Source organism: Pezoporus flaviventris, unplaced genomic scaffold (assembly GCF_033815535.1).
Source record: "Pezoporus flaviventris isolate CSIRO_AGI_PZ_B2104156 unplaced genomic scaffold, CSIRO_AGI_Pfla_v1 ptg000015l, whole genome shotgun sequence".
In the NCBI taxonomy this organism is placed as follows: domain Eukaryota; kingdom Metazoa; phylum Chordata; class Aves; order Psittaciformes; family Psittacidae; genus Pezoporus; species Pezoporus flaviventris.
This window is the reverse complement of record NW_026892563.1, coordinates 12115137-12187225: the sequence shown is the minus strand read 5'-3', so window position 1 is coordinate 12187225 and position 72089 is coordinate 12115137. Positions and strand designations below refer to the sequence as shown.

General features: G+C 41.9%; 2 long non-coding RNA genes across 3 annotated transcripts; one reads left to right on the top strand and one right to left on the bottom strand.

Moving 5' to 3' along the window:
* Window positions 1-45482: 45482 nt before the first annotated feature.
* Window positions 45483-62413, top strand: LOC133269318 (uncharacterized). Its single transcript, XR_009743412.1, has 3 exons — window positions 45483-45652; window positions 57852-58016; window positions 61711-62413. It is a non-coding gene; the product is annotated as an uncharacterized LOC133269318 (long non-coding RNA).
* LOC133269317 (uncharacterized) lies at window positions 47069-52864 on the bottom strand. Of its 2 annotated transcripts, XR_009743410.1 has the most exons (4): window positions 52437-52864; window positions 52001-52060; window positions 50262-50312; window positions 47069-47614 (listed from the first exon to the last, which is right to left on the bottom strand). It is a non-coding gene; the product is annotated as an uncharacterized LOC133269317 (long non-coding RNA). The 2 variants fall into 2 exon arrangements; XR_009743411.1 differs by lacking the exon at window positions 50262-50312.
* Window positions 62414-72089: the final 9676 nt, after the last annotated feature.

The window sequence follows — 72089 nt, the reverse complement described above, 5'->3', positions numbered from 1 at the left end:
CGGCCACCGCGCCACGGTGCAGCCCGGCCTCCGCCGGCTCCCGGCTGCCTCTCGCTCCCGCCGCCAGCGTCCGGACAGACACCAAAGGAGCATCCAGACCCCACCAACAGCCAACCCCAAGGGAGCACCCAGTCCCTGCCGAGAACGCACCCCAAGAGAACATTCAGACCCCACCGAGAGCGCACCCCAAGGCTGGCAGCCCCCAGCCCCATACACCTGTTCTAGAAATAAGAAACCTCTGATCTGCTTTCCCCGCACCCTGTGCCCCTGGCTGAGACCCAGGGTTTGCTTGGGGGCAGTAGCCCAGCCATCCAAGTAGTGCTGGTCTTTCACAGCCAAGTCCATTTGTCAGCAGATCCTAAAGCAATGTAGGGTATGAGTTATGGCCTCATACAGTGTCATGGGTGAAGAAGTCAGACAGCACAAACGCAAGGGTTTTGGCACCAGCACCTGCATCAACAACCTCTGCAGCTCAAACAGGTCAGGCTGAAACTCGAGTTGGTACATGTGCATTGAATTTAAGCTTGCATACTCAAAGGAGTGAAAGGACTCTGAGCATCTATATCTTGTTATCTCTCAGCCTAAAGACTGAGAGAAGTAATACAAAGAGTGGCCAGGAAACACTTCTTTGGCTTAGCAAGGGCATTGTCCAGGCAAGATATCCCCATGTTTTTTGAACGACAAGAGCCTATGATAAAAAAAAAGAAAAAAAAAAGGCAAAAAAAAAAAAGGCATTAATTACAGCTGTGGAAACTGCACACTAAATGCAGACATAAAAAGGCCCAAAATGTCTGATCTTACATGAGTCCAGCCCTTACTGCTCTTAGCCATGATACAGTCTTTATTGAATGAAACTTTCTTGGTTTTATAGAGGGACTCTCCTTTTCTAGTCAATCTCATGGTGAATAAGCGCTTTGCTCTGAGTCTCTGCCATCTGGACCAGACCAACAGGATGATGGACTAACCATGCTGTCTCTGAAAATTGAAATGTGGGGAGTGGTGTGACGATGAACCCTGTGGCTTTGCAATTCACGTGTTAGCCAGCCCAAAGGGACCCTCTGTTGCTATTCTGCCTCTTCTGCGTGAGCTCTTTGTACTCCCCAGTGCCTCTGACTGACTTCCAGATTTTGGCAGTTTTCAGCAACTCTGCTTCTTCTGGGTTTCAGAAATGCTGATCTTCCAAATTTCTGGAAGATGATGCAAGACATCCCAGCCCATCCTCAGCCTCGTTGGTGTTTCGGTCACACCTGGGCGAGGAGAGCAGAGCAGCTAAAGGCAGAGAACAGAAAGAAAGTCACAGACCGGCAAGAGACCTCTGCAGACCACCTTAGGAAATTGCAAGAAGTGGTGCACAGCCCATAGGAAAAGCACCTGATTCTTTCACTGGCCAGGCATCCATGAAGCCACCACCCTCACCTGGTGGCCTTCTCCTCCTTGCTCAAGGGCTGCTGGCTAAATCATGCCTTCTGCAGGTGCTCCTCGTCATCCACTCGACTTTCCAGGGACTTCCGTATCTGCTTCTCTCTCCCTTGCTCCTCTCTATGTCTTTACATTATCCCTGTGCAATCTCACCTACAAGAACAAACTCAAATTCCCTGTCCCTGGTGATTTACAGATCTGCTTCATGCTTGATCAATCCCCGTGGAGCCCAGCGTAGTGGAAACAGAGCTGCTCAGCTGACAGCCTGGGATGTACCGCATGGCCTCGGGACGTGCTGCCTGTCCCACAGGAGACATCCTTGGCTCAGACTTTTTCTCACATCCTCAGTGATTTTATTCTTTTTCTGGATACCATCTTTAAGCTGTGGTCTTTCATCTCCTTTCAGCTAAAATTCCTGTGCAGGCTTCTGGCATTTTGGATTTCAGCTACTCCCGCCTCTTTTTCTTTCTGGCCTTGAAAAACACAGTCTCATCCAACTTGTGCCCAGCTAGAACACCGCACCAAGCATCCTTTCCTGATGGGTGGCTTTTGCTCTGCTGCTTCCACCTCTGGCCCCCTTCCCCTGCCATGCTATGTGCAGGAGAATTCTCTTCCCCTTGCTTTCAAGTGCCCCCAATACCTCACTCACTTAACCAGATGTAATTTCTGCCCTCAGCTAGCCCTTAATAGAAGCCTCACTTGCCTACTTAATAGATTTTTTGACCAGCACTTTTGCTCATTCACACCCACCACTCCTCAAGCATGAGATGGGCACACCACAAATACCTGAGCAGCTGCTCCTTTGTCTTCGGTCAAAATCATCATTAAAAGCCCCCACGATGCTCTCAGAAAATCTTTACTGTGGACTACCCCTGTGCTGAGCTCATTTCTGATCTGCCAGATGCTGCTCTTCCATCATTTCCTTTTCTGCTCTCCCTTTTCTTGCCTACTTTGTCATTTCCCATTGCCTCTGCTTCAGTGCTAAGCTTTCTATTGCAGGACCCATCTTTTTTCCTTAACTATTCAATACTCATTCTGGTAATGTCCTGGTCCTTGATTAAGATTCTTACGAACTATGGTGATATGAATAGTAAATCATTAGGATAGATTCCCTGGTGCTACACTGTCACCCTAGGCATTCGCTACAGCTCCTGGTAGTAATTTGTATTTAACTTTGCTTCAGCTCTTCAGTTCTGAAGGTGGGAAATGTGTAATGTTAGTTACTTCTAATCATTGCTGGCATTAAAAGTACTGGTAGATAACCCATAGAAATAAGTTCCATAATTCCTTGTCTCAGAATGAAGATATCGGTTTCTCTAGTATTACATTTTTTAACCCATTTTGCTGAAATTTAATGTAGTTATTTAACTTTCATTTTCTTTCAGCTGCTAACCCCTCACCTAGTTCAAATGATTCATCCCCACTGCATTCACTGCCCAGGAATGTTGGCTTTCAACAAACTACAGCAAATAATGTAAAATAAACACGAGTGTGCTTTCATCTCACAACAATCTGGGTTAAGTACATATTTCACACACTGCACCACAGGATATGTTAAATTAAAATCAGAACCACCAGATTTAAAAATTCTATGCCAATTTAAACCATTGCTAAGTTATTTCTGTATTCAGTTATATGCAATAGTGGGCATGAGTAACAGCCATTGATTTGTTAAACCTAAAATATGCCATTTGAATACTTTTTTTTTTTGCCATTAATTGAGGAAAACCAAGAAATTTTATTTGAAACTATTCCTAATAGAAATTACTCTTATGTACAGTCAAGTATCCTGATCTTGAACAAATCTGAGAGCCTACAGATAGTCATGCCTCCATCTTCCTCTTATTTTAGTGTTCTGCACTTTCAAAATTACTTCCAATCACACTCTGAAAAAGCAACCTGGAATAGCTTCCTTGAAATGATAAATGCATTTTTAAATGTCTGCTGCTTCATGCTGCCAGAAGCCAGCAGTCTGGATCATGCGTGTATTCATTTTCTAGTCAAAAGATGTAAGGGAGCTACATTTGAACAAAATACTGTAAAAATGAGATGGTGGAGACTGGGATCTGACTGGAAAATATCCATGTACTGGGCAAGACTCAGATTTAATGCACTCTTACTCTAGATTTCCATAGTGTAACATGTTATGAATCTAGCTTCCCATTCCAACAACAGTAGGATAGGAATCGTGCTTGGTTGTTGATTTATTTTGAAGATATGCAGAACAGGCATTATATTTCCTTTAGACTTTAAATGTAAGTCTAGAGATTCCCTGAAATTTAGACAGGCTCTCTTTCAATGCCGTGTTGCTACATTTAGACTTCAGTGGAGTCTAAAAGCCAGAAATTAAATTCTGGGGCTAGAAGATGAAGAAAGAGTTTTTGTAGTTCATTTCTTTTTCTATAGTATGGCTTGATTAAGCTATTGCTTTCCTCTGCAGTGCCTGCTTGAAGACATGAACAGGGATATTTTAGGGAGCTTTGCTAATGCTCTCAGCTTTCTCTGAGTTGCTTGGAAGGATCTGCGCTTATAGGAATGACTGAAGTGTCCTGGGGACAGAAAAAGAAACAGTTTCATTTTAGCAGGTTAATGGTTCCTGGATCCTGAAGGTTCTACCACTTGCCAAAACTTCTGCTTGCTTTTCTTCTTTCAGCTTTCACGCTCCTGTAAAGCTGGACAACATCTTTCCCTGAATGAGGAAAAACATTGACCTTTACTGGTGTTGACAAACAGAACAGAAGACAAATCCAGATACAAATATTTTCATCCATTGCCACAGAAACTCATTGAGAGCTGTGTAGTCCTGTCTGGTCAGCTGAAATGTGAACACAGTCCCTTGGCTGAGAACAAATGGAAAACCTTTCTCTCCCTAACAAAAGTAGCACTATGTACTCTTCTACCCACCACAGAAGGAGAAACATCTCTATTCCCACAACCCTGCTTTGTTTCTCCTTTAAGTGAGGTCTTGTGTAAGGGGGAAAGCAATGAAGATTACTCTTAGGACTAGAGGCTGGAGGAAGTGGTGATAAGAAGAGCAGAGGAGTTGGTTTTAAAAGATGCGTGAGTTAAGCATTTTGTTCTAGCTGAGACTTTGAGAGACAACTGAATGTTTGTATTCCCAGAATTAGAACAGGTTTTTTACAGCTCTACTGCTGTAATTTAGGTTTAGAGCTCAGTTCAAACCTCAGTTCTACCACAACTGGCATTGGTAAAGAAAAGAGAATAAATAAGCTAATAGGTTTTCCCCCTTTGAAATTAAAAAAATTATAACTGTTGGGATTATCTAAATTAAAGGAAAATCAGACTTGTCTGGGGTTCAGCAGGATGTTCTCAGTTGGATTCAAGGATCTTTGGATCCAGTCCTTGGAAACAATACTACTTCTAAAGCAAGACACCAGGGAGAAGAACACTGAATCTCATAGCCATGTAGAGCAGAATTAGATCTTACTAGATTCCTGTGAAGGTCTATATGCTCAGTTAGAATAGCATTTTCACTTCTTTTAATGGTTGAAGCCCTTCTCTAATCTCCACCTGCACCTATATTAAAGGTTAGGGGAGTAGTAAGGCAGGCTTGTGCTGGGAGAGGGGGAGTAGAAGCAGGTACACCACTGGGACAGAAGAAGGCTGAGGGAGACGCTAGTTCAAGTTTGGGTTCAAACACTTCCCTCTTCTATCAGCAATTGGTAAATCACCCATAATATATCCATGGGCCAGCCCACTACTGAGCTGCATGGAAATCTTCCATGGTAGCTGTTTTCTCACCAGAGAAAAAAAATGATAATTTGTTAAAAACAAAGGGTTTTACTGAAATGAAAACTTCACAGAGAATTCATTTTGAAAAACACATCGCTAGAGAAAGTCTTTCAATCAGGTCTCACCTGAACTTTCTGAAAGCAAATGTTTCAGTTTTCCAGCTTGAAAAGACAGTTTAGCAGGGTTCGACTTTTTATAGTACATGGAAAGAAAATGTTTTTCAAGGTGGAGTAAGAATGAGACATTGCACTTTTAGCAAAACGAAACATTGACAGCAGTTCAAAAAGGTTATTTTTATGGGTGGTTTTGGGGGGTTCATTTTGATCTCGTAGAAAATTTGGGAGAAGAGTTCCTTTGTTCCACCCTGAGAAAGAATAATTTTTCAAACCCATTGCTTTCTCTGTAGGCCAAGAAAATCCAGTTCTCACCCATCCCTAATACTCAGGAGCCTGTATCGAGCCTGTATCTTTTGCAATGGCAGGGCTGAAATTGTGCTGTGGGTGATTGGTGGGAGCATAGCCAAAGAAAAGCGCTGTGCTGTCAGGGGAATAGAAACTTCAGCTTGTAGGTAGGAGTGGGTGAGCCTGAGAATTACCCATGTTCATCTGAAAATTGACAGCCTGGCTGGAAAGCATCCAGGATCTCCAAGTGCCCAGAGCTTGCAGGCCAGCTCAGGAAACAGCCTGCTTTAACAGCTCTGTGACACCCGGGAGGCTTTTTTTGGTTAAGTGAAAACCTTTACTCACACACACATGCCCCACCTTTAGCAGCAATCCAGTCATTCTCAAAGAATGCCTTAAAAATAATTAAATGACTTTACATCATGTTCAAGGAGATTAAATTTTTCTGCCTTGCATTTCTTAAAGCTACCAGCTTATAAGGTAACATGTCAAAGCAACTAAAGGTCATGCATGGCACTACTTGCTGCCTCCAAAAAGGAGGAGTAGCCTGGTACTTTGTTACCCCTTTTCTTTGCAGAGGAAAGAACGAGAGTAGAGAACAAGAGGAAAGAACGAGAGTAGAGAACAAAAGGAAAGAACTGCAATAGTCTTGGTTTAGGCTATGTAGCCTCCCCTGGTCTCTTTAATACAAGTGCAGGATAGTGCCTTTGGGATCACTTTACCTCTTGTTAAATCATGGACGTCTTTCAAACATGTGTTGAACACCAAAAGTATGTCCTCTTCAGGTGGAATTTGGAGATTCGCTTAATTTCCCCAGTATTTGTGAAAACAAACGAAAAGTGAGGAAAGGCTCTAAATGATGCCAGTGTGGTATCACCTGTTGGGACTAGGGGCTTTTTGGGTTGGTTTTTTTTTTCCGTTTTTTCACTTTCATGAGACTTAAATATCCATATTTTAAGGCTATGTGTGCTGGAAAGAAAAAACACATCATCAGCAATAGGCAGAAACAACTGCTAGAAACAGTTCTTGGAATGATGCAATTGTTCCTGCCAATAAATGCCTCAACCTCACAACAAGACAGAAAGGAGAGTAAGTGATGGGACAGGTCAGTTGGTGCCTATAGTGAGGCCTTCAGTGCAAGCTTGGCTTGTGCATGGGTAGTGTGGCCACCCTAGCCCAGCTCGCTTGGCCCTTGGTTTCACCAGCAGCTCAGACACCTCTGCAAAAGTGATGGTTGGGGCATCAAGCCCTGCGTCACAGCCTGGCTCTACCGATGGGAGCACAGGAGTCTGATGCAGCACTTCTCCACACTTCCCTTTCCTTCTCCATTATGTCACTGTTGCAGGCTTCTTTTTTTTTTTTTTTGTAATGTTTTTCAGTTCAGCTTAACTATGATTCTTACAGGAATCTCAAGTTTCTTTTCATATTAGGATAATGAAAAATGTAGGTGTCATTTTTGACCACTACTCTACATTGCAACTCTGGCATCCCAAACCACAGTACAGATGCAGCTTTAATAATCTCTCCTGGGCAAGTTGCTAGTCTTCTCAGGTGGAGGAAGGAGATGAAGAATAAATATCTCAGGATAAATGAAAAAGCTTTTCTAAATTTTTCTCTCTCTTCTCAAGTGTTTGATGAAAACGTCACCGAAGAGGAAATAGGGACTAAAAGAGAAAATGACAGTCTATGGGCTTTGTGTCAGACTTGGGACATGAAAGATGAGAAAGGAAAGAAAGAGACAAAAGAAAAGTAAGAAATGCTACGAAAGTGAATGAAAGAGAGGAAATGGCAGAGATATGAAAAGAAAATGAGAGACAAAGTGGCTGAGAAAAGAGGGAGAAGAAATTTTGAAGGAAACATGTGAGGCTGCAAAATAGCTGTACATGTCTCTAGTGGAAAACAGTCATTATGGGGCACATACAAGCAAATATGGCATTAAATATTACACAATAGCAGATAAGTAAAGGCTGTGGGTAAGTCTGAATAGTTCTTCTCCAAATAAGGCAGCTGAAAGTCAGCATTCCCTTATTGCAGCTATTGTGAAGTTAAAGTTCACTTGTACTGAAATGTTTCCTTACTTTGTATCATAGCCTGATAAGTGATTTGTTCCACTAGGAGAAAACCTTTTATCACCACAGCCCATGTGTGTTTTGTTGGCACAGTATCTGAAGTCCAGTTATTCAATATACTTTTTCAGCTGGTGGGTATTTGTTTGAATTTTTAACAAAGGCAGGGTAAAATAGTGTTTTTGAAGAATTCTGGTTTGCACATTCTCAGCTCTTCTTTTGCTACTTTTTCTCTCTGTCTACAGACAAATCCAGTCCCTAAAACACTGGATTTGGCTGCAGCACTTAAATCAAAAATCCTTTGAGTGTCTGTAATACCCTATTCACTCACAGACATACCACTTCTTACAGTGGCTGTTCCCACTGCCACTGTACTTACTGGCTCTGGAAAGGCCAAGCACAGTCACTTCTGCTTTCATCAAGGGACACTGCAGGGACTACACACATAGCAAAACTAAGTGCCGTAGCTGCACCAGTGTGACTGGTTCTTCCAACGCTAGAGCAACCTCTGCTTGGTGATAGCTTTGACAACACTTTCAGACTTGTTAAATTCCTCCTCTTCTTGATTTCGTTTGTTGAATGGTAGCCAGAGCCATAATCTGTCATCTTTTTACCTTGCAAGCATCTTCCAGACATTCGGTTTAACAACCAGGTGTCCTATTACAACTAGAACTACCTGGAAATGTCATAGAACTTTTCAAAAGTGCGCCATGTAAACATAATGCTTTTTTCAAGATGGTTAATTTTTCCTCCCTCCCAACCCTATTTACAGTAACTTTTATTTTGCTAGACATTTTTCTCTTTGGTTCTTGAATAATACAGGCTCTACATTAAAAAAAAAGTTAACCCTTTCCTTTGCCTCCACAGACATGTGTGCCTCTATCTAAACTGAAGAGCACCCCAGCAGTCAATCCAAACTGAAGAGCATCACAACTTTCAAGTGTAAAGCATCTGATGTTTTACTGTAACAGTACATTTGACCATTTTGACCAATAATCTTTGTAACTGAAGAGTACACAGAAGTTAGGTAAGGTCAGGCAATATGTGAATATTATGCACCAAGAGAGGCTGATAATAACTGCTATAAATCACAGACCTGGTAAAAGCTGATGGTGGACTAAACACCCTACATTCAATAAAGAAACAATTGTATTGAAAACAGCATCCCTCCCATTTAATGATGGCTTACACAATCAAAACCATCCCCAAGCCACTGACCACATGTCTTGAGATGTGCCCCTAAGGATTTCCTTGGAAATAAGTTGCAGATCAAGACCTCAGAGTGCTGCTTGGCCGCAGCTATATTAAAAATCAATCAGAGAGTGAAAGTAAGGAGAAAGCAATCATACAGCAAAAAAGATCATGGCCCTGATCTTTTCTACCTGATGGGTAGAAACCAGGATCCAAAACTTCTGGATAGAGAACTTACTGAAAAGTCAAACCATCATTTCCCAACAAGGAAATGAACTTCTTGTTTGTTTCCACTGGTCCAGGAAGAAAAACACATAGGATAAATAAACAGGATTGCCCCAAATAAATATTTGTTTCTGAGTATCAGTGGCAAACCAGGATCCTCCTGGAAACTGGCAAGATTTTTAATGTTGTCTCGTCTGCTGGGATGAGGGAAATACTGCATGCAGTCACTGGACAGCACATGGACTTATGGAACTGGGGAACTGGGACATTGTGGTGAAGACCTGTTTCTCCTTGATTTGCAAAAATCCTCAGGTCTAGGTAACAAAATGCCAGTGAGAGAGAGAGAGAGGAGCATAAGTCAGTCAGTCTCACTTCTCAAGGTGATATGCCTTCCCTTTCCTCTGAGCCAGTGCTGTTGAGCTGGCTGAAAACTGAAGGGAATTTTGCCATTTGAAACTGCTTACATTTCAAACAAAAAGACTTTCAGATTTCCTATAAAGCAAAAATTTCATAACTTTGGCTGTCGTGGAAAATACTTAGTGAAGTATTCTGAGACTTCATTTAAACACTTATACCTTCATGTGTGGGGTTTCATTTCCTGATTGATTAGAGGCCTGGCACCAGTAATACTAGTCGGTGGCATGATCATGGACCACTAACAATCCTTCTGAAACAGAGTGCCTTCCAACCCAAACTACTCCATGATTCTATGATATTTCAGTGCCAGCATGTTACAGTGCTCTTGGAGTAGTGAGAAGGATAGATACAATGTTCAGTGGGAAGCCAGCAGGCACAATAGGGTGACAGCTTTGCACTGCTGATAGACCTGTCCTTTCGAGCTTCTTTCTACTAGGGGGCTCTGAAATCACAGTGCTGTTCAGTGTACCAGCTGTAACTCAAATTTTCACTGGCACAGAGACAACATAGGGACAGAAATTAGCCACAATGCCTGTAAAGCTTGCATTTTGGCACATACTTGTACCTGCTTGCTGCCCCCTTGTATAACAATCCTTCCAATTATTACGTTTTAGGGATACACAATGGGAAAAGATCTCTTGACTCACTATTCCTATCCCTCTCCTACCATAGGTAACTACATCCTATGAGGATCTTCAAAAACTTGCTCAGACTCCATCTAAAACTGTTTTATGAACAACATGGCTTAACACAAATGTTGAAACCTGAGGTCCTGATAACATTCTGACCACAAGCTTTGAAGTAATCTTTGAAAGCAGTACAAGAGGGTTATTTTCTGCCATCAGATGACATGTTCTTCTGCGATGACATTTGCCTTCTCTCTGAGAGTGGCCCACTGTGATTAAAAATTGTGTTGCTTATCTTCTGTTCACAATCACTTGTAGAGATCTTAAATACCCATGCCACATTGCCAGCCACCCCTCCTATTCTCCACTATGTTGTCATTTAGCTTTATGTTCAGTTTAGCATTCTTGAGCCAAATCGGAATGTGGTGGACAGCACAGTACTTGTTCCAGACACGTTCAGTGAGTGCTGAGGTAGGATTTTATAAGCATCTCTGAAATCCCATGGTACATTCTGTTATGATCTCTCTGCCCAGAAGTTTTATGAAACAGTCAAGTTTCAGGAGCTACTGTCATGATCACCTACCCTAACCTCCTACATAACATCTGAAGTATTTCATCCACTCAATCCCTTAATACCGCTATGGGAATTACTGATCCCTCTTATGTGAATGAAGTCTCTTGAGCCGAGTAACTTCTATTTAAAGTAAAAATATTCCTGAAGATGAAAACACAGTCCGGCCTTGCTTACATCACCTTTCAGTATCAAATACCTTCTCTTTACATAATAGCTAATAAACCATGAGCAAGTCATCTGCTGACTTCATCAGTAAGCTAAACAAATGGAGTCCAACTCTGTCTTTGTGAAGCATATTTTTCCACATATCTAAGGCTTTTTGCACACACTCCCTGAACTCTCTCTGGTTGATCACATTCATTTTGAAGAGGATATCAGAGCAGACACAGCACTCTTGAATAGGTCTTGGATTCTGGTTCAGTTCATCCAAAATATGGGTGTCTATTGCCAAAGCTATCTCAAGGGCTAGACCTTTTCTCTGGAATCTGTAGCACAACTTCCCTCTGCTGCCCACGAGGAGCTGCTTTAAGGCCTGGGAAATACAAACCATTTCTTTGAACCTCCATAGTGAATCCAGGTAAAAGTTGAAGGTTACAGACTAAAGCTCTGGAAATGGGAATAAGGGAGAGAACCTGCTTTTGAGGACATTTCTTACTTGTCAGTCCTGACACAGTTGCCTGTTCAGGAGACAGATAGTTTCTCGTATGTATGTTGTCACAGCATTAAGAAGCTGCAGATTGGCGTCAGAGTCCCATCGTGCTGGACGCTACAGATGCAAAACCTAAAGCTGCTCCCTGCCCTGTGAACAGCATTTTCTATCAGTTGTCTTGCTACAGACTCAGAGTGCTTACTGTTTGTGTCACTGTGGTTCAAAGTAAAAATTATAGTAATGATCAACCTGGTTCTTCTGTATTTTTTAATCAGTGCCTTATTTGTTTTCTTCCAGCTTTCCAGGAGTGTTACCAGTGGTTCACAGGGTTTGCAAGCTAGGACATCAGAAAGTCGGCTGTCAAGTGTAGCAGATTTGCATGTAGTAAAAAAATAATACTAAAGATTTCTTGTTTTCTGAATTTATTCATTTCTGATCTATATTAAAAAGATGTATACAACTACTGATACTATAAGCAAATCAGGAAGGACCAGGGGGTTTCTACAGGTATTAAAAATAATCATTTAGACCTTAATTAGAGTTTACATTCCAGTCTAATTCTCAGGTATAGCTCTGCTTTCCATGCCTCACTGATAAAGGTGTTCAGTAAAGAAACTGGGGCTAAAGTCAATAGGAAGCAGCTGTGAAATACATTCACCATAGAGCAGCTTTGTTTAGAGATCATATTCATTGGATTCACTGTGGAAAAACAGTGCTGGGATGTGGATAAGGAAAATTAATTGATACATGTTGTTACTCTTCACTTTATTCTCTGAATAAGAACTGAGATGAATTCAAGCCATGCCATTCAACTCTGAATTTGTTTAGAAAGACATCAAGGAGCAAAGGACATGTCATCCTCTCTAAGGTTTTACTTGCATCTCATAAAGAGACAAGGAAGCTGTACCTTAATTCCTCTTTAATATGGTAAATTTTGTTTTAGCTCCTCTCTAGAAATAAAAATGCGGTCTATCCGTATTTAAGAAAGAAAAGCTGTGATAAAAATGATGAAGAAAGAGGTAGAGGCCATAGTGGGAAGATTCTGGATCCTGATGGCCTCTCTTCTCTAGCTGCTGTCGTAACTCTCATTTTTATCCTGTGGGGACTAAGCTGGCCTTGGATGTGGCTGCTGTTTGTGATCTAGCAGATGGATGGTGCTGTGGCCAAAGCACCGGCCCAGGATTCAGGAGGAATAGGTTCCATTTCAGTCTTTGACACAGACTTTCTCTGTAATGTTGAGCAGATCACCTATACAAAGAGAAACCATAAAGGTAGTGAGGCAAATTCATTCAGGTCAGTGCTCAAACAGTGGAGATTATATAATCTCAACTTTAGAAACTCTATGTTGTTTTAAAACTACATAATTTTTAAAAGAAACATAACATCAGGATTTCACTCTTGATGAGTTTTCTCAAAAAAAAAAATTTGTTCTTAGTAAAAATAAAATCAAATCCTTAAATTGCAAAACCAGCTATTTAGAAAACAAAAACAAAAGGAAAAAAAACCCAACACCACAATAGGTGTATGTCATTACTGTATTTCAGAAATTAAGCCGATCCGCAGCATGCTTTCTGAGTCTTACTACACTAAGCTAGTGTGGGCACACACAGTGAAGGGAGAAGAAGAGATAGCAGGGTAGAAATGGATGAAAAGCTCAGCCAATAAAACCCAAGACTAATGCTCAATAAAATGGATGGAAAACAGTAAGCGCAAATGACAAGCACTGACAAATGCATTAAGGAAAGCCACCCAGTTCATTTTGCTCAGCCTGCAGGGAATGGATGTTTACCCTTTTAGACTTGAGTGTAAGTCCCCAGAAAGTGTCGTCTTCCCAGAAATTAGTCCCTGCACTAGAAAGTGGAAGGCCACCTCTGCCAACCCAAATCTCAGTAAGTAGTTACCATCCTCCCAGGCACCATATGGACCTGAGCTTGTGGTTCTTCTCACAGGATTCAGAAATTATATTGTCATTTTTCCTCTTGTTTACTGGAGGGAAAGACGCTATGAAATTTTAAAGGACCAAATGGAAAAGTAATGGAATAAAAGGAAAAGAACGAGGCTCTGAGTGATTAATTGCTAAAATATGGAAGGAAAAGTAACCCATATTCCAAACCCACAATGCTTTCAGCTAGAGGAAAACGCCATCCAAATGCAAAAACTATAGAGAAAACAGCAGTAGGTTCTAAGGTTTAAACCTCTCCCTCTGTGCTGTACAATGTATGCATTTTTGACCTGTACACATATACAGAGAGAAAGCAACAAATCATCTCTGCTCTGAAAAGGTAAATTACTAGAGAACTTTGGAACGGCAGAAGATGAATAATATGGTGCTTTGTAATCATGTAATCAGTAATGGATATTACAGGACATGTTCTCTAATATTTACTCCTATTTTTGCAATGAATTAAGTAACTCAGAGGAGATACAGTAGCTCCACCTTTCTTCTGTAAAACAACACTAGCACCTTCAAAGGACATGATGGCCATGGAGAACTAGCATTTCATGGTCATTAAGTACACCTGATGAGTGACAGTGCCATTCCTAGTGTGCTGCAGAATACAAAAATACTTTTGCTAAAAAGAATTTCACTTAAAGGTCCAGTGCTGAGACCACAGAAACCAGTGAGAGGACTGTGAAGTCAGTTACAAGAATACAGGACTTCTGCTTCCCAAAAATGCCTTCCTAATGTGGAAATACCAGTCCATGATCAAAAATTACCCAACTCTCAGGACTGCAAATCCCACTGAAAGTCACCTTAAAAATGCCTCTCTAGATTTTGCTTTTGAAAATGCTGTGCCCAAGAACAACTGAAGGCAAATCACCCAGAGGGAACAGCAGACTCCTTGAATGTCACTGGATTTAGAAAGCAGATCTAGCCACACAGTGTCCCCAACTTCCTGCTTACAAACTACTTCAGCATTGACTCAGTAGTAATAACACCATCCACTGAATCACCCACCCATCTGCAACACCTGCTTTTTCCTTAGCTGTTACACATTCCCTGGGATGATTCAGTTCAGCTGCTCTGATCTTGTGAGGTGGGAGAAGACCATACTACAAGACACATGGGCTGAGGGGTATGCAAGGCCCCCTACTAAATTACCAGCTTTCCACAATCTGGGATGCAATAATCCCTTGTCCACTCCCTGTGACTCCACGCATTTGGGGGGTGTTTTGTAACTTTTCCAGCCCTGCCTATCTGGAACACTTTCCTGCCGAGACACTGACTCACTTCCTCTTTAGGAAGCTCACCCAAAATCCTTTTCACTTTAGCTTATAAACTATTATTAACTCCATCTGTAAAGCAAAATTTTAGTCATCAGTGGAGCTAGCTGGGAATTTTCCAGTGATACGCACTTTTTTTATTGGAAGATGTTGATTTGTTAAAACATAAATCTTTTTTAGAAGCACACCAGTTTTGCTTAGGCTATCATCAGAAAAACTGCTTGCATCCAAAGAAAGAGAACAGCTCAGCTTACCCAAGACACTAGTGGTTAAGTCACTGACATAGCAAAACTGGGTTTTTTGGCAAAACAGGGACTTGATCCTGGTTCCCCTGTCCTACACAGTAACATAACAACCTTCATCTCTTAGGACAGAGCAAGTTCATGGCCTCTCATTGATGGAGTTTTATTAAGCGACCAGTACATGGCACAAGGACTTGGTTCTGGTAATTTGTCCGTTTCACATCAGTCCTTGATCCCTAGGTGACTGGCACTTCAGGAAACCCAGTTTTGTTTGGGTTAGTTTTGGGTTTGTTTTTTTCTTTCTCATGTTTCTGAAAAACTTCAAAAGCCTCAGGTTGTTCCCACTGAGGAGCAGAACGTTTTAAAAATCTCTAAAGTTTTCACAGAGCAGGAGAATTTAAAAAGATTCCAGATCAGTACAAATACACAGGCTGTAGCCAAGATGCAGTGGTTTTATTAGGACTAGTGGAAAATTTCTTTGTGATGTACCTCCATCAAAAAAGAGACCACATCAGTCCAAGTGTTTCCTCTGAAGTTCCTCATACTTACTAGATTTCTGATGAACCAGTTGATGGATGTCTGGGACTGATGGACACTCCAAACTTGTTAGAACATAGGGACAGTTGCACATTTGGATTTTGCTACAGATAAAACCTGGTTCATTACTCACATGCCTATGTTTTTTTCATGGGCTAAAGAAGCAAGACTCAATTGGCAAGTGTGGCATTTTTTTCTTTATTCTCCACCCATAGCTCAGGATTAATGTCTTTCATAAGTGACTTGAGATATTTACTTAGAATCAAATTCTGATATTTAGATATATATATGTTTATTAGTTTATTTTGCATCTATAGTTCTGTCTTTTTGAAAATGTGCCTTTGTGCAGTGAGTGTTGTGGTTTAAGCCCAGCTGGTAACTCAGAACCACGCAGCCAGTTGCTCACTTCCTCCTTCACCCCCTGCTCCTGGTGGGGTGGGGAGGAGAATTCAAAGAGTGTAAACCCCACAGGCTGAGATAAGAACAGCCCAATAACAGTATAATATAAAACTACAACTACTACTACTGTTAATAATAATGATAAAGGAAATAACAAGGGGAGAGAATATAGAACTAAAAGGAAAAAGGAAAAAAAAGCAATAAACACAAGTGCTGCATAATATGATTGCTCACCCAGCCTGACCCAAGCAGCAGTATGGGCCTTTCCGGTAACTCCCCCGTGTTTATATAATGGGCATGATGTGCTATGGTATGGAATACCCCTTTGGCTAGTTTGGGTCATGTGTCCTGTCTCTGCTCTTTCCCAGCTCACTGGCAGAGCATGTGACACTGAGAAGTCCTTGACTGGAGTAAGCGCTACTTAGCAACAACTAAAACATCAGTGTGTTATCATCAGCACTGTTCTCAGACTAACGCCAAAACTTAGCACTGCACCAGCTACTAGAAAGGAGAAAAAGGTAACTCTTACAGATGAAAGCAGGATAAAGAGGAATGCCATTATCATCAGACCTATATCCCTATTTTGTATTCCTATAAAAATTGCACAGTAGGGATCATAGAGGGCTAATGGAACAATTCCCATTCCCAGTAAGTTTCTTACTTATTCATCAAGTGTTGAGCTTCTGGGCATATTATAAACTATAGGTTGCTTCCCATCTAACAGCCAAGAAGTCCTGGACCACTAACCACCATGGTCCTACAAAAGCAATCACGTGCTGACCAGTACCCATTTAATCAAAATAACCATCGGGATGGTATACATCTTTCTGGAAAGCAAAGGCTTTGGTCGTATTCAGGCTGGAACACCTTACTGTATGAGGACACATTTTCTTCTAGTGCTGTTTACTTAGCTGTGAGACTCAATAGTGAGAAAGGGCTTCTTTCTTCTAAAAGAATTTCATAATTGAAGACATCTCATTTCTAAGGAAAATGCTTGACATTTATTTCCAGAAGAGACTCTCTCTCAAGGAGGTTTAGCCTTGGCCATGTCTGCTTTCCACACACATGCTGTGGACCAGTGTTTACGGCTAGAACAAAAGGACAGGGAGGGGAAATGTCTGTAAAATGAAATTTTCAACCCAAGAGTGAAGAGTCTCAAAGGGTTTTGACTGCAAAGGAACAGGAAAGAAAAAATCCAAGCCAATCTGCCTTTTCCACCCCTTCTATTTGTCAGTTGCTCCCCCTCCTTTAGACTGTCAGATTTCACTCCCATTTTACTGTATGGGCACATAAATCTTGCCAGAAATGCTTCACTCACTTAACACCTACCTGCTGGAGCTTAGATTCAGAGAGAGGGGGGAAAAAACAACCTCAAACCCTGGCAATTCTTATAAATCACAGTGTTGCTAATCTCTTTTCAAGAGAGTCAAATGTAAAGTCATGTTCCTTCTTGTGAAAACATTACTAGCCTGTGGGTGTCAACACAGCTTTCTTTTCCAAGAAATCTGTTGCATCCCACAGCGACTCTAGAGAAATTGCACTCTGATGACAGTGAAGAGAGGCTGCTAGAAAAACATCACACGCCAATTCCATACAACAGCAACCTCAACAAGCACTTGTTTTTGTAAGAGCAGCTCTCTCTACTTTCACAAAAAGCAGAACTGAACTTCACCAGGACACATTTTAGGGGAGTTGTTTTTACAACATCATTGTTGTGAGCTCTTTCCCCACTCCAAAATCACATTTTCAGCTTCCTTATTCATTCCAGGCCAAGAGACACTGTCCTATTTCTTTACAGTTCTCATGAAGACAAAACAATAGCTCTAGCCACCTGGTTGCAACCTTCATATGTTCTTCTACACCCTGTCTTCTCACAGTGGAACTGTCTCCTCCTCGGGGAGGAAACTTCAGCATCAAGTAGGTCAGCTCATAGCAGCCACTCTGTTTTGATAAAGGTCTTGTTCCCTCCTGATGTAAAGATTATTCACAGTCCCTCATACCCTTGAAGAAACCCATATAAGATTTCAGGAAGATCCCATGCTACTTCCCAGATTAGTATCTGGAAGGTTTCCATAGACCATTCACAGGGAAAGAGCCTTTTCCATGAAGCATTTTTATAACTGAGTAAAGGAAATGAGAGATGCTTTATGAAGAGAAGGCAGAGCATCCAACAGTCAGCATCCAATATGGACAGCACCCATTAAGTACTGTAGTTGCACTTGAAGTCACACTGAATATAGGACTCTTCTGTGTTAGAAGTTCCTCGTTATTAAAACAGAAAGATCTTTTGCATCCATGTACATGATGAGGATCACCATAAACTGACCTGAGATCTTTCTAGTTCCTGCTTTATCCAGTCTGAATCATTGAGGTTTACATTTTTGTGTGTGTGTGTGTTTTGGTTTTATGTATTCATTTATTTGGGTAGAGAGAAAAGTTCATGTATCTAGTTGCATGTGTTGGAGTAGTGTCTGGAGTTTAGACCACAACTTTGCCTTGGCTGTGTCTCTGTCCAAAATAATGACTCTGTCTGTTGCAAGTTCATATGAAGTCATGGGGCTGTCTGAGATTCCAGATGACACTTTTCACTCCAGATGACATTTTTCCTTTCCGATCCTCCTGCTTCCCTCTCAGCAGCTACCCCACTGCCGGGGTGAAGTCAAGACACCACCTTTTCAGACTGCCCTGAGTAAGCAATAGCACATACCACAGTCTGTGCCTGTCAGCCTATGCATGTACACCTTGGGCATGAACAGGCAAAGCTTCATGCCTCGCAGCCCTTAATAGGTGAGTTCACTGGTTGACAGATATACGTGTCACCATGTGATACTTCATTACAGGAGGCTTTGTCAAAAAATAAACAAACTTTGAGCCACCAAAAAAGAAGATTTGCTCAAATGCAGCTATTCACATGGAAATAAGCGCCTGTTCAGGAAGATGAGGGATCAATGAGCTGGTTCCACTTGACACATTGTTCTTCACTTTCACCTCCCAAACAACAGGAGGAAGAGGCCACCTCCTCCTGAATTTCACCCTCTCACTTCATTATGCAGTGAGGAGGTCTGGGAACTGCTGCTTCAGTAATAGCTTTGGTAAAATCTCTACATTTTCTCTCCTTGTTTCTGATTCCTCCCCTCCCTCCCAGGTTGCAGCCTGCAGTCCCAAGACTTGTGAGAAATCAGCACAAGAGTTGACTGTGCAAAGTGACTTGGGGCAGCAACCATATCAAGGACCCTACCAGGGACCCCATCAGAGTCTCCACCTCGCAGCACCAGCCAGTCCCCCTCTGTGGTCTCATCTCAACATTCCTCCCTCTATGGTGCATCTGTCTTACAGTTCTCTTCCAAATCTCTTTCTCCTTTGATGATCTAGAAGTCTGGGAACATCTGACAAACCTTTTTAAAACCCATCAACAGTAAGGCAGGAAAAAGGAACAGGAGAAGTCACTGGAAAACAAATAAGCCAAAAGACAAAAAAGCACATACACGTTTTAGAATAGAAAAAAAAAGAAAAATCTATTAATTGTTTCCTACTAAAAAATTGTAGCAAATTATGAACCTGGTAAGAGCACTGGCAAGCCAGCATCTGTTTTGTTCTGGTTCATTAATTCATTCAGAGAGGTGACAGCCTCTTGGCAAGGCAAAGAGGCAGTTCTTTGGGTAAATCATAGCTCCACTGACATCACATGTTACCTTGATAATTTACACCACACAAGGGCCTATTCCACCATCTGAATTCCCTTGCCCATCACATTACAGTTTGTATCCAGGCCAGCTTTACTTTTATGGTTATCATACTCATCTTTTATTATCTACACTGCAGCAGAAACTTGAAGTCATAGTCAGGATGCCATTTGCACAGCATTAGGTGCTCTGACAACATATGCAATGCTGTTCCAAAGAGCTTTCATTCTTACTCTGCTGCCATTTGACATATTCCTACACTGAGTCCATCCAAATAGATTTTCACCAAGTGCTTAAATGGCTGAGCTTTGGCCAAGGAGGCACCATGGAATTACTCACAGTGGCAGGCTAGATGAAATGTAAGCATCACCAATTCATCCAATTATTTTTCAATAGAAGCTGGGGCCAGAAGGGACTTCAGAAGTCATTACTCTTGATATTCCAGACATTCTTGTTTGGAGTTTGGTTCTGCAGAAAGAAATAATAGTTTGTTTTGCTGACAACAGAGGACAAGTAAAAATTAGCACATTTTATGGGACATAAAAAGTCCATTAGAAAATGATGTTTAGAGAGAGACATTTTTCATCATGCAACACAACTCTTCACCATGTTTCAAATTAAATATTGACGAAAAGCATATTACTGTGCTTACCAGATGTTATTTTTGAGTCATCTATAAGTTCAGAGAGATTGTAAGAGAATAATATTGGAATGTGATGGAGAAAAGAAAGGGGGAATTAGCAGTTGTTTTAATTATCTTTTTATTTGGCTCTGTTCACTGAAGAAGTTAATAATGTTTGATGTTAAGTTGATTTTGGCTAGTGATTTACTTCTATGATTTAGTTCAGTTGTAAAACTGAATTTCAGCCCAAATCCAAACCATAAATATGGGCACTTCAGCAATTCTGAATTGCTTGAGATCTGAATCCAGAACACTGTTCTGTATACGAGAAAGGACAAAAATGTAATCTGAATGCTCTCAAATACTACTGCTCTACTTGTGCATATATCCATATAGCCTCAGCTGGGGCTTGTCTCCAATGGAAATGCAATTATTATCCAGGAAACAAAGGGAGGACAATTTCCTTCAAAACACTTACGAAATGACAGTTGAACAACTTAAACTGTTCCCTGAATGCATGTGGAATCTGCCTGGAAGAGACTTCATAAACAGAACGACTTGCAAATCCAAAACCACTTTAAATTTTGTTGTAACTTGACTTAAATTTCTGGGTTATTCAAATGTATGTGAAATTGAGATAAACTTCCAAGATTCAGTCACTTTTAATAGCACGGGATACAGACTTCTCAAACCTGGCGTGAAAGCTGAAACCTGGGCCAGTTTTTCATCCACACACTGAACTTAACATCAGTAAAAAAGACACTGTCCTCTTTTCTCACTTCCTATAATGTTTGGGAAAAACTAAACCAAACAAAAAACCAAAACCAGAAATATCCAGGATAGGTAAAAATATTGTTTCTGAAAAATGCAGTCCTTTCTCATGCTGGCACTTCTACTTCAATCAGGTGCTTTGTTTTATACATTTACCAGCTTGCATGCATATGCCAAATCTGTATGGGCGATACTCAGCCTCTTTACAGGCAAGAGTAACTTCAGAGGTGACCAAGGAGCCCACTCAGCAAAGCACTTGCCTGCCACCCATCAGAGGCTGAGCACAGCTGAATTGACACCTTAACCCATTCCAAGCCACCGCTGCCAAATGCACACAGGCTTTTTCTAGCTCCCTGTTCCAAAAAAATTAAAATCTCTCTAGCCAAAATCCCCTCCTGGCTTGCAAATATGTTCAGGCATACACCTCTGTGCTGTAAATGAAGTATCTGGTGCATTGCAAAGCCACAGTGAAGGAGCCAACTGGAACAGAGCAGAGCTAGCACTGGGAGAAGGTGTCTGAGCTGTTGAATTTAGTGACTACACATATGTTATATCCAAAGGAGCATTGCACATTTTGCTTTAATAGTCATGTTGGTGCGGATGAATTTATCACCTGGTCTTTTGATACCCAATACTGGGTATTTTGAGGAGACCTTCTTTAACTGACATATGTGGAAGACAACTATCTGTCACCTCACTTGCAAATGAAAACAAAGCCTTTCTGCCACCCGCTGACTTCAACAGTAAGAGATATAAGGGACTCGAGGTGTCCTGTTTAGTTCCAATATCATAGTTATTGTGGTCAGACCGCATCTTTTCAAGTCCAGGCCAAAAGAAGCAGGGACAGCCTTTGAACACTAGTACAAAACACTGCAAATTATACATGCCTTTGGATACACAAAACATTTCTAAAAGGGGTTTATGAACAGTTTACAATTTGGTATTATGTTTTTCCTGCTTTCTAGATTACAGCACTTTTTAAGGGGCCACATTAGTACAGGTAGAGAAAAGGGAGAAAATTAAGTAGAAGGGATTTTCTGGGTTTATTAATGAAAGAGGAGAGAGAGTAAACACCATACCAAAACATGAAATCACAACTTTCGTCCTAATAGTCATTTGGTACTGAGAACTGCCTGAGTCAGTGCCAACAGTCTGATTTCTGATATTTGGTATACATGCGTTCTGGTTTATTCCAATGTAATACATGATGTATTACATAAAAGTAGCCTGAAATAATGAAGTAATCCTAGATTTCCTTAGGTAGCAGTAACAGAGTATCCACCAGTCTTGAAATGTTGTGGAAGGTTTATAAAGCACTGTAACAAACATTTACTGGGCAGAATTTTATACTACTATAATTTTCCTCCATTTTTTATTCTCTTAGAAATAGGCAAAGATAAGCAGAAACAAAGGCTGGATGATCCTTTTGATATCATTGGTCTACTATTTGCCTGATGGCATGACTCTATACACCCAACAGACATCTGTCTGATCTGGTATCAAAAATCCCCAACAATAAAGAATCTATTAAGCTTGTGTTGAACTCAATATATGGTAATGTAAATGAAGTTCATAAATGTGAAGAGCATCTGTAAGGTCCCACATGCCTTGGAATACCCATCTGTGCAGAAAACTGTGGGAAGTAGTCCCTGACCCTGTAAGACATGAAGGTCCTTTCTAAGAACAATTCATACTTGCAACTGATCATTGCAGGCAGGAGATACTCCTTCTACTGTGTCCTGAATAGGCAGCTCTTTCCTTCTCACAAGCCTGAGCATGAAGCAAGGGAAAAAGCTTTTAAGAGATGAGAAAATGGACCACAGCATCAGATTGGAAAAGCATAGCCACTCTATGAATGAATAACAGGTTTCTCTGGGCCACCTTTAGCAGCAGTCTGTTAATTGCACACTTTCCACATGTGGGTGCCCAACATGTGAATTCAACTTCTATGCATCATCCATGCATGTGTTGCCAACTTCCACATGTCAGTGACCAGCAGGCCCTTTGCTACTCATGTCCCAGTGGTCAGCTCTCCGGGTGCTCAGTGTGTGCAGGAAGCTTGCATGAGCTTCCCTTTGCTTAGAAAGAAACTTTTCCATCCCAGAAGGCTTTTGGACCCCACTGTAGTCCATTGAGATCTCACTTCTAGCTGTGCTGATTTCCCAACTGGCCTGCAGTCTGCTGCAGTTTGCCTGCATAAAGTCTCAACATTCAGGCTTTTCCTTCATTCACCAGCTAGGGGAGCAAAAGACACTTTTCTCCTTGGAGCTCCTGGCTGCAAGATTTACAGTCTGGGATCTGAGTGGGATTTTTCCCTCATTTAGCAGCCAGGTCCTTTAAAACCTAGTTACTGTGCTGTCATCTGAGACCCCAAGGCCAAGCCTGCTCTGATGAATCTTACTTGATACCCAACATGGAGAGCATGTGGTGGAACAACCTCCTCAGAAGAAAGCATCAGTTCTTTTCTAAAATCCTTAAGAAACTATTGCCACAACCTATTGCAGACTGCAGGCCCAGCAGGCATTGTCCTTGAATTTTTGGGCTATAGTGTTAGAGGGCAACAAGGGATAGATGCTCCCTTGCGAAGGGGAGCTGGGAGCTCAGCCTCGTAACAAGGCATGCATCAACTCCAGGGTTCATTGGACTCATGGTGCAGTTCACTGGCCAGGCAGAAAAACAGCCTATCAAAAAGAAAGCTGTAGCTGTTTCCTGACTGAAGGAGCTGAGTTTATTCATGGTAGTGGCTGAAGAGCCCAATGGAAGTGTCAGGATCATGCAGGCAGGAGTGTGCATGGGGTACAGCACGAGTAGAAGAGGAGGGAGAAGGATGCAAGGCAATGTGCTCTTGGAGGTGGCTAACTGTAATGTTGGCTCACCTACTGTAGGTGAGCATATGTTGAGCAGAAGTTTTACTATGCAGTAGAAGAAACCTTGGCTAGCAGCTCTATGGAAATGAGAGCTGCACATCCTCCCCTATTTACCACTGCATAATAGCAAGAGATTTTTCCTCTCTGAAGCATCTTGGTACTTACAGTTAGATAAAAAGCAGTCCTACACTTGTTCTTTCCCTTTTTACCTATGGATGGGAGTGAAGAGCTCTTTACCTCTCCAGATCCAAATCACTGAGTTTATGATAAATATATCAAACTCCACTTTAAGAATATGCAAGACATAGGAAGTGTTCACAACTGTCATGAGGGATAGATTATCACATCAAACATTCTTGGCAATATTTGTAATTTTCCATGCATTTATACATTTCATGTGGTGCAGCTGACTTACTATACAACCCAGAAAAAACAAGTTGGCCCAGCTTGGAGAAATCTCATATGCTTCAAGGTATTTTTCTAGGCTCACCAAGCTCATTTTTGGTTTTGCTTTAAAATTCTACAAGGACACGGAACTAACCACACACCAGCTATTTCAGTTGAGGCAATGTGGTATTTAGAAGTTTAATACTGTAATCTTAAACCTGTAACTTGGGCCTGTTCACCCTAATATGCTTTCTTTGGAGTGATTTTTAATAATCATCTTTCACAATTGCATGTGTGCCATGCATGAATCTTGTCCTTAATCTTGTGTTTTCTATACAATAATTTAAAAGTTAAAAGTAAGTAATAACTTTACCTGTTTAAGCACAATATAAAACCCAAATACATATTAAAAAAATCTGCAGCAAAATACATAAGCAGATGAAAAATGCTAACATACATAGAAACGAGACAGTGTTTTCAACTTAGTTTTTATTTCATTTTCTTGGAAGGAATGTTTTGTCAGTCATGTATCAAAAAGCATAAAACCTATCTGGAAGAGTACTAAACTACCTGTACTCTTGTAGCAAAACAGTTTAATTAAAAAAAAAAATCAAAACACTCTTTTATTTTCCTTCTTAGTACGGTCTTCTTATCCTAGCTAAAGCACATTACGATGAAGAGTAAATTCTTTTTGTCTGCTGAGTTGGCCAAGTTTGCAGAGAAATCTGGATCCTGTTCCTGGCAGGTGGGTTTCTAGACCTGCTAGGGTCAAACCCCCAGCTGATGCAGAGAGCTAGAGACTAGGTTTGTTGTAGGCAGCCTCTGCCCCATACCGCTTTCCTAGAACATTAGGTAAGTAACTGTCCTGGGTTCAGTAGCAGCAGTCATTTTTCTCCTTCTTAGTAGTTGGTGCAGTGCTGTGTTTTTGACTTTCAGCCTGGGTACAACACTGATAACACAGATGTTTTTTGTCGCTGCTCAGTAATGTTTAGTCTGATCAAGGACTTTCTGAGTCTCATGCTCTGCCAGGGAGGAGGCGAAGCCAGGAGGAAGCAGAGACAGGACACCTCACCCAAACTAACCAAAGAGGTATTCCATACCACAGCACATCATGCCCAGTATGTAAACTGGGGGGACTTACCTGGAAGGGTTAGATCACTGCTCAGGTCAGGCTGCGTATCAGTTGGTGGGTGGTGAGCATTCTCTTCCCATGTTATTTCCCTTATCATTATTATTATTGGTGGTAGCAGTAGTGGTTTTGTGTTATACCTTCATTACTGGACTGTTCTTATCTCAACCCGTGGGAGTTACATTCTTTCGACTCTCCTCCCCATCCCTCCAGGAGCTGGGGAAGGAAGGGTGGGGGGAGTGAGTGAGGGCTGCGTTGCTGAGTTGCCGACTGGGCTTAAACCACGACAGTAACTATAGAGCTCTGGCACACGTTCAGTCCTGGTTTCATCCCCAGATGATTTTCTTTACAGCTTGCCTGAGGAACTGTCTCCTGCCTTGTGTAGTCTTGTCTCCCTTCCTCTTTTTTCTTCTCTCCCAAGCCCTGATGAAACACAATGTTTCTGTGCAAAACACACTCCCATTGCCTCCCATGTAGCACATTGAGTGCAGCAGAATTTGTGTCCCTGACTCAGTTCAGGAAGAGCATCAAGTGAGAGACTTGAAGAGCCCCGTATGTTTAGCCTGTCAAAGAGAAGACTGAATACTGTTTCATTACATACTTTAATCGAGCAGAAGCCAAACATTAGTCAATATCTGGGAGTTAAATCTGGAAAAATTTAAATGAGATATAAGGCACAATGTTTTAAGATAATGATTAATTATTTGCACAAACTACCACACGAAGAGGTGAATCCTATATCTCAAGCCCAGGTGCTTTTCTGGAAGACATGCTTTAGGCAAATACAAGATGAACCTACGTTAAGGGTACCTGAGTGAAATTTTCTGGAAGTGAGACTACTTGTTTATTTGGCCTTAAAGTGCAGATCTCTACCAATCACCTGGGTTTAAAACGCATTTAGCTTGAATAAAAAGGACTCAAGGCGGAAAAGTATGCTGGAAGATTAAAAAGTCAGTATGTAATTTATACCATTCAAAGCTGGCAAGCCACAAGAAAAGATGGCAATATTCTCTTCACCATGGAAACACAAATACTCTGAAGAAATCAAAATGTTGGTTGTTGTGTGATAGAAGACAAAAATGGGACATGAGGGCTGTGAAATGAGTTGTTAAAAAGGAAAAAAAAAAGGGGGGGGAAAAAAATCAAGAGTTGAGGAAATCTGGGTGACATTTTTACATACAGAACATATAAATACCCAGAGAGTCAGTTGGTAAAATTCGTCCTGTAATTGCTATGGGAAGAAGGCAACAAAAGACATTTCTTGGGAAAGATACTAGTAAACCCCAAAGACCACACTCAGAAAGCCAGGCATGCAACAGCTAGTTGAGGAGGAAGGTTGTAAGGTAGCACAGCAAGATGGAAGATGATGAAAAAATTAAAACCAAGCTATCAAAAAAGTTGGTCAGCAGTTATTTGATTTAAAAATTTATGCCATTGCACAAATCTGAATTCCCTTCTTCTGTGACAGTAGAAGGACAACAGTGCAAGGTTGTTGGTGACCACTTTTTAATTTAGTAATGTTTTCTGTTGCTAAGACACAGATGTGATTTTCCTGATTGCCTAAGCCTGGTTATCAGTAAGTATCCCATTAGAAATAAATGCATAAACTGACTATTTCACTGCGGGTACAAAAATCAATGTCACAAATGAGGATCTACATACAGAGGACAGCTATAAATTCAGAGCTACTCTTTTGTTTTCTGGGAGACCAGGGTCCCAACTCCTGATGCAATTCCCATTCCCATGTTTCCTTAAGCAGACATTTTGGCTGGGAAAGACCTAGGTGAATCCAGTCCTCTAGAGTGGAGGCATCTATATATGAGAAAATTATCTGGATCTCCTTTACCGTTGATGGGTAGACAGGCACCGTGGCATGTCTCAGCTTACATGCCTGAAAAACATCAGACAAGCTGTGCCCAAGAAGTGTCTCTGTGGCTTTGCTACCCTAGAGTCTAGATAAAACACAGAAAGTCATGCACAATGAATCCTGTGCTTAGCCTCTGTGCTTTAATTCATTAGACAGATAACTACTTATATCTCACTGAAATATCACTAGGATAAGTCCACTAGCAACTGAGGGAATGTTACTGAGCTGTGGCCTGGTGAAGCAGGGTGCTGCTGACACCGCAAGAGAAAGGAAACTAGAGCTAGCAGTTCTCAGAAAGAGATGGATCAGTTCATCACCTTATATTCCTGAAGTCTTTCGGCCTACAAATTAGGAAGTTGTATAGTCTCACCCAGCAGCTTGTCTCTAATAATTTCCAGTAAATTTTTTCTCCCCCTTGTTGAATATTTTTCTTCTGCACAGATTATCTTCATCCTCTTGGATACTGTTTCTTCTCTCCCTCGAGTAAATCAGGAATAGGTTGGAGTAAGTAAGGGCCAAAGCCCCTTTTGCTCTTAGCAGCTTCTTGGAGGGCTTCACAAAGTCGCAGGACACTGCAGCCTGTCACTGAGGGATAACGGGGATTAGTTAAGTACCTTATGCTTCACCTGTTTTGACTTTTATTTTTTTTTCTTCTGAGAAAAAGCAGCTTTTTCTTTTTTCTTGCTTTTTTTTTTATATTGTTTATATTTTCTCAAAGCAGCAACAGCAGTTAGCCAATACCTTGAAGGCTGTTTCTATTGGGAAAAGACACTGGTGCTGGAACTGAATGCTTTGTGCTTTGATTATTTAAAGAGGATGTCAGTAGCCCTATTTCCCTGAACTCAGCATGGATGGACAACAGGATGCAGTTTCTATTTCAAGACTCTTTTCAGCCAACACAGTCCATAACACAAATTCATTTTTCTCTTGGTCTCTCTCTCCACAGCTTTATCTCGGCAGTAGATGACAAATAATTTTTTGGCATGTCCTCGTTTTCCATATTTCTCTCTATTTCCTTTGCTACAGACAGGACATATATGCTTTGGCTAGTATTAAGTCAGTCTCTGGGTCTTTTTACTCTCTGTGTTCTTATTCAGGCTACCATTTAGATGGGTTTCTTCAATCAGGAACAAAGAGGGCATTAATTTATCTACTGTTCTACTGCCTAGAAGGTCTTATACTCACCAGATTCAAAGCAGATACGTGCATATGGATCAAAGACAAGGTACACTGAGGGCCATTTAGTCATCAAGATAGCAGCACCTAAGCTTTAACCTCAGCCTCTCCACTTGACTTGCTGAAATGCACTGACACACCACTGAGTACAAGTTTGTTGAATTCCAAGCCAAAAACTCTTCTGAAAACTGTTTCATACCAGTTTATGTCCACTTGATAATGCAGCTGTCTGAGGGTCCAAAGTCAAAAAAGGGAAGTAGTTCTCCCAAACATGAAAGGGTATTTTTATGAAAATTATGAAGTACTTATGCAGTTATCTTCCTATGCCAAAAAGACTACTTTATTTTGTTGTTGAATTGCTTGTTCTTGTGTGGTATGGCTTATATTTGATTTTAAGCTACACTACATCTTAGCTCACTGTTCTTGAAGGCTCTGCATAATGGACAGGCAGACAGTGAATAGCTCCTTGAAACACAGAAGATAATGTGAGAAAGTACACAAGATAGCATATGCAAAAACTTCAGTTCCTATCTGAGCAGAAATCATTGCTTTATTATTTATTTTCCATGTTGGCTTGCAAGTAGGTTGTTTCCTGCCAAACTGAGCCTCCACATTTTGAAGAGCTTCCTAAATCAGACCTGTGATAAAGTAGCATATAAAACTGAACTGTCCAAATACGATTTTATAAAAATCAGGTCAGAGAAATCCTGCCTGTGAAGAAGGTCAAACAGTAGAAAGAAGAGAGAACAGAACAAAAGAAAAGAAAAAAAAAAAGTATGGATGTCATTCCTGTTCTCATTTAGCCTGAATAAGAAATTAGGGAGGGGTGGAGGGAGGGAAGAGGAAGGCAGTACTAGAACAGAACTATTTCAGGCTCCTTTATTACTGACAGTCTTCATTATTTACATATAAAACCAGACTGGACAAAGCACTAAAAATACACCATATCTCATTGGGAACAATCCTATATCAGCAGGAAAATGAAGCAGTTGACATAAGTGGCCTTTTTCTATCATTAGCCTCTCTGATTCCATACCCATTTCATCCACAGCATGTATGCTTCTTACAAGTCTCTCTGTAATAATAGTACCAGAAATACAATCCACTGCAGCGTTTGTTCTCTACCCTACTGAGGAATTGGCACTTTTTAATGCTTGTCATATTGCTATGGACATTGATGACAGACGCCCTGATGCTCCTCTGTATTCCACCAGTTTTATACCAGCATAATTCAAGCAGAAAAAAATGTACAAGCAGAGTATCTCATGCAGGTTTTGGGGTGATTTCTACAGACAAGAACAGATGAGACATCATGCTACAAAACTCCTAGAGAAGATGAGCACTGTTACCTGCCACTGATATATACACAATTTACTTATGAGCCGTTAAACATCTGGTTTGACTTTTCCACTTTCTCCCAGTTCTCAAGGTCTGGAGTTCTCTGTCTTGATTATACAAAAGGTGTCTTGTCAGTCTTGCAGCAGAGAATACTTTTACATGGCAAATTCCCCTGACCTGAAAATAACAGGGAATCTTCATAACCAAAAGCATGAGTCCTATGAAAAGCTTCTTCAGACTAGTCCTTAAAGCACTCTCTAGGAAGGTAAAAGGCAATACAGGGCACCTATTGTAGGTTTTGAACCCTACCCTGCATTCAAATATCATATACTGTCTTTCCTTTTTGATGCCACTGAGCAGCAGGAGATTCCAGCTTGTTTGTAATTACTCTAACTGAAGCCGAAGTATTCAGCAACTTTGTTCAATTAGTTTTTTTGTTTCAGACTCTTCCCACTGAGGTAATCTGAAGATCACCTGTGATGTGGTTTCCTATTAGAGAACTCACCCAGTGCAGCATGGAGATTTATGCCAAACAAGTATTATCTAGGTTGATATTCCTCTCCACGCATTCAGCTTCTCACTGTAGGCTTGTGGCTTTGTCTTTTGTTGTGGCCAGTCCTCAGGAAGAGGAGGACCTCTGGCTTGGTTGGCCCACATTTCTTATTTGTAGATGCTCTTGCAGCACGTTGTGAAGTCCAAAGGACAATCCAAATACAAATGGTGGTCTTAGAAAGATCTGTAATTCCAAGCCAGCATCATTTCAACTCAAAGAAATGTTCTATGCACAGATTGGTCCAAGAGTTCATTTAACCCCTTCCCTCAACTGCAAAAGGGTAACTGAATAGGTTGCCCTTAATACATCAATCACGAACTCACTTCAGTAGTTTCTGACCCAGTTGTGTAAGTTTAAGGAGAGAATAAAAAGTACTCCTCATGAAAGTGTACACTTCCTACTCGAGCTGTCTAGTCTGTAATGTTTAACATTCAGCTTGACTGATGATTATTAGAATCATAGAATCATAGAACAGTTAGGGCTGGAAAGGACCTTAAGGTCATCTAGTTCCAACACCCCTGCCATGGGCAGGGACACCTCACACTAAACCATCTCACCCAAGGCTTCGTCCAACCTGGCCTTGAACACTGCCAGGGATGGAGCATTCACAGCCTCCCTGGGCAACCCATTCCAGTGCCTCACCACCCTAACAGGAAATAATTTTCTCCTTATATCCAATCTGAACTTCCCCTGTTTAAGTTTTAACCCATTACCCCATGTCCTGTCACTACAGTATTGCAGCACTATGTGCATGGACGGGCGTATCGAATGCCTGCTGCTTCCTCCACTTGCACTTCGGATTCCGAACACCCGTCATGCCACGGCTTAACAGTGGGAGCACGGCCAAGGCAGCTTATGCAGGAGTCCTGAAATGCCGTGTTTTACAAGCTGAAAGACAAAGTGATAACTTCAGGAAGTTTGTTCATACTTTGCGTAGGTGAACAAGGGAAGAAGCAAGTGCATGGCTATGGAATGAGTGAATTATTTAAGCCAACAGTCCATAAATGCAAAGGAAGGTTGTTAGGTCTCCGGAAGAAGCTGAACTGGACAGTGTTCCTCCATGATCAACAGCATGGGTGCTCTGAATGCCACCAAGTCCTGGATTTTGACATGAAATGTTAGGCCACCACAAAAAAAACATCTGTTCAAATTCATCTTCATCAACAGTTCCATAATTTAGCAAATTACATATTTGCCAGTTGCATAATAAAATGAAACTGGGCATGTTGCCTTACATTTGGCCCTTTGGTATATTTACATTTTGCATAGGTGCCCAAAGATCATCTGGCAATGACTGATGAGCAATTCACATTATCACTGCAGGTTCTTAGCTTATTAGGCATTCTTGGACAACTGAGATAATGTCACATGAAAGCTAAGAGACCCAGAGGGTTTTTTTAAACCTGCTTTTTTAAGCTAATGAAGTCTGTGTATTTCTACTCAACATATATTTTTAATTATATATAAATATGAGTACCCAGCAATAATTTTTGAACCTGTTCACTAATTTGAAAGAAAAAAACCTAACAGGAAGAGGGGAAGAGGTGTCAAAGATACACATTTCAACCAAATTCATTAAAACAGGCAGAGAAAGAGCTAATTAAAATCTACATGTGATATGATTTAGCCTAAGGTGTCCCTGCCCACGGCAGGGGGGTTGGAACGAGATGATCTTGAGGTCCTTTCCAACCCTAATTATTCTATGATTCTATGATTCTACATGGGATAAAAGAAAGGGCAAGAGGAAGAGAAATAATTAAAGAGATACTATAAATGTCTAGCTATGGGAAAAAGTTCAGTTGCCATTCTTATCTTTATAAAAATGAAGTTGATCAAACTCAAAACAAAACCCACAGTAAACTAGGCTTCCTTTACTCCAATGCTTGGCGTGTTACTTGGAGTTTTCTTTTCTTTATGCAATGACTTTTTCCTGTATAGTATTCCTTACACATACTACTCAGCTACATATAAAGGGGCTCTAAACAATGGGAGGCTGAGATATTTAATGGATAAATTTAGAAGGGAGGGATGGATTGTGCTATACCAACTGAATGAGCTTCACCATTTCCCTTCCCTTGGCATCTAGAGAAAACTCCATTAGAAAAGCTAGAAAGCATGACAAAGTAAACCACAATCTTTTCTCTACTGAGATCCTCAGACATACAAATGAGTTCTTGCCAGACAGCGAGATTGTATCATTTGCAAACAACTGACTCAAAAAAGAGAAAAAAACCAACCAACAACGCAGGCACCTTATGAGTCCTCTCAGATTCAAAACTGCAGAGATCATTATTTTGCAGAGGTATGCTTTGCTCTTCGATTACAAATGTTTATGCCAAATTTCAGTTTCACATGCTTTTGCTTGTGTATGAGTGTGTGTGAAATTATTAATTCTTGAAAGCAGAGATTCATAATAAGGAAGTTATTGACATTTTCTTGGCTCCTACATTGCAGATGTGATGCTAAGGACAAGAAACATTCCTTTGAAAGGGTTCCCAGGAAACACTAGCAGTAGTAATTCTTCAAGCGGAAGATGTTTTCTGTCATCTGGTTATTGACAACTATAAATAAAGGACTCAATCTGATTTTTATACACTATTGCTACACTGTAAGAGACAGAATAAATATATCACACAGTTTGCAATGAAATCCATATACAGAGTGATGAGATTATAAACAAATGCATGCACTACAAATGTTTGAATTTTAAGCAGTGTTGTGAAGCAGAGGTTCAACACTAGACTTGTTGGCCTTGATTAATACAGAAACTCCATTTCTTGTGCTGTAGCTGAAGTGTTTCAGAGAAAAATGTCAATACACCAGCAGATGATAAAAACAGTGTTTGTTTGCTAGCAGAACTGTTATTAAAAGTTTTCCTTGCCTTGCCTTCCCTTCCCTTGTCTCTTCTTTAGGTCCGGCTATATCATAACCACTTAGGAAAAAATTATGAACATAAGCCATACAATCCCTGGAGCTACTGGGCAAACAGGTAGAAAAGGTACCAATCCAATACTGTGAATATGAACTCTTCGAATATTCAACACTCTTTGAATACTTCCGTCTCTATTTTCTTCTTTTCCTTTTTTTTTTTTTTTTTATTTTTTTTTATTTTTTTAACAAAAGCAGATTTGACCCTCTGGCCATTCACCCTTGTCAATCTGACTCAGATTTGCAGCAATTTTTACATGAACAAAGACCTTGATTGCATCACAGAAGTATCTGTTTGCAAGAGAATGACCACAGTGGAAAGTGCAGGTTCTCAGGATATCTAATGACTGTATCAGCATGTATGTGTTATTGCTGTTCTCACAAGGCACCATAAAGCCTTGCACAAAGTCATGTGAGAGTGAGCGAGAAATCGGCTGAATCTAATCAGAAGGAATGGCATAATTAATACGATCTCTGCGAGGAACTGTTTGTAAAGTGCTATGCAGGGTTCTCTGTTAAGCGGCTCATTATTCAGCCAAGCCCTAGTAAAGCCTCACTGTCACCACAATGCAAATAGAAAACCAGCTTTATTTTACCCATCCTGTTACTGCAGTCCATAATTTAAGATGATCATACTTCTCTATTTTTCACAGAACTTTTCCACAATGTGGATAGGTGCATCTAGACTGCTATTAAAATGCGCTAGCTGAGGAAACGGAGTCAAGCTCACCAGAGCTCCTTGGAGAGGGCAGCCCCATTTCTTCCTGGCTTTTTCTGTGTCTGCTCGAAACAAATTTCTGGTGAGACAATGAAAGTGTCAGTAAGGCAAGTTCTGCAAGGCATTTCAAGCTCAAATGGGGAGGTATTCTTGGAAAGTAGTTTTCTCTTTGAGAGATAACCAGATAAACCCAGCACTGGCAGGAGATGTGGAATGTCTCTCCCCCAAGTGACACTGCATTCTATGCGAAGGAAAATTTCAGACATGAGAAGACAGAAAAAGAAGCACCAAGCTGGCTGTTGCTGAAGAAATAGATGCAATATCACATGATATACTGCTGCTGCCATAAGCCAACCATTATTGCTTCTGCCCTGCTGTCCACCTTACAGCATGGTAAATGTTCTCCCAAGGACTTGTTTGCTAATGGACTGCTTACAGTGGGTCGTTTTTTTATTTCTTAAAAAAAACAAACAACAAATAAACAAACAACAAAAAAACCACAACCAAATCCTCTGAATAAACAAATGCCATCCATTCCTCTTCAGTCTAAGGAAATATGGTCAACCTCCTGTTGATTTATGTAGCCATTTTCAGAAATAAAACCAAAACCAAAACAAAAAAGAACACAATCAAAAAAAACCAAAACAAACCAAAACAAAGAAAAACCCAACCAAACCCTACAGTGTCTTGTGATGTGAAATTCAACAACAATGTGCCATTAGGTTTTTTTCCAATTTGTGCAAGAAGTGCAGTTATGTAACACATCAAAAAGCTCTGCTCCATAGCTGCTGCTGACCAACAGCAAACAAGAGACCACCACAGTTGTAGGACAAAGACATAGGCTCTAGGTTTTACTGTAAAATCTAGGTAGGAACCAAAGGCCAATACATGATCAAAGACATAATCTAGCTGGAGAGTTGCAGAGGGAATGCTTTTCTATCTTTATTTTTGCCTTTTTCAGTGTCCAAAATCACAATGACTTTTTTTTGTGGGACTTCCACAGGTCAGCCAGAGATGGCCCGGGCAGAAATACATGTGCCCATGCAAGGTACTGTATGTTCAGAGGCCTTTACCAGTCTTCAGTGTGTTGGACTCACTATGCTTGGGCAAAACATCTGCCTAGGATTCAGATTTCCCAGCTGTGTCTTCTTTCTCTGCCCAGAAAATCTGTCCAGACAGGATCTGAAAAATACATGCCCATTTGGCATGAATTTCTAGATGTTCAGCAGTCCAGAAGGAGTAATATTTCCAGTCAGAAAATGAGGCAAGATCAACAAAACCCATACTCATGACAGCTCTATCTCTTCCAACACAGATGGACTGGATGTGTGCTTGCTTGGAAGACACTTTCATCTTTATACATCAGTTTCAGTAACTTCTATTGCAAAGTGGTTGTATGAATTCACCCTTGTTTCAGCAAATGTAGTGACAGGACAAGGGGTAATGGGTTAAAACTTAAACAGGGGAAGTTTAGGTTGGATATAAGAAGGAAATTCTTTCCTGTTAGGGTGCTGAGGCACTGGAATGGGTTGCCCAGGGAGGTTGTGAATGCTCCATCCCTGGCAGTGTTCAAGGCCAGATTGGACGAGGCCTTGGGTGATATAATTTAGAGTAAGGTGTCCCTGCCCACGGCAGGGGGGGTGGAACTAGATGATCTTAAGGTCCTTTCCAACCCTAACGATTCTATGATTCTATGATTCTAAATCTCAGCCCAGCCTTGCTTCTAGGGTCCTGTTAGTGAGCCCTGACTGGCAGCTGTGGAAATTAGTGTGTTGCCTAACTGCAGGGTCATAGGGAACCAAAAGTAACTCCAAACCCCACACAGTGGTTAGTACGCAAATGAGAGGCTTGTCATACATATAAAGGATGTCTCACTGGAAAGGGGGAAATAGAGACCAATCTTAAATCCATCACTGATGATGAGTCACAGATGAAGGCAATGCAGATGGAGGGGTCATGGTTCCTGAAACATTCTCTGAAAGAGCAAACCACACCTCTGAATTCAAGCACAGTGACTGATACCCAATTTCCAAATAAGCTGCAGTTTAGTCAAGCTGTCCTAAGAGCAGCAGGTATGTTTGCAGTAAAACAGATGTCTCCTGGGAGTATGTAGCTATCACTCCACTCTAGCAGAAAGGCAGTCATACCAATAAGCAACAAAACCCCCTTCCAGAATAAAACTTCAAAACTAGAATAGCTGAACGTATTTTTTCAATATCATTCTTTCTCTTTTTCTCATTATCCACATTAGAGCTGTTAGAAGGATTTTTTTTTATTCATGTTTCATGAATGCAAAAACATGGGCGAAATGTGCAAATAAGTGATATAATAGCCAGACAAATGGCAGCTGCCAAAGCCAGAAGAAGAAAAGTTTCTAAAAGCTAATAGTTTCACAGATCCTTACAGTTACATTTTGTTTGTTTGCTTGCTGTTGTCTGGTACATAGTAGATTCTGGTAAGAGTCCCCCAGACTAATGGGTTTATGATTTGAAGCAGCCTGCATGTTATTTATGTCAGAATCAATAGAACAGTTTATATAAAAAAGATGTGATGCAGCAGTCAATACAAACAGAGCAATTTGTATGCAAGCGGCACTGATCAGTCCAATAAAAATTATTGCCAGGTCTCCTGAGCCTTATAGAAATACTTTCAATAATAACATTTTTATAGAATCATAGAATAGTCAGGGTTGGAAAGGACCTTAAGATCATCTAGTTCCAACCCCCCTGCCATAGGCAGGGACAGCACACACTGAACCATGTCACCCAAGACTCTATCCAACCTGGCCTTGAACAGGCCCCATTCCAGTGCCTAACCACCCTTACAGTAAAGAACTTCTCCTTATATCTTATCTAAACTTCCCCAGTTTAAGACTTAACCCGTTACCCTTTGTCCTGTCACTACAGTCCCTAATGAAGAGTCCCTCCCCAGCATCCCTATAGCCCCCCTTCAGATACTGGAAGGCTGCTATGAGGTCTCCACGCAGCCTTCTCTTCTCCAGGCTGAACAGCCCCAACTTTCTCAGCCTATCTTCATATGGGAGGTGCTCCAGTCCCCTGATCATCCTCGTGGCCCTCCTCTGCACTTGTTCCAACAGTTCCATGTCCTTTTTATGTTGAGGACACCAGAACTGCACACAATACTCCAAGTGAGGTCTCATAAGAGCAGAGTAGAGGGGCAGGATCACCTCTTTTGACCTGCTGGTCATGCTCCTTTTGATGCAGCCCAGGATACAGTTGGCTTTCTGGGCTGCGAACGCACACTGAAGCCGGCTCATGTTCATTTTCTCATCAACCAACACCCCTACGTCCTTCTCCACAGGGCTGCTCTGAATCACTTCTCTGCCCAACCTGTAGCTGTGCCTGGGATTGCTCCCACCCAGGTGTAGACCTTGCAATTGGTATGGTTGAACTTCATAGGGCTGGCATCAGCCCACCTCACAAGTGTGTCAAGGTCCCTCTGGATGGCATTCCTTGCCTCCAGGGTATCAACAGAACCACACAGCTTGGTGTCATCAGCAAACTTGCTGAGGGCATACTCAGTCCCACTGTCCAGGTCACCGACAACGATGTTGAACAAGACTGATCCCAACACCGATCCCTGAGGGACACCACTCATTACTGGTCTCCAGCTGGATATTGAGCCATTGACCACAACTCTGTGTGTGGCCACCCAGCCAGTTCTTTATCCACCGAGTGATCCATCTATCAAATTGATATCTCTTCAATTTAGAGACAAGGATGTTGTGTGGGACAGTGTCGAACGCTTTGCGCAAGCCCAGGTAGATGACATCAACTGCTCTACCCCTGTCCATCAGTTTCGTAGCCTCATCATAGAAGGCCACCAAATTGGTCAGGCAGGATTTCCCCTCAGTGAAGCCATGCTGGCTGTCACCAAGCACCTTGTTGTTTTTCATGTGCCTTTGCATGCCTTCCAGGAGAATCTGCTCCAAGATTTTGCCAGGCACAGAGGTGAGACTGACTGGTCTGTAATTCCCTGGGTCATCCATCTTCCCCTTCTTGAAAATGGGGATTATATTACCCTTTTTCCAGTCATCGGGAACTTGACCTGACTGCCATGATTTTTCAAATGTGATGGACGCTGGCTTAGCAACTTCATTTGCCAGCTCCTTCAGGACCCACAGATGGATTCAATCAGGTCCCATAGACATGTGTATGTTTAGGTTCTTAAGATGGTCTCAAACCAGACCCTCTCCTACAGTGGTCCAAGGTCTTCATTCTCACAGTCCCTGTGTCTGCCTTCCAAGACTTGGGTGATATGGTCAGAGCATTTGCTGCTGAAGACTGAGGCAAAGAAGTCATTAAGAACCTCAGCTATCTCTAAATCCAGGGTAGCCAGTTCTCCTGACAGTTTTTGGAGAGGGCCCATGTTGTCCCTAGTCTGTCTTTTATTTGCAATGTAACTATAGAATCCCTTCCTGTTACCTTTAACATCCCTAGCCAAATTTAATTCTAACTCGTCTTTAGCTTTCCTAACCTGCTCCCTAGCTTCCCCAGCAACATCCCTGTACTCTTTCCAGGCCGCCTGTCCTTGCTTCCACCTTTTAGAAGCCTCTTTTTTCAGCTGAATTTTCCTCAGCAGCTCCTTATCCACCTAAGGAGGCTTCCTGGCCCTCCTGCTGCACTTTCTTCAAGTTGTTATGCAACACTCCTGAACTTGTAGTAGGTGATCCTTGAATATCAACCAACAGCCCCTTGCCCTCTAGGGATATATCCCATGGAACCTTACTAAGCTGGTTCCTGAAGAGGCCAAAGTCTGCTCTCGCAAAGTCCAGGGCAGTGAGCTTGCTGCACGCTCTTCTCACTGTCCTGAGGATCAAGAATTCAACCATCTCATGATAGCTGCAACCAAGGCTGCCCTGGAGCATCACATTTCCAAACAGCCTCCCCCTGTTGGTGAGCACAAGGTCAAGCATGGCACTTCTCCTTGTCAGCTCTTCTATTACTTGCAGAAGGAAGTTGTCTTCCACACAATTGAGGAACCTCCTGGATTGCTTGTGCTGGGCCATACCGTCCTTCCAACAAATATCAGGGTGGTTGAAGTCCCCCATGAGAACAAGAGCCTGCGAGCATGAGGTTGTTCCTATCTGACTGTAGAGTGCTTCATCCACAGAGTCCTCCTGATCACGCAGTCTGGAACAGATCCCCACAGTAATGTTTCCCATTGCTGTTCGCCCTTTAACCTTGACCCACAAACTCTCTACTGACTGCTCACCTGTCCCCAGACAGAGTTCCATACTCTCCAGCCTATCCTTAACATAAAGGGCAACTCCCTCTCCCCGCCTGCTGGGCCTGTCTTTTTAAAAGAGCCTGTAACCTTCCATTCCAACACTCCAGTCGTAGGAGCGATCCCACCATGTTTCTGTGATGCCTATTATATCATACCCCTGTAGATGTGCACACATCTCTAATTCCTCTTGTTTGTTCCCCATGCTACGGGCATTTGTATAGAGGCATCTGAGCCGAGCTCCAAATGAAGCCGGCTCATTGGCTGGAGAGGCTGGAATATATCCACATTGCTCCAAGCATTTATTATAGGTGCTGGCAACTGACTGGGTGTGTTGGGATGGAATGATTCCCTGCTCCCCCAACACACCTAGTTTAAAGCCTCCTTGACCAGCCTGGCAAGCCTCCTACCAAAACCGCTTTCCCTTCTTTTCAGACCAGCTCCACCAGCCCCCACTAGACCTGGCCTACAAACTTGGGTCCCGTGTTCAAGACATCCAAACCCCTGACTATGGCACCACCGTTCTAACCATTTATTAACCCAGCCAATCCTCCTAGCCTTTTTAAGGTACTCTCCTTTATCCTGGAGAATTGATGAAAAGACAATCAGAGCTCCAGAGCCCCTAACCACCTCTCCCAGGGCTCTGTAGTCCTTCTTTATGTTCTCCAGGCTACTACTATCTATATCCCTAGCCTCACATGGATCACTAGAAGTGGGTAATAGTCAGTGGGACTTTCTAGAGCAGGCAGCCTGTCTGCAACATCCCTGATGCAAACCCCTAGTAGGCAACACACCTCCCTTGAGACTGGGTCAGGCTGACAGATGGGTGCCTCTGTTCCTTTCAAAGTAGAGTCCCCTACTACTACGACCTGCCGCTTTTTCCTGGCAGCACCAGTAGAGATCTTCTTTAGCAGTGCATCAGCTGGTTGTTCATAGTGTGAGTGCGTTTCCTCATTAGCCCCCTGCAGAACAGCAAAGCATTTTTTGTTGGTTTTTTTTTTTTGTTTTGTTGCTGTTTCCCACCTTCCCAGGTTAACGGCCTCCTTCTTTTCTCCATGAGCTACAGTGGGCACTTGTGGTCCCTGCACAGTTCAGGCCTGGAGCAAGCATTCTTGCTTCCTTTCAGCTTCCCCCGACACCTTTCAGCTACTGACAGCGCCCCGCAGCTCAGCCCCTGCTGCAGGAGGACCCCCACCAGGGAGCACCGAGGGCAGCCCTGCCCATGGCGCACCCTCCCCTCACCAGACCAGTGCAGGCACTCTCTACACCCCGAGCTCTGCACTGCAGCCTCCCCTCTCATCGGCTCTGTCTGGTGCCGAAGCTGCCACCGCCGGGGCAGCCAGAGCAGAGCTCCCAGAGCGGGCCCTGCTCATAAGCTCAACGCTCACCATCCCGCCCGCACAAAATGCCCCAACCCGCCCTGATCGCTCGCGCTCCCTGGCGCAGGTTTTTACCCAGCCAGGGCTGGTGCCGCTGCTCCTGGCTCCGCCCCCTGTGAGTCAGCTGCTCGCTCTCGTCAGCTGAGCTGCGGCTCTTGCCTAAGTCCTGTCGAGGACTTGAGGCTGCTTCGGTGGCTCTTGCCGCCGATTATTTTTTTATTGCCTTTTTTAATTATTTTTTTTAATTAAAAAATGAAATAAATACATGGCAGCATAGGATTCAACTGGAAAGCAAACCTTTTCCAAACAACTAAGGAAAAGAATTTATTCAATTATTGATGCAGTATGGATATTTTAGTAAGGAGAATTATTTATTTATAAATTTTAGATTGTTTTCTCAGATCCCATTTGTTCAGAATTTTTTTTCAGGAGAAGTGCCTAACTGTAGGGTAACTCCTTTTTGCAGACAAAAGGAAATAAGGTGCATCTTTAAGCTTGTATTGCAGTATCTCTACAATATACTGTAGAAATACCTAGTCAGAGGAAAATGAGGGAAAAACGTTTCCTTTCAATTAGCACTCCTTTAACTCATTGGTGCTCAGAGTCAGGCTCAGGCCAAATTCAGTCTAGCAGATGTGACTGTAAGAATTAATTCTTATATGTCAAAAAGGGTCTGAAATAGCAGACAAAGAAGACAAAAATTTCTATTAAAAAAAAACCAACAAAAAAAAACCCATATCTTCTCTGGTAGAGACTATAGTGTATCTGTATGCTGTTAAGAGAGTCACCCTTCATTGAAAAGCAAAGCACACAGTTAGCTTGTGTTCAGCTGACTCAGCATTAGTAGCAAAGAAATGGTGCTTCTAAGGAAGAGTAGCATATCTCTTTAGACTTTGGTAATCATAGAATCACAAATGGTTTGGGTTGGAAGAGATCTTAAAGATCATATAGTTCCAACCCCCTGCCATGGGCAGGGACACCTTCCACTAGACCAGGTTGCTCAAAGCCCCATCCAGCCTGGCCATGAACATTTCCAGAGATGGGCAAATTCTTTCAGTGTTTCATCACCCTCACAGTGAAGAATTTTTTCCTAATACCTAATTTAAATGTATCCTTTATCATCTTAAAGCCATTACTCCTTGTCCTGTCACTACCTGCCCTTGTAAAAATTCCCTTTCCAGGTTTCTTGTAGGTCCCCTTTAGGTACTGGAAGGCTTCTATAATGTCTCCCCAGAGCCTTCTCTTCTCCAGCTGAAGAATAGAAGTCTTCCTTCCTTATGACCATGGCAGGGACAATTTTATAACAGGGCTCCCGCATTCACAGTTTTTGAATCATGGCTGCTTTCATTCCAGCTTCAGAGTTTGCATGCAATCATGTTGGGTTACAACATGATTGCATCCGTGGTGATACAGTGTGTGATCTGCAACATGTCATTGCCTTTGCATGAAGTGAATGAGCACTTGCTTTACTGTGTCTGTGTCTATAACTGATCAAACGCCATTTGCTATGCACATGACATCCATTATCTCACAGTAATATGGACTTGTGTTGTGATGACCTGCTTACACATCATCTCTGAGTAGACTGGGGACACTTGCCAGAGGTTCTTATGGCACAAGATGAAATAATCACCTTTATGCTAAGTTTCTTTCTTACACTACAGATATATTCAAATAGGCATCAGCTGGTTTGCCAGTTAGAAGAGAACCTAATTTTTTAATGCATGCTTACAAGGAAAGTCCTCACTCAGGTTTCTCAAATGTAGACATTGGTTTTGTAAGTCCCAGGAAGTTTGTAATTGCCAGGCTTTGATCTGGCTGGAGGTACTCAGTGTCTATAGGATTCATTTTTGAAATTACAGTTTCAGTGCATGGACTCACCTTTTGCTGTCTGACCTTGAATTTATAAGCCTCTGTGTGAAAACATCTTCCTGCTCTTTCACAAAGGACATGTCCACCCAAACTCTGTTCCTTGTTGGTGAGAAAGGCAGAGTAGTGGGGTACCAGAGCTGGTTGTTGTGGAAGTCATTTCTCTCATCTACTGCAGTTCTTTCAGCCTCTGGGGAATCATGATCATTAACTGTGAAATAATTATATCAGCAAACAAAATCATAGAACTGAGGCCTCCCCACCACAGTCATAAGCCCAGATGATGGAGACAAAACAAGAAATGTTGCCACTGGTCACCACCAGGCAGACTTAGGCTTGCATATTTGTGGGGTACATGAAATGAATGATCTTTGGTTGATACACACTTAGTCATTAATACACAAAACCCAGTCATCCAGCCTACTGCTTCTCCTACATTACCAAATTGTTTTCATATTCCAGAAAATAAGTATTCCTGTGAAGTCATCCCTCCCAGGCCACTCTCTTTTCCTATATTATGGGACCAAAATTCTGGATAACAGCACAAGAAAAGCAATCATTAGAGACATATTTAATTAACTTCTAACATTTAGACTCACAGGCACAAGAGCAGCTATTCCTGATGTCAAGGTTGCTGGTGACAAATGGCAGCATCATCTAGTCTGTATAACAGAAGTAAACGAATGTCTAAAATGAGTAACTAAGCTCACAGTGAGAGTTGAGGTAGTTTGGAAGATGAGATCAACCAGTTATTTGCTGACATTGCGGTACCATTTTTGTGAGCTATTTGTTTATTGAGAAGAGCCAGAACAAATTCAAAAGCCTGTCAGTGACCGCCACCAAAGAGTAATATGCCTTTATGAAAAGTACTTATTTCCTCCTCTGATGCTTAGTGATGTGCTTCATCCGATTCAAGTCCACTAGGGGGTCAAGGAGGCTGAATCAGACATCAGCGTCACAAAACCAGTCTAGAGAAACACCCTCTGACTTTATCTTCTGAAAGACAGAGTTGTTTTCACAAGCCCTCAAACTGTCTACTCACATATGCAATAACTCACGTCAAAGTACTGCCAGTACAAACTTGCTTGATTTCTTATTCTGACCATCTTCAAGTTCCCCAGATTTGTCCTGATAATTACCATTAGTGACACATCTTTCCATGGAATTTGTCTATCAGAAAATTGTGCCTTTAAAAATCTCAAACCTCTGTTTTGTGGCATTTTAAAGCAGGGAGAAAAACCCTAAAACTTTCATTTCATCAACGTTAACTTCTTGCTTTTGACCTGCAGGTATACTGCAGATTCCTGTTCTCATTCTAGCAATAAACTTAAACATCAAAACAAAATGCTGCAACTTTATTGAAACTGATACCTGGTATTTCTGACATAATCTAAAAAGGTATTGTGCCAATTATTTAAAATTGTAAAGTTTTATTGTGCTTTGGAGCGAGAAGAATCATTGGCACAGTACCGCAATGTTCCCTAAGGCAAACAAGCCCACCACAAATGCAGATAAAAATTTCTCAAGAGCAATTTCTATGTTTTCCTGATCTCAGAACAATTATCATGAATTAATCCTTTTAATAAACAGTTTTGAATTATTGACAATGCCAAAATGGAAATTTCAGATTCAAAATCCTGGATTCTGGGGAACTGCAGATGGAGAGCTGGGACCCAGCAGCTACTTTATGTTTCACAGACAGCAATGACACCACAATGTAGTCATTTGATGTGACAGGGATCATATGCATTCCCAAAAGCAGCTCCTCGGGCTTACAGTCCTCGAGCAGTCATAAAAATAAGATGTCTCTTGAGACATTTCAAAGATAAGGCTGAAATGAGAAGGGCCATGTGGTTTACAACACTCCTGGATAAATCCAGAGTAACTCTCTCCTCTCATGACGCACAAAGAGAGACCATTTGTAAAGCATCCAGTGGACAGAAGTGCTGTGCTAGGGGAAAAAAAAACGGAAGGAAAGTATTTGGAGCTTTGGCACTTCTCCAGAAAAAAAATTGTTTTTTATGAAAATGCACTCATAAATGTCATAAAATTCTATTTTGGTGTTGGGTATTTTAACATGCAGCCCCAACACCCCCACCCCTACCCCACCAGCTTCTGCCCCTCAGGAGGATGGCTGCTCAGGGGCCTGCCTTGCAACATCCTCTCTCTCTGTCAGAAGGATCACAGACACTATACTAAAGATTTAAACAACCTTGTCAGTTTGTGCCTTTAGGGCATCTGGTGTTTAGTCACACAGTTGTATGAAGGAGGCCTATTAGGCTTAATTTCTGCCAAGTTTGCTGCAATTAGTAGAGATGCTCCTGGTTTTTAACATCTGTGCAAAAGCACATCCTGGGATGGCATTTTGTGCCCTTCTCCCTCACTTTCCCACCCCCTCTCCAGGATGTCCTCCTCCTCTCTGCACTTCCCACAGCATCAAGACCCATGGAACGTTGTTAGCAAGAGTCAGCAGCGCCGGAGTGGCCCACGAGACCTGGGGCCACTGTGGTGGCCACACCATCTGGGCACCCCTGGCATCGCCCTCCTGGCACAGCTCCTTGCAGGAACAGGGTGTGGCAGGCAAGGCTGAAGCTTTTGATCTGAGATCAGAGATGGAGAAGGATGTTACACATCAGTTCCCTTGCCAGCTGAGGTAGTTAATCTCTACCTGTACCCACAGCAATAAAAATCAACATTTACGTAACACTGGTGGTTCACCTTGGAAGCACTCTGCCAGCGTGAGTGAAGCCTGTCCTGGCCCAAGGTCAGGGGACATCCCCATCCCTGGGAAGGGAGCTTCTTGCTGCCAGGGCGCAATGAGAAAGGCCCCCTGCCCGTTTTGGGGTGATGGCTCGTACCCTAATGAGGGGCTGCATGAGTCTGCACTGAGGATAACACAGTGGTGGGGGTCAGCACCCACCTGCTTGGGTCCTTGCCACAAGGAAAGACTACTGTAGCTACGCAGGACTTAAAAAGTTGAATTAAAGTGGTCCCAAAGTAAATCTTTACCATTTCCCCCCTCCTGTGCTGCAAGAAAACCTTAAAGTGTTATTTCTTTTGCTTTTATATATATATATATATGTCTAAATATTAAGTCCTGGCTTCCTTATTTCTACTGTAGGGTTCCTTGGAGAGCTGGGAAGTGTGGGAAGCTGCAGCATTGCCAGCATCAAGCAGAAGAACCCTGAGCAATGGGAATATAAGTCACGTAAAATGTGGCTTGTGTTAACATCTCTTCAGCACAAATGCCTGCAAGAACAGTCCAGGGACAAACTGTCTTTGTGGATATTTCAATATTGCTGCCTCTTTCTGTGCAGGCAAGAAAGGATTCCTTTCCAAAATGGGAAAGAAAAGTGCAACATTCTGGATATTTCTAAAGGAGAAAAATAAGCAGGTAGCATTTAAAATGAAGTATTTAAAATATTCACATTGTTTGGAATGTGGTATGTACGATAAATTAGTAAGTGTTCAGAAAATTATCCAGCTATACAGAGAACTCATATGCAGGTGCGTCTGTGTAGACAAGAGGGAGATACAGAAAGAAATGCATTCCACAAGTGTTAGGGGGCAGTGTGACACATCGTAGGACACTGGACTAGAAGTCACAAAGGCTGGGATTAAAGCCTGGCTCTGCCATCTCAGTTTGTTAACATCTCAGGAAAAGTATTTCATTTCTCTCTGCCTGCTTAAATTGTGTCTCTAAGGACTTTCAATTAACAAGTGTTGGTACAGAGCTCTTTGCTGTGGGGATCTCTAGGCACAGCTACCATCCTCTTTGGTTCAATCCAGTTCCCTTTTGAGGACTATCTCTAAATCTGCGAATGCAAACGAGAGACATACATTCCCTGTAGATTTAACAGCTTCCATATTGCAAGTTTAACAGTTTCAGTTCCCTCTACTTTACAAAAGACTGTGCTTTGAAATGTGAAATTTCAGATTTAAGCAAAAAGCTTATGCCTAGGTAAGATTTAGACACACAACAAGCAGCAAGTGTTTGTACCCTTACACATCACAGGCGTGCCTATTCTGCACCTCTGAACTGAGTAAGTAAACTCTTTTAACAAGATCAAAATTAAGAGGTTCCCATGTCAAGACAGAGCTGTAAAGATGAGTGGAGTTTGCAGCACAGAAATACGCATTCCTGGCCAGCAACCTGATTTAATTGAGTATGCTTTAAAGAACTGAGCTTTTCATCATGACAGAAGCCTTTTCCTTGTATATCTTGGGAAAATTATTCAGCAGGATTCAACACCAACTATTAGGAGGTAGTATTGTTATTTGATTAACAGTATAGAGGGGGTAGGAGTGTAACTGCGCAGCAAGCTCTGGCTAAGGGAACAGCAGGAACCCACCAGGGTCCCCAGTCTTTCCCATTTGCTCTGTGCAGGCAGATGAGATCCAGCCTAGCTTTTTGGTGGAAGTGATGACCTCCACCAGCCTTCACTGGGTGCAAATGAAGACAGTGCTCTCCAGTTCTACCATACCCATCCTCACAAGGGTGAGCATCCGAGAAGTAGTCCTCCATCAGCTGGGCAGACCTGTTACCTAAGCAGGAGCAAGAATGCAGTCTGGGGAGGAGAGAAGAGATTGGCATGCATATACGAAAATTTAACCCCTGTAACAATGTTCACAATGAAAGCATTTGCAAGCATACATTATAGGTGGGGATATAGCAGATAGCAGGGGATGTTTTTATTAATTCTTCCTGAATGCAAAGAAAGCAAAGATAATGGAGCATTTATGCAACCTATACCTGGTTTTGTCCATCTCTTAAAGACTTAGATATTTAAATTCTAGTAGTCTGGCTATGGATTCTGTATTATAAATACTTTATAAATTGCTTCAGGTATTTAAATGTTATGTTGTCAAAGACATTGAAAATGGAGTGAAATATTTGTGGGTATGTGTGTTTTTTTGATAAGGGAATCCATTGTTTATTATGATTCAGCCACGATGCTTTCAGAGTACCCTAGAGTACAAAAACACCCTGTGTACAGATATGCAGTTCAGATCCAACAACAGATAATTCATTTTGTATATTGATTGCTCCTCTGAAAATTTTCTGTGAGGAATACATCTTCCCCATTAAAAAAAAACAACAACAAAATAAAACATAACAAAACCCCAAACAAACAAAACCCCCTAACAACATGCAACTTCAAAATAGTGCTTCAAAACTTAATCCCTGAATGGAGAAGAGCGTACATCAGTTTTTCCGAGATACATGTACGAAGGAAAATAATTGTTTCTACACAACTCCACTCTGCTCAAAATGTTCTTTGCATTTGCTTTTCGGTTTGATTGAAACATCTTCATTTCTCCTGGAATGTCTCCTAAAGGATTTCATTCAGAGTAACTGTAATATCATCAAATGAGGAAAGTAAAAAAGGAGACAGCATATGTCCATATCTATGCATGCATATATGTGCATATGTACCTTTTGAAATAGCTAACCTCAATACCTTAATGTAGCAGGGTTAAAGGTTAAGAAAACATACATCAAAGGGAAGAATACTACCTAATTAACTAATACAAAATATATTCATTTTCTAAGGCCATATATATTCCTTTATAAGAGAAACAAAGTGTACATACACTGTAACTTACCCTACCTTATGGTAGCTCCTACTTTAAAGAAAAAAAAAACAGAACTCATCCCAAATCTCAGGCTAATTCAGAACAGTCTACATCTGCTTCTTAGGTTAAGTACATTTTAAACACTGAAAGTAGTTGCTTCTTCTTTGCAGAGCTCAAACTGGCTCCCTAATCCACCGGACTCCTGACTCCAAGGGTTGAGCAGCAACTTCAGCCTTTGCTTTCCTGAGTGCATCTATTGCTCTCCCAGGCAGCATCTGCACCTCTTGGACAGGCGCTGCTGAGAGCAGTTAATCAGATGGCAGTCCTTGCCAGTGCAGCATGCAGTGTTTAAACATCCAAGGAGGTGTCCATATCCCCATGGGAGTCAAGAAGCCCTGCAGTAGGTCATGTAGCAGCAGGGGAGACCATTCCAATGCACCCTGGACACCTGAGCATCTTCCCTTCCAGCTCAGGAGGGCGCCGAGCCCCAGGCCAGGACCTCCTTTTCTTTGCCAAAGTCAAGGGGAGCTTCTCAGCAGCTGAGGAAAAAAGGCAGGAGCCAAATACCAGCATGGGAGGGAGAGCAGACCAGTGCTTTGGACGGTGGTGACAAGCTTTGGCGAAGAATTCAAACTTTATGCCAGAAATAGAAACTCCCCTGTTCACTGCAGGAGTGCTCCTTCAAGGCTCATTCCTTTGCTTGCAGGCAAACATGCACACACTCATCCTCTCCCCTGCTGGAGCTCTTCTCAAAGGCAGCTGCAAGGGTGAGACCTTTCTGGTGACTTTGAGCGCACCAGCATATTGTGACCAGCCTGTAGTGCACAGAAGGCTGAGCAGCAGGGGTTGGTCACTTGGCCACTAAAGCAAGATAAGGTATTTTCACTGTTATCATCCAAATCAAATATTGGGCTCTGTTTGTTCAGATGATTCTCTGCTACTCCCTCTCTTGATTTGCTTCACAGCAAACTAAAAGAACTAAAAGAAAACAAGACAGCAGGAGAGAAAGAAGTTCGCCTCTTGCTTTCAATCTGCCATTTCAATACCAGTTGCTTCTCCACCATCAGTAGCACCCTGCTCTGCGCAGGCTCAGATGCTCCGGTCTGCTTGGAACTGCATAACTGCCTAACTGCACAATAGCCTAGGGCAGGGGGAAGAAGCTCCCAGGGTCCTCTGACAGGGAAGCGACTGGCTGGTGCCAGGAGCCAGCACCAGTCTTTAGACATGGGTGATCTGACCTAGTAAGAAAGCTAAGCAGCGTGTGGAGAAAAAAAACCTGCCTACAAAGAATGGTATATAAAAGAAAATGTCAATCTTTCTTTCAGATACATTTTGTAGCCTGTGACAGTGTTTGTAACAAGCATGTCTTCAGATGGAAAGATTCCAGGAGACATGGTAATAACATCTATGATAAATGCTCTGTCTGAAGGGCAGAAAAGAACAATTTGCCATCAGAAAGAGGTCTGTTTGTTAGAGAAAAAATGTGAGAAGATGTGGTGAAATAGCTGGGAATAACTGAGGAAAAAGCATTGACAGAGCAAGGGTTCTCTTCCGCTTTCATATTTGAATGCAAAAGTTTGCAAGCAGTTTTTGGTCTATTGGGCCCTCCATTCCTAATGGTGCTATCAGTCAAGCTCAGCTTGCAGGAGCTGTTAAGAAAAAGCCCAGGAATGTCCCAGGTGTGGCAGCTGATGCTCTGAACTGAAGCTGACATAAGAACCTCACACCCCCTGAACATACACCACACTCTTGTGTATGGAGTATGGAAGTCCTTCCAACATCAAATCTTTAACAGCGGTCTCTCCCAAGGAAGTTTCACTTCGAATATTTCCTACACTCACAATAAGGATATTTTTTTCTAATCCCCCTTGTAACTCTTAAGCTCTCTCCTATTCTTTTAGTTTGGGCTAATTGAGAGTGAGGCAAGAGACGCAGGGCACAGCACAGTACCTGTCAGCAGCACTACAAGCACAATTAGAGGACTGGTCTCCCACAGCTGAAAAGCTGGTTTTGAGCCAATTCCTTCATCATTAGTGTCTTTGTACCACACAGGGAAAAAAAAAACCAAAACTGATTAAATTCTTGCTTAGTGACAAAGTGTTTTCAGTCACTGAGATCCTTCTGCAACATTTCTACTGACCCTCTAACATGACTTTGTGGAAACCACTTCACTGCTCTGTGCTTCCACTTCCCATGCTCTGTGTACTGCAAGCTTCACCAGGTAACAGAGTGCTGAATGCATGTACCTCTTAGCACCCTGATGTGCTGGGGAGATGCTAGATACACGTCACAGACTGGTTTGGTGGACATGGCTTAGTCCTTTCTGTTCTCAGTGAAAACAGTTAAAAATATTGCCATTTTAGGCTTTGTTTATAAGCCTAAAAATGGCTGAAGTTGAGTATCTACAAATCTGAGCAACTATTTACCTGTGCAAGAAGGAGGACCCAGCCACACCTCCAACCTTGAGGCAGGCAGTTCTGTACACTGTTTCCAGGCACATGGAGGACAAGAAAGTCATCAGAAGTAGTCAGCATGGCTTCATCAAGGGGAAGGCATGGTTGACCAACTTAAGAAACTTCTATAATGAAACAGCTGGCTTGATAGATGAGAGCAGTGTATGTTGTCAGCGTAGACTTCAGTAAGGCATTTGACACTCTCACGAAAGATTCTCATAGACAAGCTGATATAGCATGGAGGCTCTGCTTGGATAGGAGTGGCTGGACCAGGTGACCTAGAGAGGTCCCATACAACCTCAACCATTCTGTGATTCTACAGTCTGAGCTGCTGGCCAGGGGCTTATCAAGACCATCTCAGTGTTCAAGGCCAGGTTGGATGGAGTTTTGGATGACATGGTTTAGTGCAAGGTGTCCTTGCCCATGGCAGGGGGGTCGGAACTTGATGATCTTAAGGTCCTTTCCAACCCTAACTATTCTATGATTTTATGATTTCAAAGGCTTCAATATTTGGTATGTTCAAACACTGTGTATCATTCCTACCACTGGCTTCCAGCTGAGGGTGCCAATGTGAAGCATCATTTGCAGTAGACAGTTCACCTGACAAAAATACTGTCATGTTATGTTTTAGGCTGCTCAGATCTCTCTTTTGTGGTTTGATATTATAGCTAAGCTATCTACTGAGTAGCTGATCTGAGAGGGGCAGTTCTGCCCAGAAAGGTGGAGACAGAGGGGTTATAAGACATACTCAACCATAATATCCTACGAAAACTGTCCTGGTTTCAGCAGTAGCAGTCATGTTTTTCCTTTGTGTTAGCTGGTGCAGCGCTGTGTTTTGACTTCCAGCCTGGGAACAGTGCTGGTGATACCGATGTTTTTGGTTGTTGCTAAGTGATGTTTACCCTGACCAAGGACTTTGTGAGGCTCATGCTCTGCCAGGGAGGAGGGGAAGCCGGGAGGAAGCAGAGACAGGGTGCCTGACCCAGGCTAGCCAGGGAGGTATTCCATACCACAGCACGTCATGCCCGGGGTGGGGGGGAACTGGGAGTTACCCGGAAGGACACGGGCTTCCAGGTGGGACTCGTTTCTTGGCTGGTGGTGTTGTATTCTCTTCCCTTGTTATTTTCTCTTATCATTGCTGTCGTTGGTGGTAGCGGTGGTGATTTGTGTTGTACATTGGTTGCTGGACTGTTCTTGTCTCAACCCATGGGAGCTGCACTCTTTTGATCCTCCTCCCTGTTCCTTCGGGAGCGGGGAAGGGGAGAGCCCCGGGGGGGGGGGGGGGGGGCTCTATTGCTCTCAGCCCGGCACCACTCACTGGGAGTGAGTGAACAAGCTGTCTGGCTAGGGTTTAAACCACGACAAAACCCAGCTGGGACCATAGATCTGCTCTTCTTGAATATCAAGGTGCACCTCAGGCTTCTTGGGCTCTGTCTCTTCCTGACCCTGAAAGAAGCACAGCAGGGTAATACATCAGGGCTCTTCCTAGATGTTACTTACTCAAGACAACAAAAAAAAAGATGTGTCTGGTATTGAAATGGGGATATCTGGCATTATCCTCTTCCTCTCTTACAGAAACATCACAATGATTAACACTGAGTTTTCAGTATTAGCGCCAGGAACATGCTGAATGAATATCTCAGTGAGGTGAATGGGTCACTTCACATGTCATGGTCCCAGGCTGTCTGCACGTTCGTATCTGCCTTGCTTACCCTAATTTCTCATTTTTGAGGTTTTCCTTCCCAGTCACAGCAGCTGGAACCTTGTCTGTGCTGTTAAATGAAAACAGTTTCTAGAGATTAAGGTTTTCTCCTCAGGAGAAAAGCACAGCTACAGCAAATTGGCATATATGGGTTATTTCCAAAGTTGTTTCCAGTAATTTTGCAGCTGTTAACACAGCATTCTGGTTCAGTCCAGGAAGTACCAGTTCTAATACTAGTCCTTGGAAAAAAGTAACAAAATAGATGAGCAATTTACCAGCTCATATTTTCTTTATCCTAAATCACCTGTTTAAATCAAAACACTGGAAAGCGGCTTTGTGCATTCCAGTCTTTCTACTGAAGGTCAGAAGGAACTGATATAGAACTTAAAATACTGAAATTTTAACTTTGCAGTCGTCATTTTGACTGCAATTTTCCATTTGCCTACCTTATTGAGGGAGGATCTTTATAAGCTTCTGCCTCTTGTGTAGAGATTAAATTCTATTTTGGTGGAAAAAGTTACAAAGAATAATATAGGAGGAATTTGCACTGCAGGTCTGAATATATTCTGTTTAGGGGTCTTGGAAGACACCACTGCCCCTCAACCTATCCCTAGCTGCTTATCACTACTAGTCAAAAGCTCCAGCCCCTCTGACCTGCCAGTAGAACAGGTCATCTGAAGGCTTCTTCACCACCTCATCATAAAAACCTGGGAGTGCTTGAACCATTGGGTTTTACACCTGCAGCTTGTTTTGCCTGAATCAGGTGAGAGAAACAGCTCTCGTAGCAGAGAGGATGATAAAATCAGCCGGAGACCAATGATGACTCACTTCTGGATGCAGAGCTGTTTGCTCACCCTGTATCAGGCTTGACTCTGTCACCATGAAGGGAAAGCATCACTTTCAAGATACATCTAAACAATGATGAGCAAGATGAAAAAGTGGTCCATCACAATCCCAGCAGCAATTGCTGGGCTGAGGCTCACATATAAGCTTCACTTCTGGAGTATTACAGGCCTTATACCCAGCACACTAAAAATATGATCCAAATCAAATAATCACTGATATCTGGGGAATCCTTTCCAACTGTTGTCTTCCAGGCCTACTCCTGCTATCACTAATCTAATAAATGGTGATAATAGTTTAATTAATAAAAGCAAAAACACATATCACAGTGAAAACAGTAGACTTGCTGGATAAAGAAAATTAGGTTGAAGGAGTACTGTGAAGTTTGTAAGACCATTCTCCTGTCCTATCACAGAATCACAGGACTGTTGAAACAGAAGGAACTTTTGGAGATCATTTAGTCTAACCCCCTGCTCAAAGCAGGATGAACTACAGCAGTTTATTCAGGGCTATTCCAGTCAGGTTTTGAATATCTCCAAGGATGGAGACTCCACAACTTACCTGAGTAAATTGTTCCAGTGTTCAGTCACACTTAAGAGTAAGACAATTTTTTCTCCTATGTTTAAATGAAATTTCCTGTATTTCAGTTTGCTCCCACTGCCTCTCATCCTGTCATTGGGCACCACTGGGAAGAGCCTTTGAACCATCCCATCAGGTTTTTCTAGACAATGATAATATTCCCCAAGTCTTCTCTGCTCCAGACTGAACAATGCCAGCTCTCTCAGCCTTTCCTTGTAGTAGAAATTCTGAGAATCATTTAATCATCTTCACGCCCCTTTGTTGGACTTGCTCCAGTATGTCCATGTCTTTCTTGTACTGGGGAGCCCAATACTGGACTCTAGATGTGTCACCAGTCCTGAGTAGAAGGGAATGGTCACTTTCTGGTGACGTTCTGCCTAATGCAGCCTAGGAGGTTGTTTGGTCTTATCACAAAGGCAATTTCCTAACTTGTATCCAAGTTGGTGTTCAACAGAACTTCCAGGTCCTTTTCTACCAAGCTACTTCCCAGATGTGCAGCCCCCAGCACATACTGGTGCTTGGTGTTGTTCCTCCCCATGTGCAGGAATTGCCTTTTCCCCACTTTGAACTTCACAAAGTTCCTGTACGCTCATTTCTCCAGTCTGTTGAGGTCACTCCGAAAGGCACTACAACCATTTGGAGTGTCAGCCTCTCCTCCCAGTTTTGTATCACCTGTAAGTTTGCATCCAGCTTTGTATCACCTGTAAGCTTGCATCGCAGCATCCAAGTCATTAATGAAAATGTTTAACAGTAGTGGTGCCAGTATTGACCCCTGGGTACACCACCAGTGACTCTCATGCAGCTCAACTTTGTAAAGCTGATCACAACTCTTTCAGTGGATCAGAGAAAACAGTTTTCAGTCTACAATACCAACCATTTATCTAGTCTGTACTTCATCAGTTTGTCAATAAAGACATTATGGAAGACAGTATGGATAGCCTTATTAAAGCCAAAACAGGAAATATCCACAGCTTTCATCTCATCCACCAAGCCAGGCATCTCATCATCAGATTGGTCAAACATGACTTCTTCATAAATCCACACCAGCTACTTCTAGTCACCTTATCCTTTGTATGTCTAGAAGTGTTTTCCAAGATTATTGGTTCCCTCACTTCCCCATGGATGGAGGGGAGGTGGACTGGCCTGTAGTTCCCTGGATCCTCTTTCTTGTCTTTCTTGAAGATAAGAGTGACATTTTCTTTCTTCCAGGAATATGATGAATAGTGGCTTAGCCACTTCATCTGCTGGTTCTCTCAGGATCCATGGGTGCATCTCATCAGGTACCATGTGCACCTTTCAGGTTCTCTAGCCTGATCTTCTCCTACAGTGGGTGGATTCCTGGAAATCCAATATGAGGCAAGTTCATCATACAAAATTAACAGTTACATTTAAAATCTTGGACAAAGTCCTCTTTGCTGTAGAGTTGCAGAATATTTGGGGTCCACTTTTAATAAAAAATTTTTTTTTCTTTTTCTTGTTTATCTTCTGGGTCTGACTTAAGAAAGATAAATGAGAAAAGCTCTTTGGCTTCATATATTCAGAATGTGTCACTATCCATACTTGAATAGTGAAACAATTGGCTGTGTTAGCACTAAGTAGAACCTGAAGGCCATGATAAAAACAAGGAACAGTGTTCCTGACTATAATTTTTAGTTGCCATGGTGATACACTGGGACAGCATATATACTTGTTGGTCTTCACCTGACAGCATGGCACAGAAACAGCCACCCAGTCCTAATTTGACACATCAATTAGTGAATTTGATGACTCTTTTGCTCAAGAAGGTTGAGAGGACTGGGCTGCACATGATGCATGAGAAAGTATTTTTACTTGAGTTCTAGTCAAGTAGCTGGGAATGATTCAGCTGCAGAACCTCCCTTGTGCCTGGTTCCTGTGCAACAGCAGTGGGATGAGTTGCACCTCTCTGTGTTCCTGTTTGCAGAATAATGATGCTGCTTTCCCTCACTGGTACTGCTGGCTTATTGGAGAGTGCACTGTCTCCTACTTTATGTTTACATGGAAGCATTCATTCTGCTTTTGGTTCTAGCATCCATGCTGTAAGGAAAAGGGTACTATAATATAGCAGAACATTATTGTAAAGCAATGCTATAACAGCAATATGAGATATTTCCCTACAAGAATCTTTAAACATTTCAAGTGAGCAGAGGACACATGAAAGTATTAATTTTCTTCGACTTGTGTGACTGAGACTAGAAACATACATTGGTAGCTTCTTATACGTGCACTCAGAGGAAGCAGAACCAAAATGACAATACGGCTATTACGTCTATGGGCGTAGAAAAGGCAGGCAGGAATTCAGTTATTTATTTTCTTATTGTTGTTCTGTAGCTTGCATTTGAGCTAAGACTCTCACAGGAGCCTTCTATTTGTTGCCAGTGGGGCAGATACCAAATTTTTGCAGACATAACATAAGAGAAGGAAAACTTCAGGTAGAAAAATGGAATCAGAAATCAGTTCTGGGTCCTTGAGAGGCATAGACGGCAGCTGATCTGAGAGGTACAGCAAGGACTCTCTACACAGGCTTCTTCTACAAAGGCTCACAGACGGCTTTACCCTGAGTCACCCCTTTACATATGGATGTAAAAAAAGTTGTGCTGGCTGAGAAAGTTTATGATGACCACATTCTTCTCCCAGCACGAAGGATCATGTGTGCTCTCTCATCTGCTCCATGTGCAGTGTGGGGGAGAGGTCTGCCCATGGGCAGATGTTCCTGCAGCAAGCCAGCAGAGGCAGGGAAGGTGGTTGCAGTGACAGTGACTGCTCTTCTGCCCATTGTACATCTTCTTCAGGTTTCCCATCTTCAAACCACCTTCAGTCCCACGGGATTTGCATAAGCATTCTTCCCGACAGTGGTTACAGGGACCGTGAGTGAGCAGCACCCCAGCAGTTCTGAGAGCAAAGGGAGGCGCAGGGCAGCAATTGCAGGGTATAGGCTCTAGCTTCAACATTTGTCCCAGCTGCCTGCAGAGCATGCAATTGCCAACAAAAACACCAGAGGAAGGGTGTTTTCCCCAGCAATGTCTTCCACCACCACAGCCATTTATTCAGTGAACATCTCTGCCTTCTGCCTTATGTTCCCCCAAACAGTCCAGTTACAACCCATCGCCCTGCTTGCTGCCTAGCACTGCTCACCTTGAGTAAAATCAGGTAGTGATTTAGTGATACTAGGTGCAGGCTGGGGCAGATCCTCCTGTCCTTATTCACTATGAGTTGCGCCGTAGGCAGTTACAGTTCCAGGGATATCAGTGGGATAATGAATACTAATTAGTGGCAAGACACAGTGGGAGAATCTGGGAAAACATGCCCTTGCCCCAGGAATGGGAGTGACTCAGGCCCCTGCCATTGTCACGCATGTCAGGGGCCCTCATGATCCTGTGGAAAGCAAGATTTGAATATTTACAAACAGCATAAAAGTCAGTCCCAAAAATCACTTTCTCATCAGTTTCACTAAGCCCTAATTATAATGTAAATTGCAAAATTGGAAGGAATTCAGAGATGAGCAACAAATACGACTAAGGGGATTGGAGGATTGACTTATGAGAAAAGATTAAAAGGCCTCAGAATTACGCAGTTTGGCTAAACGATGACCGTGGACCTGATCTTTCAAACTTTCCCAGAGATAGTTCTTCACATTAAAGAGGAAGAAAGATTTAAAAATACCTACCATGTCTTCCAGTGAGAAATTCTGCAAATCAGTATTCCAGGCTAAGGCGGAGGGGAGCATTAGTTTTCATCTTGCAGCTAGTGAAAGAAAAAATTTCTAGTGTCAAAGCTCAAAGAGTGTTTGCATTTCTTGGCAATATTATGCATGGAAAAACCCAGAATTTATTCACAACAGGTAGAAATGTGGGGATACGTACATACGCAAGATCTGGAAATGACCAGTGTAACAGGAGTGATAGAAAAATGATGCTTTTCACTTGGAAGACTGTTAAACGCCTTTATTTGTAGCATTCTAAAAATAAAGAAGAAATCTTCAGCCTTCCTCAAAAGTCAACAATCTGAACTGATGAGCTGTATCTTTGCATGAGTACTCCACAGTTTTTTAATGCTTTTGAGGATCTACTTATGCTTTAGAAAACACTATAGAGATACAAAGATGTCACATGGCCAAGCACCCAAAACAATTCAAATTACATAAGAAAGCAACAGGAAAATGGGAAATGCAGCACTGCAAAAGGCAAAGGAGAGGCACAAAACCAAGTCTGAAACTGTCCCCTCTCTCCATGGTGTTGCTGCCTCTTGGGGTACTGCTGCTCAGGATGGCCCTGCTCAGGGTTAGGTTTTCCTCACTGGCATTGTACCTCGCAGGGTCCATGAAAAGCAGATTTTGGGGACTAACCTGGCAGAAGGCTACTGTTTTTTTCTGGTAGAACTATTTTTGGTTGTTTGTTTTTTTTTCCTGTTTCTCTCTCCAGACCTCCTTACTATGGGCTTGGCCAAGTGTTGGTGCTGGCACAGAGGGAATGATGGTGTGGCTATAGACTTGACCTGTGGAAGGCAGAGGCTGGCAGCACAGATCTTTCTGGAAACAGCTAGCTGTTAGATTGCCAGACACATCATAAAAGTGCCCAAGTTACCTAGTAAATTCTCTGATGGTAGAACATAGACTTCTGGGACTGAAAGTATCCTCTTGACTGTTCTGCTTAAAAGGTTTTCTTAGTGCCCTTGAGACAACCAGTCTGTGAAGAGCCAGAAGTATCCATGTCTCTGCTCTCACAGCTCTGTAGCATGGAAAAAGCAAGGTGTAGTATATCACTTACCAAAGCATACTTACTTTACTGTTTTAATAATCACCACAAAATGAAAGAAATAAGATGTCATAATTGGCAAATAGCTTTTCCTGAATAAAAAAACCCACCATGAAGTAGTATTTTTCTTTAACTCAGTTTGAAATGCTTTACTTCTGAAAAAGCAAAGTGTTTGGGTTTATTTTCTTAGATTTTGGAAACATCAGAACTTTCAACTTCTTTTTTTTTTCCCCAATTAAAAATTAACCTACTATTTTAGGATGTAAAAGTGTTATTAAAGTGTCAGATGAATCAGAATCAAAAAGTAATGAAATCAGAATAAAAACTAGTACTTGGAATTATCAAAATGCAGTGTAATGGCTTATTCAGTAGTCAAAATAAAAAAAGTTTTGTGTTTTGACTCAATATAAACAAAATCCCACTCATTTTTTCCCTGTCTGTCCATCTCTAAAATCCATCACTCATGCCTGATAGAGAGTCTTGGGTAGTTAATCTCCCTGTTTTGCCAAAGCCTGGCTTGGACGCTGCAGCTGTGCAAAATAGGGTGCAAGTAAATAAGGTCTCTGATCTAGGCATAATAACTGAAGAACCAAACCTTGGCCAGAGAGATTTTTAATGTGTGAGTCCATGTTGCGATGGAGGCTAATGACAGGAAAGGATGCTGGTGTGATGTGACACCCTCAGAGGTGTCAGTCTGCTGCTCGAAGTGGACAGACCACTGTGGCTTGCACAACATACCTGAGAGAAACAGCATGTGAGAGACACAGACACCATTAAAATACAGAGCTGCCTACCTTGGGACACACCTGTACCAGCTCTGGAGAAGGCAGTTCCCAGAATTTCCAGGACTGACCTTGGTGATTCAACAGATTTAGATTTATTCCAGCATGCAGAGAAGAAACAAATGCTAGAGACAAAAAAAAAAGGGGGGGGGGGGAAGGGGGGAAAGACCACTATCTTAATCCAGAAACCTCACAGCTGCTTATCAAAGCATTTCATGGCAGTGGAAGAAATGGATAAATATGTCATGTAATGCTGCAATGTGATTTTTAAAGTCAAGCATGATTTCACTTAGGCAAGCAAGGGAAGGGTGAGTCAGCAGATGATTTCATAAGACTGCTCAGCAGCCAGCTCCAACACAGTGACACAGTGGCTATGAGGGTGGCGAGCAAAGCAGCCTGGCTGGTGAGCTGGGTGGTTGCCAGCCATGACCCTAACCTCATATAAGACACAGCCAAGACTGTGAGTCTCCAAAGTCAACATAGAGAGGAGCAACAGCCAAGGAAAACTGCTGAGGGAGGGAAGGCTCTTGTGAGAGGAGCAATCACTGTGAGAGAAAGATGCCAAAAAGTCTCTGCAAGCCATGGTCATCCATAGTGTCCCTCATGGCTGCTTCCTGTTCCATCTCTGACTTCCACAAAACTTCCTCTTGAGAAGGAAGAGGAGGAAGAGAGGGAGAAAGGCTCTGGGAGGCCTGGGAGCTTATATATAAGCCTGGGTTGAGGAAAGATCTTCATTACCCCATGAAACAGAGGTGTCTGGCTGCCTATGCCAGCATTTCACTACCACCACTATCACAGTGCTGGGGTTGGAGCCAGCTTCTCCATAGCTGCACAGGAACCATGGCATAGCAGATGTGTCCAACCCCCAGGCAGTGTTGAGGCAGCCTCTCTACAGCCACAAGCAGGACTTCCATCCAGGAGTCAGGTGGAGATGCAGGCGATGGTGCTACAGTGCGTGAAAAGTAAAAAGAAAAAAGCAAGGAGCTCACTTGGGGCTGGCAAGGAGTAGGTTAGCTCTACAGCACCCAAATGAGGGGCAGGTCGGATGTCAGGGCTTCTTCTCTCTTTCACCATGCTGCATGAGGAGAAAGCAGGAAAAAATGTGGCAAAGCTGTCAGGGACTTTTGTTGTAAGTACTGGCACAACACCTTCAGATGCACACAAGTCACCTGTGGGAGGAGGAACCGAGAGGCACAGCTTTTCTAGAGCATTGCCACTGGCATAGTGAACACACAAGCGTTCTGTATCACAACTGAGGCAAATCCAAGTTACACCTAGGCAAACCTCACGGTACTCTGAGGAAATATGAAAACATCCTCTGTGAGAGAAAAGGAAGTAGTGAATAAGGAACAGTGAGCAAGGAAATAAATGGATGAAGCTTCAAAACCCTATGGATTTGTTCACAACATCTGTTTTCCTAGCAGCAATCATTTTTATTGCAATCAATGCTTTCAAGTAAATTTTGCCACGTGAACTCTATAGGCATTGACATCCTAGTCTGATATTGCTGTTCTACTTGGTATTTGCTTTGGTTATTCCTGCACACGTTCACACTCACCATTAAATTCCTTTTTTATTTTTTTCCCTTGGAAGAAATTCATAATCAGCTTCCCTGAAAAACTCTGTAGTTCAAGAGTGCCATCTTGAGGTTTACTACATATAAGGACTAGTATGTTGATACTACTAGTATTTGGGGGATTGTTAGTGAGCTAAAGCACTTAGCATTTAAAGTATCATTTAAAAAGACATGAACATATGTACAGAAGGGCTGTTCATCTCTGCAGTGTATTACCTGGAGTTAAGGGATCTAGATAACAGAAATGTCACTCCCAGTCAAGATTTTCAAAAGCAAATAATCATATTAAGTTCCCTGCTTTGGAGTATTCTTCTTGAAATGCCTTAGGAGATACCTGGTGTTTAGACTGTGCTTAGTTCCAGCCATTTGAAAATCAATGAACTTTCAGAGTATTTAAAGCCAGGCACCCAAAATGAGTAATTACGATTTTAATTTTACATATATATATTATTGGGTTTTGCCTATAAGATGCAGGTTTGCTTGTATTCTTCATTTCACTTAAAGGTAATGTCAGAGGCAAAATAAAACTATGGCTTTCAAAAATATTTAAAATCTATATGGAGGAATATTGCTTTAGATATTCCCTTGTTTTAAAATAGAGACTTTCATGCTTTGAGTTACAGGTTTAGGATGTATTCCGAAATCATTTTTCTTCTGCAGCACTGCCAAACACTAGTAATTTATCACAAATGAGTAGATTGATATGACAAATCATGCATAGGTTGAGAATTTACCATTCAAATTCTGTGGGATGTTGCTTTACATTCTTCCTGCTGCAACTCCCAGGTGGCTTTTGGCTTGGGAAAAGGATGTGTGCCAACACATTCACAACAAAGGGCATTAAGGATGAGGCACCACAGGAAACCAGACACCCTCAAAAATATGCATTGTTAGCACCACAAATAACCCATGCTTCCCTGTGATATTTTTCATTTTGAAGCTGAGCAAAAAAGTCGGTCTTTCTGAAACCATTGCCCGTGATGTATATCCGCCAGGTATCACCATTACCCAAATTGCACAAGCATGTTTCATTCTTTTTGCAAGAATTTTAGATTGTATTAGATGGGAAGTTCTAAACTGTAAATTTGACTGAAGTCGAGATGCAAAGCAATCTACCTCCAGCTATGTAACAGTCAATCTAAAGAAAGATGTCCTTTTTGTTTTCCAGTGCAGCAGCAGACTGCAGCAGAAGGTATTTTTATCCTCAGCATTTGGTACAGCAACAACGCATCTCACAAAAGAAATCCAACATCGGTTCTGATCGTATTTAAACTATCAGGAACTGAGTCATATCCCAGTCTGGAAGGAGGAGTGGATAAGGAACCAGTTTCCCTTTCACAGCAAAAAGAACCATGAATTTAAGTTATTTTTCTTGCTTTGAAGTCCTATATACCTTGGCAATAAATTGCAGCATCATGTCAGATCTTCCAAATGGGATGGGAGCAGCCCACAGAGCCTACGGACCACACTTCCTGCACAGACTGCCTCCTGCCTGCCAACCATGGCAGCACCGGGGTGACTTGGGCTTCAAGATATTTGCAGTGATCCAACAGAGGCTGAATAGGACAGCTACAGTCCAGGGGCTTAGAGCAAATGTGGTCTGTCTCCACAGCAGAAGACCTTTTGAAGATCTAGATCATGTTAAATCTATTCACAGAGGATAATGCTTTATCCTGGAAGTAGCCTGTGTTACTTCTTGAGGAGAAATATGCTACTGAGCATAAACGAGGTGGCAGATGCTGTCTGTGGCAGTAAGAGATAGCTGAGATTGAGCTGTGAGCTGGTTCACTTGGAAACTATTGCTTGGGTATGAGCCAGGTGTCTATTTTGGGTCACTCCATAGGCAGGAGCTGCCTGTAGTCAAGCCGGACTCCTTCCTATGACAAGCCAAAATGTTGCTCTGTCTTCTAGAAGGGCAAAGAGCAAGAATAATGCAAGAAAGAAATTAAAATTGAGTTGTCTCTTCACTCTAGGGGCATTCCAATAATTTTAAGCTTGCTAATGTAATTTTTATGACAAATTCCCAGTGACAATTGGGAAGCCAATCAAAAGGTTCAAGAAGATTTATGCAAAAATTAATTCCACAGTCTGATCAACTACTGAAAGATTTTAAATGTGGAAGTTTCAAAAATATTTAGCCAAATGTTACAATTGCCAAAGAAGGATGAAATTTGTGTAAATCTTTGCCAAAAATTACATTTTTTACTTTGAACTAATCTGTTAATATTCTTTTGAATGTTTCATACAGTTTAAATCAGTCATTGTATTACTAAGTTGACTCTGAAGATTTTTTGTTTTAGAGCTATATATCTTACATGGGCTGTAAAAGAATGACATTGTGTCCTGTTGTGTCTTTACATTGTACTCTAAACAGAGGGTTTTGTCTGTTAGTATTAAATCTAAATATTGTGGGAAATGGTATTTTCTGGAGCCTTAAAATTGCTATTTATATTTCTTCTATCAGGCCTCTTGTTCCTTTGTCTTCTTCTGTATTTTTATGAGATGCCTCAGGTACTTGACATTCATTATGACTTTGATCTATTATTATAACTTTAAAATAATTGCTGCTATCTTGTAAAATAAATCGTACATTTAAAATTTAAAACATTTTTTTCTGCCAAAGTTAATAAACTTTATTCTATGAAGAGATAAATGAATAAAAGGGAATTAAAACTGCCTTCAAAATAACAAAGCCTGAGGAACAAGGTCTTTCAAAAAATACAAAATAACTTGCAAGGACAAAAAGTAAAGAAAAACAAGGTGCTGGGGAGAATTCAGCAGAGCTGCTAATCTGAACTAGAAATGTTGGCACTTTAACACTGTGGTAAGGGAAAGCAGCAATTTGAGTCATAAGAGAAGACCCCTCTTGCTGACAAGCCCTTGCATCCTGCTTGCCTGTCCTGGGGGCCTCACTTCATTCTCCAGCTCGATGCTCCCCAGCTGGTGCAAGTGCTCTCCTCGGCTGTAGGATGGGGCAGCTTCCCACCACGTGGGTCCTTTGCTGCATCTGCTCTGTATCCAAAGCAGTGTACACAGGGACCACTGGTCAAAGACTAACTTGCAACAGTGAACAGGGCGGCTTTCCCAGCTTACATTCAAGAATAAGACTGAACCACACAAATCAGGAGAAAATAATTTTATTGGAAGGAGGAGAGCAGCTCATCTGTCTTGAATTAAGCAATGACTGTAGTGAATTCAAATGGTAAATACAGGACATTGTATTTTCATACAGTTGTGAGGTAAGAAAACCATTAGCAGTTCCATAGGAGAATTCTGCAAGGGACATGCAAATATTTTTTTAATTTCTGCATGTGTTACAAGTATTTCCAGGAGAATTTAAATAGCATCACTTGCTTGTGAGCAAAGTGTTGAAGCTCAAGTAATGAAAGCACAATATAGAAATTACAAAGTAATAGAAAAGGAAACTGCTGTTTAAAAACACTCTAGCCATGCACTGGGAAATAAATATACAGTGCACCATAAGTGCTGCCATCAGCGCTGCCATCAGCGAGTGCTAACTGCATAATCTGAGTTGCTGTGCATAGCTCTGTGTTATACACATATTTGTTTGCAATACACAAAGAAACCTTAGAGTGGGACCTACAACAGGAGCAGGATCTAAAAAATGGAATGTCCTTGAATGAACTGTGAAAAAATAATAAAGCCATGAAGAACCGGTATGCAATTTTCTTACCTTTATGTGTTTTTGATCCGATTACACAGCAAGATACCAAGTTCACCTGCCAACAAGCTGAAGGTCTAGAGCTAGAGAGAGCTGGATTTTATTGTAAGCAAGGAGATCTAAACAACCTCATAAGCAAATGAGTATAAAATCATTATAAAAAGAGCATGCAAGTGTATGTGCACAGGCAAAATTTTGGCATATGAATGGTGGTGCATATAAATAAATAAATGCTACACTGCCCTGAAGGCATGATTTTTCTAGAGTCAATCCTAAAATTACTTGCACAAATGGGAACTTGCAAGTGTGTGCAGGACACGAATTCCTCATGTTGTGAGGAGACACAAAGAGAGTTAAAGTTCACCTATACCGGTCATCAGCCAAGGCAACACTACCCAGGATACAAAGCCAACAATATCAATTCAATCCAGATTAAACCAAAAAGCCTAACTGTAAATCTGCCAAAAAAAAAACCAAAAACAAAACCACCAGAAAAAACACAAGCAGCAAACAAACAAATAGTATTAAATGCATGGTTCTGTGTGCAGCATCAGTGACTTAAGAAGATCCACTATTTCCAAGTAAAACCAGCAATGTTAAAGCTATCCAAGGTATCCAATCACACCTGTTGTGGCAAGGCTGATACCTTCACAAGCACAGCATTTTGCACCAAATCATATTGCAACTGTGGACATGGTGATGGGGGCAACAGCCATGGACTGAGGGTAGAAAGGATAAAACTATAGAGAACTCTGAATGACATTTTCCTTTGCTTATTTTTGATCTAATGGCAGAGCAAGATGTTAAGGTTACCTGTCAAAAAGCTGAAGATCCAGATGGGAGCAAGGCTGCAACCAGGATGACTGTGGCTACTGTTATTCCTAAAGCAGAGCCATTTAGACTTGTTCAAAACCAGTTTTGAACAGTGTTAAAATAATTGGAGGTAGAGGAAGTTTGCTGAACTCTTTTTCCATCATTGCTACCATCACTGGGGCTGACTGATAGTAATTGTAGGAAATTAGTGCAAAAAAGCAGCTGCAAACATAGGCACAGCCTCAAGCTATCGAAGTGACTTTGGAACACTATTTTTCTCTGGAGCGCAATGTCCAATCTCCCTGGAAACCAAGTTTGTCTATATCCTGCTTTTGCCCTTCATGTAATGTGTCAATACTTGTTTATAACTGTATTTTTTTCACATAGATTCAGAATACACAGTAACTTCTGACTGAAGCTTTTTCTTTTTAAAGACAGTGGAAATGCAAGTTTCTATGTCCCCCTCTTTCTGATTTACGTTAAGATACATCCCCTTTGTGATGGCTCATGTGCTGTCACTTTTGAACATAAAAGCACTGTGGAACTTCCAACTTTGAAATTAATTACAGGAATAAGCCTTCTTTGCATATTTGCTTATTATCCCTTTCTTTGCTAATGCCAAATAATGCCTTTAGCATCTTCCTGGAAAAAGTGTCATAGACCCTGCTCTGTGATTATGGTGCTTTTATCTCCCATCTGTGCTGTGAAAGCTACAGACCTTTCATTTCCAATGCAAAAATGTCCAGAATTAAAACCATTAGTGCAAACAATAAAAAAATTAAAAAGCTGTACAGGTATATGATACAAGCTGTACACAAGGCAGCCTCATGGGTGAAGGAGGGGAATAAAAGGATGAAACGCCTTTTTTCTGTGACGGTCCCTATGATCTCAGCTTATGAACAAATAAGACTTCAAATTAACCTAAAACTTTTGCTGACACTGAGAAAATTCACAAGTCCATTGGTGAGATGTCTGGACAAAGGTTGCATCCCAGTCAAGGAGTCAAGGCTGAGTTTTGGAGCAAAGCAACCGTGCTGCTGCTTTGGTGACATTTGCTTTGTCAATACTTGCCTCAGTTGCAGAGGGGACTGTCGCAGGGCAAAGTGTCATACACATCCACTCTGATTTGCCCTAAAAAATCTTGCACTGAGAAGCAGACAAGCAAGGAGGATCCTGAAGGGCAATGAGCTTGACCTGAGATGGGTGACAGCCTGGGACCTGATCCAGGAAGAAAGGCTGGCTTCCCAACCACAGGGGCTAGGCCAGAAGCACCCTGAAGTGCCAGCCGCAGCAGGTAGAAGCAGCCCCACATCCTGCCTGCTTGCTTCTCCCTGCCCAGCGTGGGGTACCCGCAGGGATGCGTGTGATCATGTTCTTATATATAATTCAATCACCATCCAACACTGTCAGGTGACTCTGGGAAGATGTTTTCACATACAGTGACTTTTGACCTGAGAACTGGGAAGGGAGATTCCCAGCATAGTGGCACCCCGTGCCCACAGCAAGTGCCTGGCAGCTGCTGTTGCTTCTGCTCCACATACCAATGAGATACTCCCTCCTGATGGAAGCGGTCTCTGCTCCAGGAACAGTCACTTTACAGGAAAAGTAGAGGATATCCTGTATTCTCTTTGGACATTTCCATCCCTCCTACCACGCCATGCTCTGTGCTCACCCACCATCCATCCTGGGGATGGCAGGGGACCAGGGACAGCAGCACGGCCAGGCAGGCTGGCATATCAGATGCCCAGGGCAGGGCTGCAGGCACGCTCCACAGTGCCTGGTGCAGCAAGGCTGATCTGCCAACATTACAAAACTCATAGAGAAGTGCAGGCATGTAATTTTTGCCTCAAGGACCTCATGTCAGACCTTGCTCTTTCTTTTTTTCTTTAAACTTCTTACTTAGTTTTGGCTCCACAACTTGCTATTCTTGTAATTTGTTCTCATGATCCCTTGAGTCATGCTGTGGTGCTATGAGCTGTTCGCAGAAGAGTTGGCAAATAGCCCCTACTTTACTCCCTGTGTGATTTAACCATTGCAAGCCGAGGGGCATGACATTTATGCAGGTAAGTGACCTGAAGGCCTGGAAGCACTGGTACAAGCCTGAAGGCTGATGAATTATTGTATAATGGAGAATCAAAAGGTACATTGAGCGTTTAAGTACAAGTACCTGGGGAGCAGTGGCTCCCTCAGTTCTCCCCTGTCCCCACATTAAAATGTATGAATTGGCTTTCCATTGCTTCCCCGATATTTTTTCCATTCCAGCAGAGCCTAGAGCTTTTCCAGGGGAAATATTAGTGAAATGCCATGAGAATTATAGGCAACACAGTACTGGGTTTCCCCCTTCAAACAGTACCCCAGAAGCTCAAAACCAGCTACGAAGCAATCATATCACAGCAGCAACAGCAGCAATAAATGTCTGATAAAGCAATCAGTGCAAGCTCTTTGAATTTTAAGGCAATAGGTACAGTAGAAAAGAAAAAAGTAAAGACTATGTTTTAAAAGGTTCCTTATGCAAAAAAAAAAAAAAAAATCTATTTTTTTTTTTTGGAAATTCCTTGAAAGTCTTGATGTTTCTTGGGTTTTCTTCAAAGAAGATCAACAGAAATCAGTCAGAAAATGCACACATTTCTTATGCCTAAAATGAACAACTGTGAGGCCTCAGTCCAGGCCTGATCCACTTCTTTAAAATTAGGTTGGCATGCGCTCTTCATTTATTTACTCCCTCAGCAGCCCAAGGGAATGTACTTAATGTGTGAAGCACGTGCCCTTGCAAGAGCAGATTTTATGTCATTAAAAGGAAAAATGCAATACTGCAAATGAAGAAATGTCTCATTAGAATTTAATTCCCCACAAATACCAGCTAAGATTTTTTATTCTTTTTAACATATACCTATACTTCTCGGTTCCAGATATATGCTGCTACCAATAAACAGCCCACAAGTTACAGGATCCATTGACCCCAGATGTGTTAGAAGCCTATTAAAGAGATGCCTGAAGAGCATGTAAGCAAAACGGTTGTGGGGGAAGAGAGAGGTGGAAAATACCTGGGAACAATACAAATTTACGAGCAACTCAATGAATAATGGGGCTGAGGATGGGACTCTCATCTCTGTCCTCACACAACTTCCCACCGAGAGATACCCTTCCCTATGGACAGTTCCACCACAGTAACAGCTAAGGATCAAAAGGCAACCTCCACCCTTGACATAACTTTCTATTTGAGTCAGTTTTAATAAAATGAGCTTTGGATGAAATTTCAGTTCTTGAAATTACAGCAGAATATTTTTGGTTGGACTCTGTCCATATTTCCTTGCTTCTCCATCCATATTTTGCTATAAGCAATAGGTTATGGTCAACTTTTATCTCAGTGAAATTTTGCCTTCTCGGATTAGATAAAAAAGGAAGTGGGATGTTTGTTGTGAAACACTGTCAGGAATTCCCCCACATAGCCTTCCTTTACCTCTCTCTCAAAACTTTGAGGCACACACCATTGCTTTTGTGATGGGGGCAGATTGCATACTGTAATTCTAAGAAAAGCACAGCTCTTTCTGAACTCTTGGAGGCAACGCGTCTAATGAGCCAGCTGCATGGCTGCTTTGCAAGGAGCTGTTAGTTTGGCCTCCTACAGACTAGTGTGACTATTCAAGATGAGAAAAATGTATTTTATTTACAGCATGGCAGAAAGTTACAAAATATTTCTAAAAATCAGTAGCTGCCCCTTGAATTCAATCTCTACAAGCAGTCGGCAGTTGAAAAAGCCATTGCAACTTTTCACTTCATTGCTGGCTGCCTGCCCTCACAAGCTATCTTCCTGACTGAGGTTAAATAAGGACAAGCCTTTAAAACTCTGGTATTTAAAACAAGTTACCTTATTTTTTGCTGATTTGGCATCTATTTCCATGGAAACAGAAGCATGAAGTAGAAGCCAGCAGCTGAAGTTGGCTACACCACTGCTCTTGGCTTGTTCTACTTCTATTTCCATGGAAACTGATGTAAGAACAGTGCAAACAAGGCAAAGTTTGCCCCCCCCCGTTTTTTTTTTCTTTTAATTAATTAACCCTTTCTTGATTTTCCACTTCCAGATTCATTTGGTGCCAGAATTGGAAATGTAAAGAACGGCAGCCCACATACCTTCATGAATCTGTGCATATGTGTATGTGTTTGTGTGTGTATACGCCATTTTCTAAAAAGAATCTTCAAAGCAGTCACCAATTTACTCTAAGGATGATAAAAGTCACAAGAAAATAACTAATGTACAGCAGAATTAAGGAAGAACGGGAAAGAGCAGCTGGGTATGTCCCCACATTGACAGGATATCTTTCTGCTATGGGTCTGTAATCTCCTGCGTGCAGAGGTGCCTTTTTTTTCCTCCTAATCTGGCAGTGTGCTGGCGCACGTATCGCAAGCCTTCAAAGATGCCTATTAATGTGGAGTCAAAGTATTACAGACTATGTTACGGAGTTTGTACAGGCTGGGGCTGACCACTGCTCATGCAGTATAAGCTGTTCATCTTTGAGTTCACGACTGGACCTGATCCAAGATTAAGTCACATTTAGGGAACTGATTCACTTACCTACCCTGCTTCATTAACAGAGAATTTGGTGCCTATCCTAGAAAATCTGGATCCAGACATGTAAACTCCAATGTAATAAAACATTGAATCATGTACCTGAGCCCTCTACAAGCCAAAACCAATATAATTTATGTACATCCTCTACTGCTTCACGCTGTTGGACACCAGATATCAACGCTTACATGAAAAAAAGGTTTTCCAGATTCTATCAATCTTCTTAGACCTGGGGGGCTTTGGAGGAGTCCCCTTCATTTGATTGCTCTTTCTTATAATATGTAAGGAGGAGGCTGGTGGGAAAAAATGGCTAAAGAGAAGGAAGGTGGCCTAGTTCACATGTCTGATTACCAAAACATTAAAATTCCAGTTTCATAGCCACAAGAGAATAGAAGCCAGGGTTTTAAGAAAGAGATGGGGGGGGGGGGGGGGGGAATCGATTCATTCCATGTCTTGATTCATTTTTCCTTCTAATTAATATACTTCTAGGTAGCCCAGTTTTTAAAAACCTGTTCATGTTTGCACTGGATGCAACAGCACTCAGTCTGTATCACCTCTGATCCCAGCCAAAGAGAAATTGATATCTGAATATCAAAAATTGTTAATGCATGTGGAAAACGTGTCTCCATTTTTATCATCTGCAAGTGTCAGTCGCATGATAACAAGAACATTCAAGAATATAGGTTGTGTCCTTTGTTACATGGGAAAATAAAAGTCACTGTTTAAAGTGCATTTGTACTGTTAAAATTCATACTTGAATTCCCTAATCCTTACACTGGGTATTGGTCAATACCACTCCCAAGGTCAGTCAAAGCAGTCTTCACATCTTTCTCACAAACTGATCTCTCCTTGCATCCAGATGCTCAAATGATACAGCTGATAAAAAAATAGATTACCATACTCCCACTCAAAAATAATTAACTGGAGATTCCAAAAGGTTGGCTAGAAACCAAATGGGACCGAACAACCGGTACCTAGAAAGAACATGTGGTTTGATAAAGTTAGTAGACTGCCACTGGATCAAACATCTGTCATGTTTTATTCTTTCAGGACTTATTTTTTTTTAAGACTTTTTCTTCACCAGGTAACTTGTTCAGAAGGAATCTTTCCACACTGTATTTTAAATGTGTTTCCCTTTGGTCTCAGAAACCAGGCTACCATTTTAGCAGCTCTGGTTCATTAGCCAGCCTATTCCAAGAGTGTCTCCCTGCCACGCCATTTTTATTGCAGGTGACTCTGTTTGTACTGCTTCTGCCTCACAAAGGAATTTGTTTAGAAAATCTGAAGTTATAACACAAAGAAGTTTGCATTATTTTTAATCCTTTTAACTGCTGAAACACAGAATCAATAGCACATATCCAATAAAAATACTGTGGATAGATATTTTAGTCTTTGCTTTCCAGAAAATTGTATGGCATGAAAATACTTCCTGTTCTCTATAGAAAGATTTATTTATTTTCCTTAGGAGGGATGCTTTTGTTTCTCTGCTGCAGTATTGTTAAAGAAAATCACAATGCAGAGTGTTTCAACTGCAGTCATGTGGACTTGGACTCCACCTAAGGAGCTGCTTTCCTAAAAGAGTGGTCCAGGAGCACACACACCGCTGCCACTTGTATTTGCAAGGCCACCGTCAACAGAGGGCAAGTGCTTCTTGACAAGGAGCTTTGTTCCCTTTCCAGACAGCTCTCCCTCACCTCTTTCCTGCATGGTCTGTGCAGGGAGTGACCAGCCCACCCCGATCTGGTGTGCAGCCGATTTTCTTCTATCATTTTCATTTAGGCTCAAGGTCCCTGTATCTCACTTTCTGTCTGTGGACACTGATGCACCAAAATCCAGGATCCTCTTCCATACCTTTCGCTGCTTGGCAGGATCTCCTGTAAATGCTCCAAACACCACAATAGCTGATAGTATTTGTTGACATTTCAGCTTCACACAAACTAGAACTGCCCTTATCTGTTGGCCGCAGTGCCTGATGCTTTTCTTCTAGCTGTCTTTTTCTTCGAGCTGCCTACCAGTATGCAAAGGCAGAGATTTCCAAACAGGAGGTTTCCTCTTGTGCAGCAGAAGAATGGAGTCGGGAGAATCAAAAAAAAAATTACTACAGCTACAGAACAATACTTATTTTCTTGTATTACTAATAGAGTAGATTATTGATGCTTCTGATTAATTACATCCAGGCTTATCAAACAATAGAATTGTTTCCTGGTGAAACAAACAAACAAACAAACAAAATCAATTTTTTATTCCTGTTTTAACATTTTAATTGGTTCAAAATGTCGAAAAATCCATTTCAGATAGTGAATTGAAGTGCAGACATGCTCAACCAGCTCAGCTGTGGTGTTTCACACCACCCACACCTCAGTGGCCCCTTTTTCTGTCTGTATTTGTAGTCTGGGCAGTGGGGCTTGTTTGCTTGCTTTTTTCTCCTCTCTTTCATCTTTCAGCAAGAGAAAAGGGGAAAGAAACAGGGTGGGGAGAATAAGAG